Here is a 72089-nt window from a genome sequence, read left to right on the forward strand (position 1 = left end):
ATCCCTCTAAGGAAAAAAAATAATCAGCATGAACATTGACCCTGACGTCTGTCAGCCAGACAGTAATGATAAAGTCTAGGTGATTCATTAATAGCAACTCCCAAGTCACAAAATACATTTTACTGGAGAAAACAGATCTACATCAATGTAGTTTCAGTAAAACCATACTGCATTTAGCTGGAATTCCCCAACAAAGGCCCCCTCCAGACACACAGGCTTGCTTCCAGAATCCGTCAACCCATCTAGTGATCAGTGAGATTTCTTAAGAGTTGAAATCTGTACATCCGGAAGACAAGAACATGGGGGAAGTCTGCTCATGTTTAGGAAGGTTACACTGCTAGTGGTGATACGAAAAAGGTGTAAGGTCCCCTGTGCAAGCACTGAGTTATGTCTGACCCTTTGCGGGGGACGCTTTCATGACGTTTTCTTGGCAGACTCTAGCGGGGTGGTTTGCCATTGCCTTCCCCAGTTGTCACCTTCCCCAGCAAGCTGGGTACTCATTTTACTGACCTTGGAAGGATGGAAGGCTGAGTCGACATGAGCCGGCTACCCGAGAATCCAGCTTCTGCTGGGATTGAACTTGGGTCTTGGGAGAGTTTTGGTTGCAATGCTGCCACCTACCACCCTGCGCCACACGAGGCGGTCCGTATATCACAAGTGGTGATATACACGCATTCAAAATACAGTTGCCTGTAAGTGTAGGCAGTTCTTATCAAACTGTTTCAGTGAATGTGAAATGAACTTCTACATAATGCAAACTTCATTGCATACTTATGATATGCAGTTGTTTATAGGTTCAAAATAGAGCAGTGAATACAGCAGGTTCATACATTTGGACATCCTTCTATTCAGTGCTTTGTAATACCCACTTTGGCTAAATTGTTTTCAGATGTTACCTGTAGTCGTGTAGGAATCTTACTATTCTTGCTTTTGGAATTTTTCCTCACTCTATCTTACCAAATTCTTCTAGCTCAGAAATATTCTTTCCACAGATTTTCAGTATTGTTTGGGAACTGTGAAGGCCATTCAAAAAACCTAATGTTTCTTTCCTGTACATGCTTATGGGTAGATTTGGAGGCATATTTTGGAGCATCGTCTTGCTGAAATATTCAGCCTCTTTTCAGTTTCATTTGTCCACATTAGCTTCTGGGATGTGTTGCTATTCAGCTGAACTCGTTCTTAATTCATCCTGCACAGTACTTCCTATGTCAGTGGCTGCCATGGTCCCAAAGCTTAATAAAGCAACTCTTGTATACAACAGTTGGAAGTGTTTTCTTCAAATACTTCACCCTTATTTCACCAAATGTATGATGTCATTGTGGCAAAACAGTAAAAACAAAAATGCTTCATTGGTCCAAAGCACTTTGCTCTAAAATGTTTCAGGCTCCTCCAGAGGTGTTATGGAAAGGGTGAAGGGATAGCACACTTCAAGCAATAATTTTTGTGATTAGGTTAGGTAAGTGGTTGGCTTCTGATAATACTCCCATGTGGATCATTGTTGTATAAGTAACGGTGTACAGTGGACGACGACTACAACATCACCTGAACTCTTCAGCAGGTTGTTTGCAGTGATCTTTGAATACCGTTCTGTAGATCTGACTGGTTTTCTTGATCTTGCCTGACATCAACAATTCCATATAGCTAATTTTGTCAGATTAAATTGCTAGCTGGAAGGATTTAAATAATTTTTAAAAGCTTTTTCATGCTTTGTAATAGCAAGTTACCTTCATTTCAAATGGTTAGAGGAGCCCAAACTTACTGAAAGTGGAACAGTCAGAGTTTGGAGATTCAGGCTATGTGTTTACCAGTTGAATTGTCTTCCTTAGCTAATTAGAATCATTGAGTTGGTAGTGTTCAAGGTCTTCTAGTCCACCCACCCTGCCCAGAGCAGGCATTGTCAAACCATCTCAGATGAATGGCTGCCTAACTTTTGCTTAAAAATGTCCAGTAATGGAAGTACCCACAGCTCAGGGAGGCAGACTGTTCCACTGCTTAAAAGCTCTTAGGAAATAATACCTTATTTTAAGCTTGGAACCCTCTGTAAAGATTCTACCCATTAGTTCTTGTCCTACCCTTGGGCACTACGGCAAATCCACACTCCCCTTCCCTGTGACAGCCTTTCAAATATTGGAAGACTGCATTCATGTTTCCCCTTAGCTTTCTCTTCTTTAGGCTAAACATACCCAGTTCCTTTAACAGTTCCTGACAGGATTTAGAGTTAAAGCCCCTCGCCATCTTCATTCCTTTCTAGTTCCTTAGCACCCTTCTTGTATCGTAGCAACCAAAACTGGACATACTACTACAGGTGTGGTCTAACCAGTGCAGCATAAAGTGGAATTACCATTTCCTGTGATCTTGACATTTTACCTCTGTTGATGCAGCCCAAGATTGCATTGGCTTTTCTGGCAGGTGTAGCACACTCTTTGCTCATGTTCAATCCATGCTTTATCAGAATACCCAGATCCTACTATACTGCTATCAAGCCAGGTGCCACCTATCTTGTACCTGTGCATCTATTTTTTCCTACCTAAGTGCAGGACTTTGACATTTCTCACCACTGTATAGCATATAGTATGGCCCAGTGTTCAAGTCTATCAAGATCCTCCTGAATTTAGAGCCTGCCATCTGAGTTGTCAGCAACCCCCACCCCATGTCATCAGCAAATTTGATAAGCGGCCCTTTTATTCCCCCTATTAAGTCATTTATAAAAATCTTGAAGAGCACTGGGCCCAGGAGAGATCCCAATGCATATCATCTTCCATGTGGACGTAGATATGTTAAGGACCATGTACTTATTTAACTCTGTACCAAGCAGAGATACTGTCAGTTTCTGTTTGTTTAGGCAATGCTGTCAAATTATATATTTCAATGAATTCCTAAGTTTTGGCATGCAGTGGTAGCTGTTCAAAAAGAACCTTTTGAGGACACCAATATTATTTCTGATAACTCTGCATGGTAAGGTAGCCAATGTTTTTGAAGATGAATTATGCAGAAGTTAATACTCCAAAGTTATTAACTATTCCAAAAGTACAAAAATGTAGCTATACAAGGCAGATTTGTAAATAAGTGAAAATACAAGGCAGCTCTAGATTGCAGCAGATTATGAAACTGATTTTTTTTTTTTTGTAAGAAACAATATATTTTATTTTTCTGACACCACAGCCCTGGCAAGTGGTTTTGTACCAAATTTAATGGAGGTTACACAGAACGTTTTACGCTGGGAACAAAAAAAAAAAGCCACAAAAAGTCAGGATAACTTTTAGTGTCTGTTCCACTCCCACGCTAATAATGTCACCGGGGGGGGGGGGGGGCTAAGAAAATAAGAAACAGTAAGACTACTTTCAAGTGTAACAGTGTCCAAGTCCAGCCTCTTTCTGAAAGTGGCAACACTCTCAGCACAAGAAGGGGCTCTCCTAGATATACTCCCCAAAATAATACAATGTATTGCAGCTGCCAGAGAAGGAGACAGTAAAGGGGTGGGAGGGAGAGACAAAGTGCTGGACAGCACTCATAATTTGAAAAATATGTCCTTAACTTATTTTTTTAAAGATTACCCCCCTCACTGAACTTCAGTTCCTTTTGTGCTTTTCATTAATACTCTGCTCTGAGGTTGTAGTTTGGTTTCTCTATAGATTGGAGTTGAAGGAAAATAGTCCAAAGTTCTGAAGATGGATTTTCCACCTAAAAGTAAACAGCATTTCACCCCAAAGACTAAAGTCTCTGCTAAAATCCCTTTTACAATATAGTACAGTACACAAAAATAACCCCCAAAGATAAGTGAGTCCTGGGAGAAGCCAGTCCGAAGGACGTAAACATACAGAGAATGGTGCAACTTGTGACAAATGGCAATTCTCAAAATACAGCTACAGATTTTCAAAGCAGGTGCCATCACAGGATACCCAAGTACACAAAAATAATTTTTAAAAAATAAATTTTAAAAAAACAACCTGTTAAAATGAATTCATTTGTTTTCAGGAAATTCCATACATTCGAGATTTTCCAAAGCATCCTCTGGTCTGTTTTCACCTATTGCATGATCAAACTGTGCTCCTGGAATCTCATCTCAACAAGGATTGGAACCATCCAGTCTTTATGTAGCAGCTTAAAACATCATATTCCCTGGGTTTCCAGGGCCTTGGCTAAATCCTCCCATTCCTACATCAGCAGCCATGCCCCGTGGCCTCATCTGTGGAGGAATCATGATGTTCTGTTGAGGCCCTATCATGCCCTGCATTGACATCATCATACCAGGTGAACCTACAGGTCCTGGATGGCTGTATAGCCCAGCAGGAGCTCGGTCCTTGCCTGGAATCATGCCCACTGGGTTGCTCATTAGAGTGGGTTGGCCAGGCATTGCTGTTTGTGCTGGTGACATCATCCGGTGGTGAGGTCCCATCATTCCTTGTTGCAGAAAGGCAGGTGGTCTCATAGGGTTATGGCCTGGCATAGAGGATGCTGTGCCAAGAGGAATATCAGGTGTGCCACCAGGGCCTCCCATACCAGGTAATGCCAGCCCCATTCTTGGATTCTGTTCTCCAATCATTCCCTGCATATGAGAATAGCCAGGCCCAACGCTCTGTGGCTGTTTGCGGCCTGGTACTTCTCCACGAGGGAAATACTGTAATGTCTGGCTTGGCTTCTCAGATGGAATAATCCTGGAGAGGTCAAATTCTGGTATTCCAGTGGCTCCAGGGCGAATCACTTCTTGTAGCTCTGGATCAGAAAAAACTGAAGGCATATTGTTTCCTAGAACAGTGAAAGAGTCTGGTCCCCCTGGACCTCCAGACTTGCAAAGTGCTGGATCAGTTGAACTTTGGGGCATGCTGGTGGGTCGCCCAAGAGGTCCTTCCCCATGGAAGCTCATTCCAGCTGGGAAGTTGCCTTGTCCTCCACTAGGACCATTATGAGGAAACGGCACCTGCTGGGGAGGAGATTGTACTGGAGGAAATCCCTGTGGGAAGCCCAGGCGTCCTTGAGGTACCATTGGTGGGTCTTGGGAACTGTGGCCCATCATTGGATTGTGTGACATCAAACCAGGTCCTACAGGAACCCCATGAGGAGGTATACTGGCTCCCATAGCATTTGGAGAGGGCAACTGATTACTATGAGTTAGTGGCTGTGTCATTCCCATTGGGCTAAGAGTTGCCATCGAGCTTGCTTGGTTGGGACCAGAAACACGAGGATTCTGAGGATTAATGCCCATTCCTAGAGAGAACAGAAAAAAAGCCATTTAGAGCAAAAGTAAGTAAAAACATAAAACCATTTAATAGATATGAAACCACTTTTCTTCATTACTACACTGGAGTGTCTCATGCAGGGTATTCCTATAAACCCAGTTGTTCACATACTGGTTTTTTCCAGACTATCTGTTATTAGAGAATCATTTCCCTCCTAAGGCAAACACAGATCTAGAAGTTCCATGCTAATGATACTTGTCTAACAACTGCCAAAATGATGTAACTTTTTCAATTTTAGTTTCTCTGCACTGTAAGGAATTCTGAGGCATAATCTCGGCCATATATCACAGTGAAAAGCCCAAGTCCTTTAGCCCAATTATGGTTTGCTATATGTAACAGGAGAAGCACCAGGAGAGGTAAGATTCTCCTTATCAGTACTTTCACAGGAGAAGCCCAAACTCAACACATTTTGGAAAATATCAATACAACAATTAAACCATGATGCAGAAAGAAATACGGTAATCCTGTTTCAAGCAGCTATAAAAAAAGTTCTAAGCAAAATCTCCTAAGGTAACATGAATAAGAAATCCAGACAGGTAAAGCTACTTACTGTTGTACTGCCTCTTTTTAAAGCATTAATAAGGGGGTTTGTGCATCAACCAAAATCTGAACAAAATTTAATGATTATATGTTTTGAGCTGAACCTGTTACTCAAGATTTGAACCAATTCACAATTTGATTTGAATTAACAATTCAACCATAGGCTATAATGGGGAAGTACAGAAACACCTGCTTTTGGGGGGCAAAACAGGATGAAAACAGATATAGACACTCCAGAGCAGTGTTTCTTAAAATATCTATCCATCCATCCATCTAGTCCCTGCCCATCTCCTCCCATCGGGGGACTCTTACAATATGTTCCACAGAATGCCACTCTTCTGCAAACAGCTTTTACATGCTTGCTTATACAGTTGTTTCTGCAAACAACTGTATAAGCATGCTTGATTCTAAGCATACAGCCTGAAGCAGCATCCAGTTTCCTGAGCCACACAAGGAATGTTACAAGGAATATTCCTACTCAGGAATATTCTCATTCCTGAGATTTGTCCTTATTTGTTTTACACTTAATTGCCTATCTCCATTACACATCTCAGCAACTTGCTCAGTGCTTCTGCAGTGACAAGTGCTGCCCTTCAGAGCTCAGATTTGAGCTATATGCCTCCCTTGCTGTGGATGGTTTGGCTGTTGGGCCATGAGTTTCAATAAAAAAATATCCAATGTGCATAAAGTAAAGATGGAGCTGCTAGCAATGCTTTAAACATTGTGGCTTGGCTCAACTGCCAGATAAAGCTCCCCAGTACCCTATATATTTATTTGATTTAGGCACTGCCTGGCTTCAGACGACTCTGGGCAGCTCACAATATAACAGAAGATGATAAAATACTATACAATGAATAAGATGGGGAATCCAGCAACACAACACAGAAAAACAAACAAAACACATCCAACAGATACATCAATCTACCCCAGCCCCACAGAAGACATAGATAACACCTCATATGCTGCTGGTAAAGTGGCTGGAAAGACTTCAAAAAGCCATGCTCTCTCTGTTTTTCTAATTTGCTCTTTCCAGCCCCATAGAATGTTGGAAAGAGATTATGTAAAGGAGCTTGGGACTTTGTTCATCAGCAGGTTAATTTTCTGAAAACCGAACAGAATTGGACCAAATTGTTTTTTGGGAGAAGCCAACAACAACAAATCCAGTTCAAAAATGGGCCAGATCCAGCTAGGAATTGTAGAGAAAAAAAAATCCAGAAATAAGAAATGCATCTCTGTGGAAGAGAAAGTTGAGCAGCAGCTCAAAATGCTGCCAACTGCTTCATTTTTAAGCTCTCTTATGACCCAGCATGAGCTGGAAAGAATTCTGGAAACCATGCTCATATTCTTTCGCTACCATGCCTAGCTTTTCCAATCCAATAGGATGTGGCAAACAAATTATATAGGTAGTCATTGGTTAACGACTGCCTTGTTCAGTGACTGTCCAAACTTACAATGGCACTGAAAAAATAGATTTACAACCAGTCCTCAAACTTAAGGCCATTGCAGTGACCCCACAGTCACATGATTGTGATTCGGGTGCTTGGCAATCGCTGTGCATTTACAACAATTGCAGTGTCCCACGATAGCCATTTGTGACCTTCATAGCTGGCTTCTGACAAGCAAAGTCAATGGACAGGCTGGTAGTAAGTCACCAAGTAGCGGTCACATGACATTGTGCTTAATGACCACAGGCAATTCACTTAACGAACGCAGAAGTGATGTCATTCGTTGGGCGCAGTCACATGATGTTTCACTTAACTGTGTTGCTTAGCGGCAGAACTGCTGCTCTCAATTGTGGTTGTTAAGTGAGGACTACCTGTAAAAGAGTTTGAGACTCTACCAGTAGAGTAACTCTGAAAACTGTATGGAATGGGACCCAATTTGGTGTGCCAGGCAGAGCCAGCAAAAGATATTGAATTTAAAAAATAGATCACATCTGTCTGGGGGCGGTGGAGAAAAACATCCACCCCACCAAAAAAAACCCATGACTATGGGAGAGGTAGCACCTGGGAATGTTATTGACTCTTCCATTCTAAGCTTTACTCACTCCTTTCATGTCAAGATAGTGCAGTGTATGCAACTTGCCCTGTGCTTTCCAGCATGCATGTATTCATATACAGGCAACAGGAAAGAAGAGAAGAAATATATACACAGATACATGTTACTTTATTACCAGGAGAAAATACAGATACCTCCTACAGCCACTGCCAATAAAGGGATGGGAAGAATTCCAAATGCCATGCTCTGCAGACTTTCCCTGCCTTGTCTTTAAAAGAAAAGAGCATAGGATAACATCAACCCTGCAAAGTTTGACTGGACAAGTTTGTAATATGTTTGTAGCATGATTTTCAATAGTCAACTGCACCAGATTCCAAACTGCTCCAGAGAGCCTATAAAAACTGCTGAAACAATGCAGGAAATATCTAAACTTATAAATAAAAACCTATACTGTTTTAAAGAATAAAATGTTACAACAGATTAAAGAAACCACTCTCAAGAACCACTTGTTTTTCTGGATGCATAACCATAGCTCATTGGCAAAGCAGACTCTTCTAAGAATATATTTGTATGCTGCAACTTAAAAAAAAGTCTGAAAAATATCATTAGAAATTATCTGAATTGTATACATAATAGTTGAACAGCAAGGACACTGTTTCAAACTCACTCAGGCAATGAAGACAACTCAGAACCAGACAAGATATAATTTATGAACAGAAAAAAAGAAAACATTGTTTTTTTTAAAAAAATGCATGGAGAGGCATGGGTAGAATGAAGGATACTCAAAGTGTCAATAAATGCCAGACAGTCAGGACACAGGGACCAACAGGCACTATACTACAGACTAGGCAAATAGAGAAGCAAAGAGTAAGGATAAAAGGGTATGAAAGATAGAAGCTTATACATGAAATTCAAATAGATAAAGAAGAGTAATGGAATAAATCTGAATTCTTCTTTTTCTCCTTCCAAGCAAACCTGCCTACACAAATTCTAGCTAAAGAGTGACACACACAAAGCAGGATGCACTTCACGTATTCCTACTTGCAGATACAATAAAACCTTTCCCAGGTATTAAATAACCTTGATACACTCCCACCCGGCCTCCTCACCTCAGCTGTGAGGAGATGTGCAACAATGGTTGAGAATCTGCAACGTCAGAAAGCCCATCAGATTTTCAAAATCTCTCCAAAGTATTCTGAAAACCATTTACTTTCATTTGATATTTTTAAGTAATTTGAAGACTTGATTCAATGATTTAATTCAAATAATTCTCATCTCCAATCAAATTACTCATTTGAAACTTCACACAGCCTTATTAGCCACAACAGTCTCTCTTATTGCTATAGGACTACATTCACTTAAATAAATATTTATAATTTTTATCCCGTTGAAAATATAAGAGGTGCTTTAGTATGAATACATTCAACCCAAGCCCCAGAACTTTATCACTATAGGAAAAAAGTCTAATCACATCAGATAAACATTTCAAATCACACTCAATCTGACAAGGAAAAGCCAAAGTAATTACCAAGAATCCTTTTGTAGAATCTATTTCTGATTTTTAAGAAAATATCAATCAGCATTACTACTTCATGTTTTCTAACATATAGTTAATTATGGAAACACAGCATCCACATGAATATTATTCTTCGACTGGGAACTTACAGATATGTAAGATAAGCATACTTATTTCAAACAGAAAAGGGAGCAAAATCTTTTCTTTTCCCCTAATCTTTATACTGGGAATTACAGTGGTGCTTAAAAGTTTGTGAACCCTTTTGAATTGATCGATTAAATTTATTTAAATAAGTTCTGGGTATTCATTATCTAAGTCTGATCTTCACAACGTAGGCATGGGGAAGTATATCATGCCTCAAACAAGGTATTTCTGAGAATCTATGAAAAACAGTTGTTTATGCTCACCACGTTGGAAAAGGTTACAAACATTTTTCCAAAGAGTTTGGACTCCACCAGTCCACTGCAGGCAGCTCGTGTACAAATGGAAGCAATTCAACACCACGGTTACCCTCAAATATAAGTTTTTGTCTTGAATGAAAAGCATTATGTTTGATGAAAGGAAAACGCTGCATTCCAGCAGAACCTTATCCCATCTGTGAAACGTGGTGGCGATATCATAATTTGGACCTGTTTTGCTGCCTCTTGACCAGAACAGCTTGCCATCACTGATGGAACTATGAATTTGGAATTGTACCCTCAAATTCTACAGGAGAATGTCAGAGTATCTGTCAGTGAACTGAAGCTCAAGAGAAACCTCAAGACAACAAGCCAAAACACACAAGTTGTCCAACCAAACAATTGTTAAAGCAGAAGAAAGTTAATTTGGGAATGCCAAATCAAAGTCCTGACTTTCATCCTATAGAAATGTGGAAGGACCTGAAGCAGGCACTTTATGCAAGGGAGCCCATCAATATCCCTGAGTTGAAGCTGTTCTGTAAGGAGGAATGGGCTAAAATTCCTCCAAGTTGATGTGCAGGACTGATCAACCGTTATCATAAACATTGCTGCCCAAGGGAGGCACACCAATTATTGAAAGCAAAGGTTCACATACTTTTGCCACACACAAATATGTAGCTTTGGATCATTTTCCTCAACAAATAAATGAACAAGTATAATGTTTTTGACTCATTTGTTAAACTGGGTTTACTTTATCTAGTTTTAGGACTTGTGTGGAAAACAGATCACATTTTAGGCCATTATGTGTGCATTGTGTGTGCAGAAATAGTGAATATTCAAAAGATTCACAAACTTTAAGCACCACTGTATAATTTAAAGAAACTTGGCAGTCAAAGCGCTTCATTCTAAATATTAAAAAAAAAAAAATAGAGAAGTATTGATGGTAGAAATGTAATACAGAAAAAGGAAGGAGTGGCAAGGAGTAAGCCCTGCAGCCATTAGCCATTTATGCTTATAAGAATAGTCTTCCACTAAACACATTATTAAATTACCACCAGCATATGCTTTTTGCTATGCCCACTTAGCCCACTGTGAACTCAAGTCTGGCCAATCTAGTCAATTGTTTGCTGTCAAACAATTCCATTTGTTGGAACAACTTCAGTGAACAAAATCCACATATTCACAAATCTGTTTTGCCAGATAATAGATGTATTTTTATTTGCATCTCCCCAGATAGGTGGTAGAACTGTATGTTACTGGTTAACAGCATTTGCAGGATTCTTGCTATTTACCTGAAAGATTATTAATTGATGGTAAGTTTGGGGAACGTGCTGGAGGAGAGTCATCATCTGATGAGGCTACAGTCTTGATAGCATCATGGTAGAGCGGTGTTGAACTGGGCATAGCAAACTTGGACATCCGGGACATCATAATAGAAAGAGGATTCTGAGACAAGGTAGGTTCTGGGGGCATTGTATAAGGACTGCTGGAAGGATGGTTTCCAGAAAGAGTCACAGGAGCATTCTGACTAACTGTTGAAGGGGGTGCACCACCTGGAAACAAATACATGCAAGTTAATAAAGATTTTTTTTTAATGTACAATGCTCAATGAGCTTCATTAGAAAGAGATGCACCATCAAGAGCTCCTGGATTCTAAGTTAGAAGCTCCTGCAGCCATTTGAAATTACTTTATAACATGTCATACTTTTGTTTGTTCTAGTCCTGCCCTATCAGGTACTCATAGCATTTCCCCTCCACAGGAAAAGCATTCCTCATCTTTTCTGTTGCTACATCTTTTAAATTGGACATGCCAGGGGTGAACTTAGAATCTTCGGTATGCAAAACATATGATCTCCCACTGCGCTATGATGCTCCTAAAACTCCTGTTATCAGAAAACTGTTCTACCAAAAACAATTTAACACAATAGTCATTCTCCTCTCCAAAGACCATCCTTTGGCCATACAGTGTTCCAGAAATAAATGCTTACAGGAGACCACAAGATCTAGCTATCCAGGGCTAACCAAGCTTCAAAGTATTCTAGAATTCTTACGCTGGGGTAGGCAAAGGTATTGTAATTTAATTGGCTTTCAGTTGATTTGTAAAGATAGTATCTTCACGCTATTCGATGCACTATCAATACATAAACGTTCAGGACCTAACTCTGAAGAGACAAATTCTGTGCTTGTCTTGTATTCTGCCTTCCACGACAGCTAGCTCTGTCTTCTACACAGCCATACTGAATGTTAGTGGCCCAGAGTCACATCAGCTGCTGAATGAAAGACGGGAAGATGGGGTACAGCTCAAGTGAGATAACTGCAGCGAGACCTTGTGGATGACTTTTTGCTACCGGAAATGTACCACTGGTTTCAAGAGGAATTACATAGGATGCACTGAAGGCAAGCACAAAGCTCCAGAACTCTATTACACTTCACCGAGATATGGTAGCAGTAGTCACCATATCTATTTTGTACCAGTCGGAATTACCTACAGGTTTAGTACTTGCAGGTGGGTTGGGAAGAGAACGAATGCTTACAAAAAGCCACTTTCACAAACTTTCCTACTCTAATTAAACATTTATTCTAAATATTACCTACCTTAACTAGTGGGAATCCCAATGTAAGCATTATAGCTCCTTTTCAGAGGGCATATGAAGTAAGGCTGAACAAGCAGGAAGAGCTTAGAAGTTCGCACTCTATTATGGACTGTATAATACAAAAAACTAACTAGCTTGTAATTTCTTCTCTAATATTCAACAATGCATAATTAGTGACCACAACAGAATTCTAAACAAAAATTGTTCAGAATTTAAGCCATGTCCTGCATATAGTATAGGGTTTTATTTTAATAATCCTGGAATTAAATTTGGCTAGCGTTCAGACAGGACAAATAAAAGGACGCAGAGTATATGTTGGTTGTAAATATTACTGCCATGAGATGAATAATTAAAAAGTGAGGAAGGGAATCTTATTTCAGTGTCATTTTTGAATTTCCAAAAACATTTCTAATTCACTTCCAAATAAAATTTGAATATTTTTCTTCACCAAGCAGGTGTACCAGCAAGTAGTTATTATTTGCAGAAAGTTAGAAAAGCTTAAGCATAAAAGGAAAATAGCTTTGCAAGGCAAGCTAAAGGCATTAAAATGGCTTTTTGGCCATGTCAGTAGTAAAATAAAGAAAAGATAAACTGCTTGGGTAAGATAGGATAGTAACAGGTAATAGGAAGAAGGCATGACTCCCTATTTCCTTCTTTGAGTCTTCTTCCCAAAGGGAATTGTGCTTTTCTGGAACTAAGCAGAAAAGAAAATGTGGCACTCAAGACACATGGGTAGAGGGCACCTGGTAACTATCAATGAGTTAAGTCTGCATGACCAGGCCAATCACATCTGGGAGTCTTGAAGGACCTTGCTGATGTCATCCCAGAGCCCCTTTGGGTGATCTCTGAGGAATCATATAGTGCCAAATGACTGGAAAAGGGCAAATCTTCAAAAGGGAAAAAGAGAGCCCCCTCCTAGTAACCACAGATGAGCCAGCTTAATACTGGTATTAGGCAGAACTCTGGAACAGCTTCTTAAATTGTCACTCTGGGAACATTTGGAATAGAATGGCTGCTTGGCAGAAGCCAACATGTGTTTATCAAGAACAAATTGTGCCAAATCAACTTGATCTCCTTTTTTTGATAGGATGGCCAGTTTAAGTGATTCTGGGAATGCAGCGGACATAGCACCTTGACTTAAACATTTGACATGGTCTCCTAGGAGATTCTAGCAGAGAAGGTGCAAAAATGAAGGCTATGCCATAATATCATTAGATGAATACACATCTAAATGAACAAACTTTCCCAGTGAGTGTACATCAGTGGTACAATTATTTGGATGAGGTGGAAGGTGACCAAAATTTCAGTTTACACAAATATAAGGGAGATTGCACACTACTTAAAGAATGTCTGAATTCAGAAAGATCTGGACAAGTTAAAAAAATGGGCAGAAAACAAGAAGACAGCAACATCAACTTCAAAAGGGACAAATGCTAAGTCCTATATTTGGGTATGAAAGAAACAAAAGCATGAGTATAGGACGCAGGGACCACACTGGGCTGCAATACATATGAAAATGATCCAGGTGTTTTAAAGGATCTCAGACTGGACAAGAGCCAAGTGTGTTGCTGCTGTGAATAGTACAATACAATACAATACAATACTACAATAGTTATTGACTACAGTAACAAAAATGTAATGTCAGAATCAAGAAATCATTCCTCTCTTTTCTGTCCTGGTCATACTACACCTAGAATACAGCATCCAATTCTGGGCTCTGCACTTTAGAAGAACATTGATAAAATGAAGGATGTTAAGCAGAGACCAATCAAGATTAGACGAATCCTAGAAGGAAAAACTTATGAGGAATTGTTGGAAAAATATACTAACATTTACAGCTGTTTATTAGTGGAACAGTGTGAGTCAGTTTGGTGTAGTGGTTAGGGCATCAGGCTAGAAACCTGGAGACCATGAGTTCTAGTCCCACCATAGGCATGAAGCCAGCTGGGTGACCTTGGAAAGTGGGCCAGTCACTTTCTCTCAGCCCTAGGAAGGAGGCAATGGCAAACCACTTCTGAAAAACCTTGCCAAACAAACTACAGGGACTTGTCCAGGCAGTCTCCAAGAATCAGGCATGATGGAACAGGGGGAAAAAAAATAATGGAACAGACTGCCTTGGGAAATGGTGGCTTCTCCTTCACTGGCAGTTTCTGAACAGAGTCCTAGTGCATTCCTCGACTGGGTAGGGGATTGGACTAGATGGTCTTCAAGATCAATTCCTGCCCTTACATTCTATGATTATAGAAAACTTGACGACCTTGCTTGGGTTTCTTAACTAAAGAGCAAAGCATATAGGAGCTGGAGGGAGCTATGTAGAAATGTGGTTTCAGCTTTTTCATGTTGAAGAGTGATAGGAAACTAGGTAACGCTTTCATAAACTTTCAAAAGTTTGACCATAGTTAAGGTTAAAAGTCACTGGATAGTTTGCCTCAGAAGTACAAGGGACACCTACTATTAACAAAAGCAATTGCTGCTCCATTGCAATGATCTCTCTGAAACGCTAGAGGACAGTGTACCCAAATAGTTCACTTGGTCACCTTCCTAATTCCTGGAATAATGTGATTTCATAGACTGAATTGCTCCCAAGGCTGGATCCATCAAACAACTGCATGCAAACATTGCACATTGGAGACTTGCTTTATTACAATCTTACAGGGTGAGAACAGCCAGTTGTCTTTAAACTATTAATCTGGAAGATTAAATGGCACTTGCAATTCTGCAGGGAAAACAAGGCCATGTGAATCAAGACTAAGGAATTCCATTTTGTGGAATGGTAAAATCCATGAAAATTTCAACTGGCATCTCCCTAACAATTCACAACAGAGCCAAATCAAATCCTAAACTAACTTCCATGGGAGTGTGTGTATGTGCACATTTGTGTGAAATCTCTAAAATCAGCTAAAATACGGAAAAGTTACCAAATGCAGGCTACTATCCAACCTTCTGGGTCTTCAAAAATTTCTTTAAGTGACAATTTTATGCCACACTCAGGTAGGCGGCAGAACTTAGCCAACCCTGACTGATATCAAAAGCTAAGCAGGGCTAGACTCAGGTAATATTTGGATGGAAGACAACCAGGAAACACCAGGGTATAGACTTGATTAAGAAGTCAAAGTTCCCAGAAGGCAGCAATAACAAACTGCTTCAGTATTATTACAGTATGGATATGAAAGAAAGTCTGCTTTTAAAATGTTCCTCTAACTAATGGCCATGCTGTCAATATTTCTGCTTAATAATTTAACCAATCAAACTAGGTGGAAAAGTTAGACTGCTAAACAAGAAAGATATTTAAACAGCTTGTTCAATTATCAATTCAGTTTCCACCAGTTCTGTTACTAGATTATTGACCCTAGCCCTTTGCTTCAGTTTGAACTCTGAACACTAGGAATGAAAGATTTGCTCACAACTTAATTCTCAACAGAAACAAACTGAGCTGTTCAACAGCAGAGCAACTGTTAACAGCACCACAACAAAACCAGCTTAGAAACAAGCAAGGAACCCTACAGACCAAAAAGACATTAAAAAAGAATAAGCCTGACCTGGTTCAACATTTCCCATCATGGCTGGTGAAGACATGGCAAGAGATGCTTTGTGGTTTGGGGGGATTCCAGGGCTCTGTAATGGGGGCTTTGGAGATGAAGTCCATCCAGGAGAAGGTGCAGGGAGGGATGGAGACTTGAGATGGACAGGTGAAGCAGCAGCAGAACCCATAACGGGGGGAGATTTGATTGAAGCAGCTGCAGCTGCAGTAGTTGGACCTGTCAGAATCCCTGCCAGTTGTGATGGAGTCTGGGGAGACTTGAGGTTTCCAGAAGGAGAACCCAACATGGGAGACTGAACCTGACGCATTGTGGGGGACTTAAGTGGATTTATGCCAGGAGAATGAACTTGGCTGGCACCAACAGAGACATCCAGGGGCTTGCGTCCAAGGTTGCGTTGAACTGGAGGAGTTGTGTTGAGGCTGTTTGGGTTACTGGAGGGGTTCAGAGGTAGAGGTGGCATGTGGCTAAGACGATTGTTAGTCCTTTGGTCAGGCCCTATTTGTTCTCTGTGATTCCGGAGACCAACACCTGGGCCCTGAGACATAGGATGAAAAGGTCTTGGGCCAATTCCATAGTCCTGCTGAGGATGCTCACCAAACGGCAAGGGAACCATTTTTTGCTGAGATGGGAGCATTTCTGAGACACCTGGGCGCATTTTCATAATTTCTTCTGGACCCACTCCAGCTTCCCTCATTTTCTGAGGTAACATTGGTGGATTGGAAGTCATGTTAACATTCAGATTCACATCCCCCTTCATACTACTGGGGCCTATCCCAAATTCCAACTCTCTATTAGCTGCCATCTGAGGTGGTATTCCTTTTGGAAATTCCCCCCGAGAAGGGCTCATGGGTCCCTCAACTGGCATACGTGGAAAGATGGGGTTATTGCCAGGCTCCATGTGTCTTTGAGGTGGAATCATCCGGTTCATCTCCATGCCAGGCCTAATTCCTTCTACGCTCATGCCAGAAGGAAGTCCTAGTTGTTTTTCCGCTAACTGCTGCTGGAACATATCTTCAGGCAAGCCCTGAGGATTTGGAAACCTCTCCCCTCGTCCAGGACCACTGAACACACCCGGCCCAGGAGGAAAATTGCGGCCATCTGAAATTTTTGGCACATCATCTGGCCAAGGAATACCTGAAAGCCCAGGTCTAGTTGTGGTGTTTGGGACACTGGGACCTTCTATGTCAGGGTTTATCATTCCAGAAAATCCAGGCAGTCGCATCTGACTGCTAGGTACATTGGGATGGGGGGCCATGCCTCTTGGGGGTAGTGAGTGAGGCATTGCTATGTTTTCAGGAAAGGGTTCTGGGCCTCCAGGACCCCAGCCATCACCTGGGGTCATCTGATATGGAGGTGGAGGGCCTCTAACTAATCCTCGTGGCCCATGCTGGTGAACTATCATGTCCTGTAAGGAACACTGCTGTACAACTTGCTCTTGCTTTCTCCTTTTCTCTTCATAGAACTCCTGCTGCAATTTCAGCCAGGCCACTTGTTCAGGGGTCATGTGATCCAGATGGTCTGGTCCAATAGGACCAGACTGAGAATTAATAGATGGCGGTCCAACTTCATCTGGTGAAAATGGCATGTCTCTGTGCCCTTGGGAACCAAATGAAGGCCCTCCTTCTGTCCGGGGTCCTGGCCCTTTACCTAAACTTTGAGATTGGGCCATCATTGCCTGTATTGGCCCTTCAGATTTCTTTTGGGCACCATCCAGAACTGCAGAATTAGGCTGGGGGCCCCCAGTTTGGCCTCCAGCAAACTCTTTCTCATCTGGGAAAAGCATTCGCTGAATATCTCGTAAAGTTTGTAGTGAACGTTCTCTATGTTCCAGTTGTTCCTGGGATAGCCCATCTGGATTTTCACCCATGTTTGGTGGATCTCCTCCAGATACTTGTTGGTTGGGACCTTTAGGATCTGCAGTGGAACTATTACTTCCTTGGGAGACTGGACTAACTGCTCGATTATTGGGGGTTGAAGTTTGCCCAAATCCTTCAGCCTGCAGTGGAGTGGAGTTAGCTGGACTTCCTGCAGGCATCACTTTACTTTCTAAGCCAGGATTGTCCTGGTCAATAGGGCACGAAGAGCTAGTAGACTTGGTTGCTGGTGCTGGAACTGGAATGGGAGGAGTCTGCTGTATTTTTGCATTCTGGGGAGGAGTTTGTTCTTGAGAAGTAGGCAGCTGTGATGGAACTTGGGGCTTTGTATCATTTCGGGGTGGCGGAAGCTGAGTGTTCTGAAGAAAAGAAAACAAAGAATTTCATATGGCTCTTGTTAAGAAGAAACTGATCACAGGTGGCTTTTACAGGCATAAGTTTCTTATCATTTAACCTTGTTCAACTTCCGAAGCTGAAGCATTTATTTTGGGCTACAATATTCTTATGTTAGCCATAACAGCCTCCTGCCTGACAGAGTGAACCCACTTCAGTCTAATTCTTAACAATTTTCTGCCCATCTTTTTATCCTCCATTCTCTTCTCCATTTACCAAGTTACTTACCAAGGGTACACTGTTGCGTTCTGCTTTGTTAGAGATGTTCTGAATATGAAAAGAGACAATGGTTTCTACTTGTCCCTTCAATACAGCTTCTGCAGCCCTGAGGAAAACAAAGCAGATGCATCTGAGACATCATTTAGCATGCTCTTCTCTGCCACAAAAATTCTAGTTCCCTTCTGTAACTGAGTTCTTATAGCCCAAAAGGGCAGGTGATAAATATATTTTAAAATATATTTTATTTTATTTTATTTACTGTAACTTCTATGCTGCTTCAATTGAATAGATTCTAAGCAGCTAACAAGTCAGACAAAGCAATATAATATAGAGTGATAATCAAATCATTCTACAAATCCAGCGCCATTTCTTATATGTTTTTCCTCATACAGACCCTGACAGCTTCCCAGCATCAGGTCAAGACTTCTATCACATCTCTTATTTGGGCAATTCAGAAGGATACCATGGTCAGTGGTATTGAAGGATGCTGAAAGAAGCATTAGGACAATTGTCATGCTCCCTGCGTCCAGGTCCTGCCATAAAGAGCAGCCAATATGACTTTTGTACTATAGCTAGAACTAAAAAGGGGCTAGATAATCTGCTTCCTCCAGAATCCTTTGTCTACAAACTTCTCTAAAAAGGAAAGGTTGATGACTAGGCAATAATCATTTAACATGGGTGGATCCAGAGAAGTTCTCTTAAGCAGGAGTCATACTAGCACCTCTTTCAAGGCTTTTGGCCTTTCTTCCTCCCTGAACAAGGCATTTACTTCCACCCAGCCCTTCATACTAGCTGCATAGGCTTAGATGGGATCAAGTTCACAAGCAGCAGAAGTGGCCTTGCTAAGGATTCTACCCAATACACACCAGGACATCACCCCAGTCAACTCCTCAGATTAGCTTCCAACTCTGTGCAAGCAGCACAATAATTGTATCCACAAATGCCTTCACAGCAGCTCACTGCTAGTTCTTCTGACCCATCCTTCCTCAACAGGATTCAGGTCACCATAAAAGTGCTGCTGGATGGCAATCCGCAGAAGCAATAATGGTAGAGAAATAACAACACTTAATCTCCCTTATTGCTGTGATGTTGGCTGAAAGCTAAACTTCTATCAATAATCAGTTATATTCACTTTTTCACCCTACACTGTCATTCTTGGTATCTTTTCTGTCATTTCATCTCTGGGAACACCTTAAAGTACAAAGGAATCCCCTAGGATCAGCAAAACAGAAGGAGCCACTCAGGAGCAATCCTATCAAGCATTTTCATTGCTTCTGTATTCCAGAGCTTGAACAGATGCCCAACAGAGCTTCCCATTTGATCATTCAGAAATTCCCCAAGTGCCCTTTGTAAGCCTGTCGGATACATTAGGAACTTTGAGAAATCATCTTAATTGGTCCATTCCCCCTGCAGAGAATGGTGGACCTGGTTAACTCAATACTTACTGGAATAATCTGTCTGTGACAAACTGCTAAAGGAAATGCTTCCCACCAACACATGTCATCTGTTCTGAGTTAGAGACCAAATCTAATGCATCCCTTCCTATGTTGATCTATGGCTGTCATGATGGCCATGAATTTCAAAGGTCCAGCTCCAATGACAGTAGAATGAAGTCAATCAGAATTAAAAGAATAAGGGAATCAACAACCAACCTAGTGATAAGCGCTAGCAGCTTGAATTGGAATGTACATATATGACAACAGTACAAAAGTAGCGTTTCTAGCTTTTCTCAAGCCTAACCACAGAAACAGTGCCTTACCTCCAGTCATATACAAAACAGTGTTTCTCACAATTCTCAGGGTCTCACAGAAAATGACTGCCCCTCCTCCTCCCTTGCCTATGGGTGAAGGCTAATGTAGCACCAGAAATCCAAATGGAAACATCTCAGATAAGGAACACCCTCATTTTTGCCAACCAGGATTCAGTAATACATTCCAGGTATGCCCTCTTGTTCAATTAGATCATGGATGATGATAGATTTATTGCAAGTGGACCTGGCATTTGGCAGCATCTGCTTGAGTCCCAAGTTCCAACAATCTTGAGTTGAGATTTGGGGAAGGGAGCAGAGAAGTACAGATTGGCCATAATTTTCCAATCCCTTGTAAGGCTTATTTCCCCCATATCCTGCCAAACTTTCCTTTTCCCATCACAACCATAATCCTCTCCTCCTTCCCAAGTCCTCTACTGACTTCTGCAAACCCCTCCCCTCCCAAGCTTTCCCAGGAGTTACATGCTACTGCAAAAACCTCTTCTCCAGAGAACCTCCAATCACAACTTATACCCTTACCCTCTTGGCAATTCACCTAACTTAGCACCCCCACCCCCAAATGAGGAAGAGAACAGGTGGAGGCTGGAGGCACAAATGGAAAAGGGAAGACCACCTAAGGAATGGAGATCATTTAAATTTGACTTACTAATACAGAATGGAGCAAAATATTTTAACATTCAACATATTGAAGGATATTTTTGAACAATGGACCCAGAAGTTAATTTTAAGAGCATCTGCCTCTATAAATAGACTGTGTTTAAAAGATGTTATGGAAGAGGAACAAGTTTTACTAGACAAGACTGAGACTGATCTGAAAGTGGGTTTAAAAATGACAGGCTACGAGAATGATATGGAAAAAGATGCTACACTGGAATACAAAAGAAACCAGCTGATGTCTTAATAATTAAGAGAGAGATACAAATAACAACCCAAGAGAATGACCTGGATATTATCCTATATTGGATTTACAAAAGAAGCTTGCTAAAGCTTTGAAGAATTTTGTGCGAAGGGACAAAGAGAAAATGAAAAGAAATCAAGTTCTAGGACATTATATGAGGGGACTAAAGATCAAGATTGTTAAAAGTAAAAGAAAGGAATATAAAGTTGGTTTATTTGATCAAGGTTAAAATAGGTATGTTCTTATCTCTGGTAACCCTTAATGGACTTTTGCTAATCAGGCCTGAATGACAAGGTTTTAAGGATTTGGCTATAGATAAGATATCAGATATGGGAAGAAGAAATTATTTGTTATTTTCCAAGAGAAGGTGATAAGCTACTAAAATTGTTATACTTGTTCTGATGAAAGAGGAATTCATTTCTTTATATATATTTTTTCTTTACAATATTTTTTTCTTTTTCTATTTTTCTCTTTTCTGCACTTTCTCTTTTTTCTTTTTATTCTTTTGTTTTATTAGTTTTTCTTTTTTTCTTTTTAATAGTAATGTTTAATAAAATTACTATTAAAAAAACTGGGAGACTCTGAGTTCTACTCCCATCTTAGTTACACAGCCAATTGGGTGACCTTAGGCCAGTCACTTTCTCTCAGCCCTAGGAAGGAGGCAATGGCATACCACTTCTTAAATCTTGCCAAGAAAACTGCAGGGACTTGTCCAGGCAATTACCAGGAGTCAAAACTGAACTCAAAGGCAAAAAAAAGAAAAAAGAAAAAGGATAGAATAGCCAAAAAAATCATACAAAAAAGGATTTAATTTTTTGTGTGTGTTTTTATCACATGCTCACTTTTCTCCATTATGTTCTTGCCATTTGGCTTATATGAGGACTGATTAAAAAAAACTCTGACCCGCCTTGCATTTCCAGATCTATAGCTTTATAACTAATTTACCCTCTAGGGTGGTATGACTGTCCAATGGGACATGTCAACGTTACTCTTCCTTTTTGTAAACAGTGTTTTTTTCTTTCTCTATTTTCTTTTTCTTTCCTGCACCTTTTATTTTTTCTTTTTATTCTTTTTTTAGTTGGTATTAGTTTTTTATTGTTGTAATTATAATTTTTAATAAAATTATTTTTTTTTAAAAAGGATCCACTTACTTGTTAGCCATGTCTGTTGAAAAAACATAGACCACTTTGGATGGAGTCTTCTGCATGCTACCTGGTTCTGACGTTGTAGTCTGACCATGGGATGGTGTGGAAGACTGTGGAACTGAAGTATTTGAAGGAACCATGGAGTGTGTTGTATGCGGGGCATCTTGTGATTTTGTATGTTCAGCAGAACCAAGATCTAGAAAGAAACAAGTGAATAGATTTCTATTTTGAGGAAGAGTAGAATGTACATTTTAATTTCTTCAACAGCTCTCTCTCAAGCCCACTTTTAATTTAATTGAAGTGAAGCTACAACAGAATGATTTTTGGGGGGCTGTTTTCCTTCTACAAAATAATTTCTTGCTGTTATTAAGTTGAAGCCCTGAAGCAGACTGAAGGATAATAACCCAAAATAGTAAATAACAACTAACGTATCAGGATGGGCATTCATAAGATATTGTATTTTTTTAATGCATGGAATTTGTTAAAGTTCACTTTTTTTTCTACAAGAAATATTCTGTGTTGAGTAGCTCCCACATTAGATTATAATTTTAAATACTTGGCCCCAGCTCACTTGCTTTAACTAAATTGCAATACAGGTGTGTGTGTGTGTGTATTTAAAATTTCCATAACAAACTACTCATATCAACAGTGACAATAGCAAAGAGATGTATGCTAGTTCAAAGACTGACTAAGAATCAGACAGTTTCTGAAGTCTTCAGAGAAAGAACGGAACATCCCAAGCAATATGGCATCTATCTAAGCTTTTGGAAAAAAGAACTTTTTCACAAAACCTAACACAAAAAACTAGTTTTCTGATTCAGCAAAGATAACAGCTGCAACTACTTTTTATAGTCTACACACAAATAATGTATATAATAAATACCACACAATATAATCAACAGATTTTTTTAAAAAAAATCTAAATACAAGAGGGATTCCTGGCTCACTGAAAAAACTGAATACAGATACTGTGTTAGGAATCACAAGGGTCCCAATATTCAACTATGAAACCATAATTATTAAAGCAGGAGGGAAAATTATCAAATACTGCAAAAAAAATTAAGTATACAACATAGTTCTTGCCTCAGGCTTATAATGAGTCACGAAGAAGGCAAATAAAGCAAAAAGGTCAATTGGGAAAATACAGGCTCAAAATATAAAATTTTGCCTTCCTTCTCCTAAAACAGGATTAATTTAAAATGAAATACCAGTGTTCCAAGAACAACTTACAAATTTATCACAGTGTTCATAAAAATAATTCAACCTTGTGCACCTGGTTCTGTACGTAGTTATATACATCTTGTCTTGGAGATTCACTGTATAATCTGGCCAGTACTTTGCCTCAAACGGGCAAAGAGGTTCAAAGCAATGCAATCTGGAGGCATCACAGTGAAAATATTTATTCAATTTGTATGGCCGCCCTACTAAGCAAGTGACTCTGGGCAGCAAACAACTTAAAATAAATTTAAAACAGATTCTCATTAAAGATACAAAAATTAAAATACACAGTACCCAAGGAAAATATCACTATGGTTGTTACATTATCAGTTATCCCAAACTAATCCAATTATCCTAACTTATTCCAGTAGAAGGAAAAACTGGAAAAGAAAATGGATATATTGGCTCCTAACAGGAAACAGGATTTAAATCTAAGAAGCATATATATCTGATATTGGCAGAGAAACACCCTCTCTCTCTCTCTCACACACACACACAAAATGTTGGATCACTGGCCAAGGCTATTTGGTTACTTCAACAAAGATTTATTCAATAGAAGAGAATATATGTAGCTCAGGGTTGAATTGTGGAGTCCATGGTACTCACTGAGCTTGGTTGTTGCTTGCTGATGTTTCATTACCCGAGTTGGTAACATCATCAGTGCTAGTGAGTGCGGGGTTTGCTCCTTATTTATACACCATACCTTGCCTTGCCAGTGTTGGTGGGGGTGTGGTTTTCTCCTTAGTAGTTCATTGGGGTATTGTTTTCTGCTTGATGGTTTGTCTCCTTGGTAGTTTCTTGATTAGAGGTTTTTTTCTGCTTGAAGCAGACAAACAATCAAGCAGAAAACAATACCCTGATCGAGGAAGTACCAAGGAGAAAACTACACCTCCACCAACACTGGCAAGGGAAGCTACTGTATATAAACTGGGAGCAAACCCCACACTCACTAGCACTGATATTACCTAGTCAGGTAATGAAATATCTGCAAGCAAACAACCAAGCTCAGAGGGCACCAAGGACTCCAAATACTTATATAGCCATTGCAGAAATGTCCATTGCACAGCTCACACAGTTCTACAGGGTTGAGCATGGAGAGGTGGAGGCCACTGAATAGTAATGAAAGAGCCAGCGGAACAAGAACGCCCAGCACCACAGCTAATTGTTAATGGGCAGCACATAGTCCCATGTTCCAAATTTGTACTGTTCAGCTACTAGGCATGTCTATCCCAAGCACACAGCTCGAAGTGGAATCTCAAGCCATGTAACATAGCCTGTGCAGTGAATATTTTCCTAAAAAGCAAACCTTCATTAAAAACCCTGCCAGTTAAGCCTTATGAAGCTGGGAATTCTGAGAATACGATTTATCCTATCATAACCAAACATGTGGAAAGAAGACCTCTCCATTAGACCTTAAGGAGAGAGCAGCTTAGAATGAGAGGGGGCAGGCCTTAAAGTATTCTGGCCCTAAGCCCTTTAGGGCGTTAAAGATCAGCATCAACACTCCTAATTATGCTAACTGTGTGAATCCAGACTGTATTTGTAGGGAAACTAGCAAACAAGTTATACTGAGTTAAAAATAGTTCCACAGAAAAAGCCACGGGATTCACACAAACCGAACTACTATAAATTCAGCAGCAGCATTCATGAGATAAATATCAACAATCCCTATAAACTGAATTTCTTACACTTGTAAAAAATACTGGTTCTGAGTTCAGTAACTGCTTCTTAATAAATGTTTTGTAAACATTTTGAGAGTTTGATCCTGTTGGACCCGAGGAAGTGGACAGGATCCTCAGGACAGTAAATGCCACCACTTGTCATCTAAACCTGTGTCCCTCCTGGATGGTGAAGGCAGCTCAGGAGGTGACATGTGGTTGGGTCCAGGCGATGGTCAATACACCTTTGAGGGAGGGGGTGTTCCCAACTGCCTTTAAGGAGGCGCTGGTACATCTCCTCCTCAAGAAACCATCGCTGGAACCTACTGTACCTGATAATTTTTGTCCAGTCTCCCACCTCCCCTTTTTGGGGAAGGTGGTTGAGAAAGTGGTGGCATTACAGCTCCAGAGGGTTCTGGAGGAAACGGATTATCTAGACCCCTTTCAGTCAGGTTTCAGGCTTGGATATGGGATGGAAACAGTATTGTTCGCACTTATGGATGATCTTTGGAGGTAGCGGGATGGGGGTAGTGCATCCATCCTCGCTCTTCTTGACCTCTCAGCAGCTTTCAATACCATCAACCATAGTATCCTTTTGGGTCAGCTCAGGGAGTTGGGGGTGGGCGGCGTGCTGCACTGGTTCACCTCCTTCCTCCAGGGCCGGTCCCAATCGGTGGTGATAGGGAGTGAGAGATCTGACCCCAACCCCTCCTTTTTGGGGTGCCGCAGGGTTCGGTTCTCTCTCTTATTTAACATCTACATGAAACTGCTGGGTGAAATCATCTGTCACCGCGGGATGAGGTATCATCAATATGCTGATGATACTCAACTGTTTATCTCCATCCCGGGTGAAGTAAGTGATGCTGTGGCCACCTTCTCTGAGTGTCTGGGGGCTGTGGGGGTCTGGATGGGGAACAACAGGCTTCAGCTGAACCCTGGTAAGATGGAATGGCTGTGGGTTAAGGGCTCTGCCGTATCCGGGATATTGTCATCTTTGGTTCTGGATGAGGTTGCACTGGCCCAGACAGACCTGGTGCGTAACTTGGGGGTCCTCGTGGACTCATGGCTCCTGCTCAAAGAGCAGGTGGCAGCCGTGGCTGGAAGGGCCTTTGCGCAGCTTCATGTTGTGCACCAGTTACGCCCTTTCCTGGATCGGGAGGCCCTTCGGACAGTCACTCATGCCCTTGTTATCTCCCATTTAGACTATTGCAATGCGCTCTACAAGGGGTTACCCTTGAAGAGTATCTGGAAGCTTTGGCTGGTCCAGAATGCGGCCGCGTGGGCTATTTCTGGTGCCCCTAGAAAGGTGCATATAACACCTTTGCTTCGCGAGCTGCATTGGATACCAGTTTGCTTCCGGGTCCAATTCAAGGTGTCGGTTATCACCTTTAAAGCCCTACATGGCATGGGACCGGGTTACCTGAGGGACCGCCTCTTCCCCACTTCATCAACCCGCCCCACCCGGTCATGCAGAGAGAGCATGCTGTGGACCCCAGCTGTAAGAGAATTCCATCTGGCAGGGTCCAGGAGGTGAGCCTTCTCTGCAATGTCACCCGCCCTTTGGAACATCTTGCCCCCGGAGGTGAGATTAGCCCCATCGCTCCTAGCCTTCCGAAGTGAATTGAAGATCTGGCTCTGCCATCGGGCTTGGGGCAGGGAGGAAAATAATCATACTTGGGTTGGCTAGTGCCTTGAAGTGCCCCTCCTATGCAAGGATTGAATGAGACCATAGCCATCGGGATTTTATTATACTTGGTAGTTTTTAATATTGGAATTTTATTGTATAGTTATTGTTTTATGCTGTAAACCGTCTAGAGTCCCTCCATTCGGGGGAGATGGTCGGTGACAAATTTGATAAATAAATAAATAAACTGCCAGATACAGGGTTTTGGGGTTTTGTTTTGTTTTTTGGTATAAATGAAGATCACATCAATTACTCAAGAGTGTTTAGATGTTTCTAGTGAGGGTTTTCTCTTTAAGCCTATGGAAAAAACTTTCTTCCCCCACATACGCCGAAACCTAATCCTTTTTTTTTTTCTGAGAAAAAGAACCCTCTGCTAGGAAGCCACTGAGACTCTCCATACCATGTTACTGACCAAGGAAATCTGCCCTCCAGTTAAGGATATCTAAAATGAAAAAGACTGTTAGGAGACTTAAGCGTTTGTCTTGTCAAAAGTGTGTGAGTGTATACACACACACACACACAAACACGCTTTTAGGATCCTATGTATATAACAATCCTCCTTCAAACTAATACATACTCCTATTTATTTTCTCTACATTTAGAGCTCAAGGCTAGTACATTGTTACAGCAAAGGAGAATGATCAATTACAGAAGCTTTCAATCAAGATCAAAAGTCATCCATTTTTCTGCAGTTTTGCATATTAACATACCTTTGATTTCTGATTCATCACTGGGAGTTCCAGCATCTCTCTGTTCAAACGAGTCAGCTGAAATGCTCCTCTCTCTCTTTCCTTTCCCTTTTGACACATTGCCAGCCCCATTCTTCAACCCCATGCTTCCTCCTTGTCCTTGGAGAACTTTTGGTGTATGGGCCCCACTCTTGGGGTCGCATGGAGAAGGCTGGGATTGGCCTGTTGAACCCCCCTGTTTACCCTGATTGGAGAATTTAGAGTCCAGTTGCGGGTTGCCAGATGGGGACATCACTGTAGGGGGACGGACCATCACCTCCTGCTTTGATTTAGGACTACTGGCAAGGAAAGTTGAGGAAGAGAACATTAATATAATATAATAAATATAATAAATATAATATAATATAATATAATATAATATAATATAATATAATATAATATAATATAATATAATATAATATAATATAATATAATAAATATACACACCACCAATTTACTCAGCAGTTGTTTCTAATTCAGCCTCTTTACATAGTGTGGAAATCCCAAGAGATCAATTCATTATATGCTTATCGTTCAGCTCCTATTATTTTAAAAAGTACCTTGAAAGAGTCACTAAGCTCTTTGAGGTATTATTACTTTAGTGAAGAAAGCAAGATAGCAACCACCCAGATCCTAGGAACCAGTCAGTCACATGAGGATGTACCTCTTTGACTTCTGTCAATAAAGACAATGGTTTCTATGTACAAAGACGTGCCTCACATTAAGATCAGCACAAAGTAAATAAGTAGAACACCATAAAGTTCACAAAGCCACCCATCTGGATTCAAACAGCTCAGCCATCAGAAAACAGCTAGCTCAGAAATGATTGTTCTACTTAGAAAATTACATTAACTGTAAATTTTTGTCTTAAATTACTTTTTAACTGATAAATGTAAAGGTCATATCACTCTGTAATACTTAAAACATTGGATCCAAATTTCTTACTTTGTATACTCTGCATGGAGAGAATGTATGAAGTGTGTGTATGTGATGTGATGTGAAAGGAGAAAGGTCCCCTGTGCAAGCAATGAGTCATGTCTGACCCTTTGAGGGGACACTGCTTTCACAACGTTTTCTTGGCAGACTATAGTGGGGTGGTTTGCCATTGCCTTCCCCAGTCGTCACCTTCCCCAGCAAGCTGGGTACTCATTTTACCAACCTCGGAAAGATGGAAGGCTGAGTCGACCTGAGCCAGCTACCCAAGAATCCAGCTTCCGCTGGGATCGAACTCGGGTCATGGGGAGAGTTTCAGTTGCAGTACTGCCACCTACCACCCTGCACCACTTAAAATCTTAGTCTTCATGTGATACAATACTTTTGGAATATAAAATGCAGTCAGCCACTGAATATAAAGTATCAATTAATCTTCAGACATGATGCAATTAGAACTAGCAATAAGACAGAGAAGACTCCCTGCACTCACATCTAAATGGCTTCACATTAAAAAAACTGGTTACTTCAGCAGAATAGCTATCATCTAATCAAATTACTTGTGGTTTATTATTCTCTTTTTTAAAAAAACTTAAGACTAAAGTTCAGTCTTGGACAGATTGTGCTTCAACAAATATCTGTGAATACAAATATAAATGCTTCCTCAGTATTTATCCCCTCCCCCTCAAAAACGAATAGTTGAATAGTATGATATCCAGCAGAGTGATTAGATCCATCATTTCTCTTAAAATATATCTAGCAAAAATTATGCCAGAGATTCTCAGTGCAGGCAAAAACAGAAATCAAGTGTTATGCCAAATAACTTTCTCCAAATGAATTTTTTTTTTTAAAAAAGGCAGAAAGCCCCTGAGAAGAAACCAGCATAGATCTCACCATCTCTCACAGAGCTTAATAAAATTTAAGCATATTCAGAAAATAAGATATATATGATAATGATTTCCAAATATGAAAATATATAGCACAACTATGTACTATCTAAAGGCCAATGAATATTTCTTACCTCTGGGCATTTCCTGATGGGGAATTTCTCACTTTGGGGTTACTGGAATGCATTGACAGAAATCCTAAGCACACAATTACACACACTGACAGGCTCTTGTCAAGTCCTTCTGTTGCTGCTGGCTGTTGTGAAACACTTTCTGCCACGTGCTTTCCTCAGTGCCACTGGCCTACTTGTCTTTTTCCTCCGTGCTTCTCTTTGCTGCTGCACTGGACCTTTTCCTTTTGCAACTCCAGCATTCTCCAAATGACTGACTCCTGCTTTTGTAAGGAAGTCTCTCATCTCCAGGGCACACTACACAAACCAGCCAAAAACAACAACAGACACGGTAAAAAATAAAGTCTAGAAGTATTTGAGATCAATACATGGTCATTTCTCTATCTTTCAACTGAAAGGGAGAGATGAAAGGTATCAGTCAGATCAAAGATAAACACATATTCCACCATGAAGTAAAATGCTTACTGTATATGTATCTGGTATAGAAAAACCACCACCAGGTGTGCTAGATCTAACAGAGAAGGGAGAGTTTCTCTGCAGTCAAATGCAAGTTCTTGGGAAAAAACCACTATCTATACCTTGTTTTGTATCAACTTGAACCTTCCAAAAATTCTATGCACCCTACAATACTAATATAACTATAGATTTTCAAGAGCCTTCCTGAATCTGGCACTTTCTCAATGTACTGGAACTACAGCTTCCTAAAACCCAAGCCAGCATAGTCAAAGAACTGGCGTTCCAACACATCTGGAAGACTGATTTACTGATCAAAAATTGAAGTATATTACCTCAAAACACATACTCATTACTTTATAAAAACTTACATGGCAGAAGAACAGAAAGGGAGAAGCTATGTAGGGACACTTCCTGCTTGCTTCTTAATAATCAAAATCAGCCTTAACCATAATACTAATTTCTCTAAAGGTTCACGATTTCCATTGAAACTGCCACCTGAGCTTAGAGTTGCAGCACCAAATTTTGTAAGCTAGTACAGAAATTCAGACACACCAAGCATGTAATACTTGGGCAGATTTTGAGACAAAAAATATTGCCACTATTACCGTTATAGTTACTAAGTAAGTAGTGTTTGTCCCTTCAGGCTAAATATATACACATCTACACACACAATGATTATGTGCCATCAAGTCATTTTTGACTTCTAGTGACCACATAGATTTTCTCCATCATGATTATCCCTAACCTGTTCTTTCAGTTCTCCCAATAGTGCAGATTCGTATCCAATGTAACAGTAAATAAATATCTAAACAGTATTAATTCAAATGCCAATTTGGCAGGTTCGTACATGCAATCAAGAATCTTATGTCTTAAAGTAATATTTAGTGAACAAAGATTCATTTTATCACAGTACCAACTTAAAGTATCTCTTACTGTGACAGCATGCAGCAGGTATAAACGTTTTATTTATTTATTTATTTATTTATTATTCACATTTCTATCACCGCCCATCTCCCCCTAAAAGGGGGATTTTTTTTTTGCTTGATGACAGTTATTCATTAATACTGAATTTTGCTATACTTTATGATGCTGCATCAACATATTATTACAAGGCAACACAGAAACATTGTATCATAATGATTGTAGTAGTCTTCAACACGTCATTCTTCCTTCTAATACTTCCAAGTGTCTTTCTTCACAAACCTATCATTTATCCCCCATATTTGACAAAGAATCACCATATGGAACGCAGGTGAAGCAGTAAGATGGAGTTGCTGATCGCAGTGTGAAAAAAAGAAATGTGAGTTAGGGTCATTAGATTTCTATTGTTCAAGGCAGTGCAGGATATGCAAGCTCATTTTGGCATATAGAAATGTTTTAAAATAAATCACATACAGGTAGTCCTCACTTAAGTATGGTAATTGGGACCAACAACTCCATCACTAAGTGACACAGTCTTAAAGCGCAATGTCATGTGACCGCATCAACTTACAGCAGCAGTGTGGCAGTCCCAGTTGCCTTTGTTAGGTGAATCCCATGTGGTCACAATATCCCAGTCATATGATTACCATTTGCAACCTACCAGTTTCCCCACTGACTTTACTTGTCCGAAGTCAGCAGTGAAGGCCGCAAATGGCGATCATGTGACCATGGGGACGCTGCAACAGTTGCAAGAATTAAGGCCCATCATAAGTCCCCCTCATTCACTGCTGTTTTAACTTTAAACAGCTACTGAATGAGTGGTCATTCAACAAGGACTACCTGTACTGAGAATTACTACTTATGGAATTGTTCTATTTGTATCCCCAAGGCCAGTACACCTTCAGGCCTCTTTCACTCAGTAGACTTGGCAGAATATACTAATGTCCACCAATTAGACTAGTAAAAATTATTTAGAACTCATGAGTATCAAGTCAAAGTGGGCATAAGTTTTTTGTACTGGATATGCCCTGCCCACTTCTATAGTATGCTCGGTTGTATTGCCACTGAAATTTGTTATCACTCAAGATGCAAGACAATCAAAGACCAAAGAAGCCTATAAAGATGATACAGACAACTGTGATAATTATTACAAATGCTAACCAAGACATAATATAGGGTACCTCTTCCCAGTTTCCCCAATTATTTAATATACAGCTTCCCTACCTACAAAGTTATGTCCCTCCAATATAGTTGCTGTTGTTTAATTAAATTTATATGCCACCTAACTCCCAGGGACTCTGGGGAGTTATGACAATAAAAGTAAGAATGATATTCTTGATCAATATCCTTATTCTACTTTGACATGAAAGTTAGGAATACCCTTTTTAAAAAATGGCTCTCAAACCTATTATTTAATAGAGCTAGTTGGACTCAGTGTTTCTGCCATTTTTTCACTCACTTCCCATACTTCTAGGAAGCTCACCAAAACTCCAGTGTCACGACATTGTGCTGATCAACCAGGAGAAGGGTTCAGAATCCCTCTGCACACATATAAAGATTATCTGAAATGAGACAAAAAGTAATTAGGGAAAATACACAGGAGAGAGAGAGAGAGAGAGGGAGGGAGGGAGGGAGGAAAACTAGTACAGACTTGGAAATAAACATAACAACAGGATGTATTACTTGACAAATTATCTAACCTGCCATTAAAAAAAGCCAAAAACAAAACTTGTAGGCATATTAAGAAAAACCAAAGGATACAGGTATCTTGTACTCTAAAAACAAAACATCTCACCCATTTTTTTTTAAAGTAAAGAATAAAGGGGAAAAAAACCCAATTAATAATATAATGTATCTTTTTGACACAGATACTGTAATCCAAACTAGATCTTCTATCCCATGCATGAAGGATATTCTTTCTATATCAGTCAGCAGCATAATTAACAGTTTCATCATTTTGAGTGTATGAAAGAGATTAAGCCTGCATCCAAGCCAGGTTCAAAACTCTGAGTTTTGACTAATTTCTGTAGATGTTTGGAAGTTTCTCTGTTAAAATACTGTCCATTTGTGTCATAAATCTAGAGACAGAACTGGGTGACTACTATTTTAAAAGTGCGCAACTAGCACAGCAGATGAAACTGCACGAAGGTCTTCCTGGCCACAGCTGCCACCCGCTCACTGAGCAGGACTTGTGAGTCCAGAAAGATCCCCAGATTGCATACCATCCTTGAATGAGGAAGTACAACCCCATCCAAGGTCAGAGATAATTCTACATGACTGATATTGAATAGCAGAAATAAGACTTCTTGGAACCAGCAAGAGGGGGGGGAAAAAAGCATTTTTCAACTGATGCAAGATTCCCAAACTATTTCAGAAGATACATTTAACTTTGAATTTTATGACAAATAAATCCCCTGGCGCCTGCCTGCCTGCCTTTTAATTCATTCATTCATTACCAACAAACAGAAAAATTAATAAAGCTAAATGAAAACTTAACAAAATTTAATTAAAACTCTAGATATTAAATAGGGATGAAATCCAAACAATGCACATATTTGAAGACAAAAAGGGAAAAAGATAGTTTGAGATAGCCCAAAAGAATTGCAGTGCCTTTTAACACACACAGCCCATTTTTATTTTAGCAACAGTACCTCTACAGAAACATCATCATACAATCAAACAATAAGCGCTAGAGCAATGCCCATTCAAATTCCAAGTAGAAATACAGGATGTAATCAGGACCTTGAGGTTTAGAAAGCAGAAGTTGGAGACAGATAAAAAGTGAAGAGAGAAAGAAAGTGAATGGACAAATTGGCAAGACTACTCTGTCTTTTCCAAAGTACTGGATTGCAGACACCCACTAATTTTATTTTCTAAAAATGCTGCTGGACCTGATGAAGAACCCACAGCCATCACTGTAAATAAAAAGATAATGCTAGAGGTACTTTACAGAATGCCAGCTTCTTGTTCTATTCCTTAAAATTAAAATAATAATAATAATAATAATAATGCCATATGGGACAAGGAACCTAACAGGTACCGTATTTCCTACTTTAGTTAGGAAATCATGTAGCTGGATCACCTAGCTCTGAAGCTCACATGGCTAGCATTAAAGTACAAATGCCTTACTGTGCTGACTGCCAATATCTGGGACTAGGCAAACAGAAAGCCATCATCTAGCTTCTGACACTAAACCCCAAACAGTTTACCCAATTACCTCACCTTCCACACATATCAAATCTTTATTATGGTCATAGACCAGCATAAGGAGAGTAGGGTTCAGTCGTTAAAAGGCATAGTCAAAGTCAAAAAATAAAAAGTCATAAATCAAAGTCAAAAAATAAAAAGTCATAAATCAACGTCAAAAAATAAAGATTATGAAAAGCTAGAAAACAGAAAATATATATAAAAATTTAAAAGGAGAGGTAGGAGCATTAGATAGTTGTAGGGGAGCATAAAGGTTAGTAATGTGGAAGACTATATCTATCAAATTACAAAGCACTCTAGTATGCTGAACTAGATGCTCATTAAGTCTACTTCACGGCACAGGTCATCATCCAACCAATTTTAAGGACTGCTGTGTAGAATCTGGCAATGTTGTATGTTATGGCAGGGTTGGTAACTAAAAGCAGCAGGGAGGTGTAGAATTGTCCTGTGTGTCCTGGGTATTTATTCAGTAATAGTGAGATGAAACTAGTACAAATGTCTCTGTAATACAGGCACTGGAGAAGCATATGCTCTGTTGTTTCTACAGTCAGGACCAGAAATATTGGAACAAGGGTAACTGTTTTGGCATTTGGCCTCTGTACACCACCACATTGAAGTTGAAAGGAAACACATCCAGATGGGAGCGAAGTCAGGACTTTCAGCTGTAATTCAAGGGGTTTGACAAAAGTGGGGCACTAACCATTCAGGAAGTACAGCCAGTGGCATACACACACACCCATCATTGGTGGCTCATAAGTAATGAAACGAATGGCTGACAAGCAGCTGCATGGCCAGGTGTGGCCTGTTTCCTGGGTACCCCATGACCAATTAAGCAGATAAAAGGCCTGGAGGTGGTTCTGAATGTTACATTTGCATTTGGTAGCTGTTCACTGGAACTCTCAACATGAGGTCCAAAGAGGTGTCCGTGTGAGTGAAGGAGGCCATCATTAGGCTGAGAAAACAAAATAAACCCATCAGAGAGATAGCAAAAACATTGGGAGTGGCCAATACAACAGTTTGGAACATCCTGAAAAAGAAGGAATTAACTGGCAAGCTCAGCAACAGCAAAAGGCCTGGAAGACCACGGAAGACAACTAAAGTGGATGACAGTGGAATTCTGCTCAGGGTGAAGAGGAACCCTTTCACAACATCTAGCCAGGTCAAGAACGTTCTTGAGGAGGTAGGCATGTCATTGTCAACATCTACAGTCAAGAGACGGCTTTATGAATGTAAATACAGAGACTTCACAAGCTGCAAACCACTGGTAACGCTCAAGAACAGAAAGGCCAGATTAGACTTTGCCAGCAAACACCTTAAAAAGCTTGCCTGGTTCTGGAATATGATTCTTTGGACTGATGACACCAAGATTAACTTGCACCAGAATGATGGGAGGAGAAAAGTATGGAGGAGGAAAGGAACAGCTCATGATCCAAAGCATACCACATCATCTGTCAAACATGGTGGAGGCAGTGTTATGGCATGGGCATGTATGGCTGCCAATGGAACAGGGACACTGGTGTTTATTGATGACCTGACTGCTGATAAAAGCAGCAGGATGAATTCTGAAGTGTATAGGGCTATACTTTCTGCTCACATTCAGCCAGGTGCTGCCAAACTGATAGGACGCCGCTTCATATTGCAGATGGATAATGACCCAAAACATACAGCAAAAGCTACCCAAGAGTTTCTCAAGGCAAAGCAGTGGGATGCTCTTCAATGGCCAAGTCAGTCACCTGATCTCAACCCATTAGAGCATGCTTTTCACTTACCGAAGACAAGTCTGAAGGCAGAAAGACCCACAAACAAGCAGCAGCTGAAGGCAGCTGCAGTAAAGGCCTGGCAAAGCATCTCAAGGGAGGAAACTCAGCATCTGGTCATGTCCGTGGGTTCCAGACTTCAGGCAGTCATTGACTGCAAAGGATTCTCATTCAGGTATTAAAGGCGATCCTTATGTTTGTAATGATGTTGGTTTTTTTCCATTACTTATGAGCCACCAATGATGGGTGTGTGTGTATGCCACTGGCTGTACTTCCTGAATGGTTAGTGCCCCACTTTTGCCAAGCCCCTTGAATTACAGGTGAATGTCCTGACTTCACTTCCATCTGGGTGTTTTTCCTTTCAACTTCAATGTGGTAGGGTACAGAGGACAAATGCCAAAACAGTTATCCTTGTTCCAATAGTTCTGGTCCTGGCTGTATGTGTTCAGAGTCACAGGGGCATTGCCTCTCCAGGTAAGGAATCTTCCTGTATTGGCCTTCAAGAACAGCTGAGGAGAGGGTATGACATCATGCCAGAGTAAAGGCCCTCTGGTGTTTAGGTACTTCGAGTTTAGTTAAGTATGCCATAGGGGAGGCAGAGTACCTGGTCCTGGCTATATCTAATTGGCGCTCTGTGTCTGCTAAATGCTGTTTAATGAGTGCTTTGGCCTGATCATATCATGCTGGGAAGAAGATCTGGAGAGAAGCCCAAGGATGAGATTTTAGTTGCCACTGCCTGTCTCCATGTGCACTGAAAATCATCACTCATAGTTAATGGGGCAAGGCCAAGGGGAAAAAGGATAGTCTGAGCCAGTAGTTAAATATAGTCACCCACACTCTAGCCTCCACTTTCATGAGTCCTGTGTTTAGTCAAAGAGTGGCATTAGAGAGACATTTTGGGACTTGAAGAGCTGATCTCAGAAATTTGGATTGTACAAGTTTTAATGGTGAAAAAATTGGAGAAGGGGCCCAGCCAGGCACAATAAAGAAGTTGTGCTATTGGCTTGGCTTCGAAAAATTTTGAGTGCTGCGGGTATATAGTGGCCACCTCTTGTCTTAAGGAATCTAAGGATGGTGGATGAGCTCCTCTGTGCATTTTCTTTCTTTACGGGAGTATTTGAGTAGAAATTTTGGGTCAGAGCAAATGTCTGAATGTAACCTGTTGGAATTTTAAGGTATCTTCCCAGTATCCTAATTTATAAACTTGTATAGACCAGACAAGAAGAGGATATCTGTATTATGTCTCTCCTTTCATAGGAATCCAAGAATAATCTTCACTGCAGGAGAATTTTTTTCATATAATATTGTTGGTTACAGTTTTCCTATATAAACAGACCTAGTGTGCAATCGAGGGTCCTCTTAGATTTGTGACTCCTGCTCGAAGAACAGGTGGCAGTGGTGGTTAGGAGGGCCTTTACACAGCTTCGTGTTGTGTGCCAGTTGTACCCATTCCTGGATTGGGAAGTTTTGCTTAGTGTCACTCATACCCTGGTCATTTCCCGGGTGGACTACCGTAATGCACTACATGGGGCTGCCCTTGAAGAGTATCTGGAAGCTTCAGCTGGTGCAAAATGCAGTGGTGTGGGCAGTTGTGTGCCCCCAGAACAGCACACATTATATCTCTGCTCCATAAGCTGCAATGGTTGCCAGTTTGTTTCTGGGTCCAATTCAAGTCCTGTTTTTCACCTTTAAAGCCCTTTGTGGCATGGGGCTGGGTTATTTGAAGGACCACCTCTTCCCAATTACATCTGCCCATCCCATCAGGTCCAGCAGAAGAGATGTTGCAGGTGCCGTCTGTTAAGGAGTTACATCTGGTGGGACCCAGGAGACAGGCTTTTTCTGCTGTGGCACCTGCCCTGTGGAACATCATCGCTCCCCATGGTGAGTCTGGTTCTATCCCTGATACCCTTCCGGAAGTCCTTCAAAATGTGGTTATGTCAACAGACTTGGGGATCTCAAGAAAATGGTAAATGGAGATGCTACATTGCCTGTAACATAAAATATGCTCTCTCCTAGTCTTTTAATAATATTGATTTTTTTTTCTTGTGGAATGTTTTTAATGTTTATTTTATGGCTTATTTTTTTATTATATGCCACCCAGAGTCATGTTTTGTGAGATGGGCAGCTACATAAACATGATGAACGAATAAATAAATAAATAATAACTAAGGAGGCACAAGGCTAGATAGCACATGAAAAAGAAAGAAGTATACTACATTCTTTAAGAAATCTGAAATTCTTCAATCTCTTTTCTATCTATTGAGTTAGGATTGAGTACTTCTCACTGTAACTGGCAAGGAATGACCAAATGTTCAACTCTCTGAAATAAACTACTGGAATCACTGGATGAGCAGGTATCCACAAAAAGATTCTCAGCAAGAACTGTACTCTTATTTGCTTTCTCCATTTGTTATTTTTATCACATAACCTCCATCCCTCAATACTGTAGCAATATCTGAGATCCTTTCCATGTAAAGATCTGAAAAGAGTTCTATAAGAGCATTCATCTAAATGCATTTACTGAGTTTGTACGATCACACATTTTTATAAGGTGGAATTTCCAACTGTGGTTGTGTTAGAACTCTGTAAGATGAACATGCTTAAAGAATCCTTTTCAATTTTTACACTAAATGTAAAAGTTGGCCACACGAAGAGGGACACTGGGAAAACCAGGGCTTACAGTCTCACCAATATAGCCCAAAATACTTTGCTATATTTGCAGCCACATGAATGCTTACATTCAAAGTATCATGTCTTATCCATAGAAATCCCAGAGGATCATCAATTGCTGGACTTAAGCTGTTTACATAATAGGCAATGAGGTTTATAAGATACTGTTATGGTGGCTTCTCACAATCACAAACTACAGACTGGATCTGTCCATGAGAGCCGTTTCATTACTGAAGCATATTAACATTGCTGGCAAGAAGAGAGGATGTCAAAATAACTACATTCTTGTTTAAAGCATAGTTATGTTCTACTCAGCTTTGGTATGAGAAACACAAAAAAGCAAGCTAAGTTGCACTGATATTTTAGCTGGTTATCAGTGCAAACTACAACTCCAAAAATTTAAAAGAACTAAGTATGAATAGTAAATAAGTATGAATAATAAATTGCTTGCAGCCTTGTACTTCAGATTCAGAAGTTATTTATTTTAAAAGAATGTTTTAAAAGATACAATCCTACATGACAGTTCAGGTAGTCCCAGAGATACAATGGCTCTGGAACTGGGACCAGAATTTCCATCGCTAAGCTATGCAATTGTAAAGCTCAATGTTATGTGACTGCATTGCTTAGTGATGGCAATCCTGGCACTCCCGATTGCCACTGTTAACCGAATTCTACCGGTCATTAGCCAAGGACCCACTCCAATCCAAACCATTCCTTGCTTGGTCCCTCCCAGCCCTGAGCCTCATTTCTTCCAAAATAAGGGACTGCTTCTCCTTCAACTCCCCCAAATGCCTATTCCCCCACACCCATCTCTCCCCTTTTAGCTGTTCTGCACCCTGCCTTGTGGAGCGGCAAGCAGCCCCAGAACTGCACGTCTCTGGGGCTGCTTGCCACGCTCTGGCTCAGGGGTTTCTTTGCAGGCTGTGGCTCTGGGGCTGCAAGAAACTCGAGGCACGTGCAGTGGCATGGTGCAAAGCTGCAGCCACCCTGGGAAGCTGGAGCCGCCCCAGCCTGCCCCAGAAGTGCAGCGAGAAGCCGCAGCCGCCTCAGGAAGCCCCAGCTGGCCCAGCTGCACTCACCTCTCTGCACTCCAAGGCCCCTGCCACCCTAACCCTCCACACTCTTCTTGCTCCCACTGCTGATGAGGCATGCTGAGCCTGGCCCATCGCAAGGCAGCTGCTGGCCACATGAGGCCTTCTTTCCTGGGTCTTGCAAGGAAACCACCATGTATGACCTCAGGAAGAAAGCCTTGTGTGGCCAGCAGCTACTTCACAAAGGGCCAAGCCAGGTATGCTTGGTCAGCAGAAGGAGCAAGAAGACAGCAAAGGTAAGCTGTGGCAGTGGAGCACACAGCAGCAGAGGCTGCAGACTGCCAGGGGCCAAAAGGGCACAGATGGGGGGTAGATAGGCGGGTGAAGGGAGAAGAAGTCAGACCCGCAACTAGGGTCTGTGTCACCCGGGGCAAACATGAATTCTGCGCCCATTTTAGCGCCCCCCAGCGCAGTGCCCGGGGCACATGCCCCGCTTGCACCCCCCACCTGCGGCCCTGGTTAACGTGCCCCTGCGGTCGTTTAAGTGCAGGTGAGCTGCCAAATGCCCAAATGACCATGTGACTGCATAACTGCAATGGCTATAACTCTGGGGACCAGGCGTAAGTACCATTCATTCAGAACCATTGTAACTTTGAATGGTCGCTGCACGAATGGTCATAACTTGAGGACTACCTATAACTGTATCAACAAGAAACACTAAGCCACAATGGTTTTACCTTTTTGTACTGTGAAGCCAAGCAGTGTGATTTATAAACCTGAGTTTATTGCTTAGTAACTATGTCTTATTAAAAACATATTAATTAAAATATTTATTTATTTATTATTTTATTTATTAAATTTGTCCCCACCCATCTCCCATCAGAGGAACTCTGGGCAGTTTACAATAATTTAATTACAATATTAATGTGAGAACCCACTCAAACTATTTCAAAGTGAGAGATTCTGCATGACAGAAAAGTGCCATATTGAAATTGCAGGTCTTCCAAAGAGCTATGAAATAGAGGTAACTGGAGATTTTAATTATCTAGACACTTTTGGGAAATTATCTCTACCAAGCATGAGTCTTCCCAAAAGTGAAACTGTCAGGAACTTTGTAAAAAGTGACCTTATAATGCTGGAATTTTTGATTTTAATGAAGTAAAGTATAGGCAGAGAGAAAAGAAAATGATATTAAAGATTCAGGAAGGTGAGACTGTACCAATGGACAATGAGAGAATTCAGAAGCCATTTCATGATTGTTTTTCTAATCTGTATAAAAAACAGGAACTCTCCTTGGAAAAGATGGATGAATATTTGGAAAAACAAAAATTACCAAAACTTTCACAGTCACAGAAATTATTAATGAACAATCCTATAACTATTTTTGAAATAGTGGAAGCTATAAAAAAGACTAAACTGGGGAAAGCACCAGGTCCAGATGGTTTGCCAAGTTTATACTATAGATGTTTTGAGACCAACTTCTCCAACCTTTTCAAAGACTGATGAATTCCATTTTGCAAGGCTCTGCAATGCCGGATTCTTGGAAAGAGGCCAATATTGCACTTTTACCAAAGGAGGGATAAGATTCTACTTTAACTAAGAATTATAGACCAATTTTACTGTTGAATAACAATTATAAAATATTTGCTTCAATATTGGCTGACAGATTGAAGATTTTACAGGAATTTATACATGATGTTCAATGTGGGCTTCTACCCAAAAGACAATTAAAAGACAAAGTGAGAATAGTACTGGATATTATAGAACAGGGTTTCTCAACCAGGGTTCTGTGGAATCCTAGGGTTCCGCGAGAGGTCACTAGAGGTTCATGATTTATGAGATCATGGGAGATCATAATTCATTTAAATAATTATTTCAAATTTGGGCAACTTCACATCAAAGAGGTAAGTTTCATTCTTTTTTAGTTTAAGAACACTGTTAATACATATATACAGGTCTACACATAAAGCGAATATAATAGTTTTGTAACTTCTGGCCTATATTTGAGCCTCAATGTGCAGGGGTTCCCTGAGGCCTGAAAAATACTTCAAGGGTTCCTCCAGGGTCAAAAAGTTGAGAAAGGCTGCTATATGCTATAGAATATCTACAACGTCATAATGAGAAGCAAGTGGCTGTCATTTTTTTAGATGCAGAAAAAGCCTTTATTAATTTGAACTGGTCTTTTATGTTTAAAGTTTTCGAAGATATGGACTTTGGAGAAAACTTCATTCAACGAATCAAGTCAATTTATGCACCTCAAAAGGCTTTACTGTTAATGGTGACTTAAGTAAACCATGTGAAACACAGAAAGGAACAAGACAGGGATGTCCCCCATCTCCTTTGCTTTTTATTTTAGTATTGGAAGTGTTAAACAGAGATAAAGTTTTTAAACTGAGGGCCTTTGCCGATGACTTAGTTTTGATTTTACAAGACCCTCTGAATGACCTTGAATATTTGATGAAGAAATTGAAAGACTTTTGGTCATTAGCTGGTTTTAAAATAAACAAACAAAGAATAAAGATGCTGGTTGAAACTATGACTATGCAAAACCAGGATCTGTTGATGAGTAAGACTGGTTTTAAAATTGAAAAAAAGGTTAGGTATCTGGGAGTTATGTTATCAAATATAAATTGTATGTTGTTTCAGAATAACTATGTTATAGTCTGGAATGATGTAAAAACAATTTATTAAGGTGGGATAAATTACCACTATTGGGTCGGATTTCTGTGATTAATATTTTACCTAGGATGTTGTTTATAATTTTGTTAATGAAAAAACTCAATTTGAAATGGATTTATGCACTAACGTTGAACACGTTATCACTAAGCTGTATAAAATATTATTGTAGATGAATTCGGAAGATGAATAAGTTAAAGACTGTATGATTAAATGGGCAAAATAAATTTGATGTAATATTATGCTTGACCAATGGGAGAACATGTGGAACAAAGGTTTGAACTTCACACTGAACTATAATTTGAAAGAGAATTTTTACAAAATGATGTATCGTTGGTATTTAACACCTGAAAAGTTGTCAAAAATGTATAAAGGGGTATCAAATGTGCGTTGGAAATGCTCCCAATGTGAAGGAACTTTTTATCAATTTTGGTGGACTTGTGGGAAGGCCAAGACATATTGGGAGTGAATATGTATCATAATTCAAAAGGTCTTCAGTGGAATATACAACTGAAACCAGAACTTTTTCTTCTGGGCTTGATGGACCAACAACTTCAAAGAAATTTTGGGACTTTGTTCCTGTATATGGCAACAGCAGCAAGACTTTTGTATGCGCAAAGATGGAAAGACACACAAATTCCCACAATGGAAGAATGGATGGTGAAATGATTGGAGTTGGTGCAGATGGCAAAATTGACAGCACTGATAAGAGACTGGATTTGTTTCTAGGTGGAAACGGCTTCTGGACTATTTGCTTGTAACTGAAAAAAACAAAGTTTTGACTTTGGGTTTTAATGATTAAGTGGTTATTTTTTATAGAAATAACGTTTGTTAAGGTTTAGTTAAGAGATTAAGGAATCATAATATGCATTTATATCTGTGTTGAAGAAGGTTGGAAGTCACTTTCCTTGTATCTTTTCTTAGCTGTTCTTGCATTTCTTAGTTTCTTTTTCTTTTAGTTCTTTCCTCAAGCTTTTCTATACTTCGTATTTTAACTGCATTTCGAAAATTTAATAAAGCTTTTATAAAAAGAAAAGAAAGTACAGTCAAATGTGTATCTTGGACTTCAATAATGCAAACTTTAATAGAGTTGTGGTAAATAAGATTTCATGATGGAGAAGATAATTTAACACCTGTGTGTCCTTACCATAACCTGGGACAGATGTGTGCCTTTCTTTTTTTGTATCGCAGAACATATAGTTAGGACATATCCAGAATATTTTTTCAAAATCAGCACAATTTTTGAGGTGCTATAAACTGTATCATGTCTTGTGTCTTAGCTCCAGTTGATAATAGCTTGATTCTTACTATAACTGATAATTTTGACTTCAACGTAATTCTATTTCCCAGAAATATAACTGTCAGGTAACTGATTATTACCCCAATAAACTATTATGAACAATCACTAATATACTATCTATTTTTTATACTTGGAGAAAGATAGTAACTTAGAAATGCAATTTGAAAATATCTTGTGTTCTTTCAGTTACGGTTAAAATAAATTCTGATTTAAGTTTTAATCGAGTCACACTGTGGAAAACTTGAAGACCTACTCTGAAGAATATTTCATACAGCTGTTGTATTAGCTTTTCGAAGATATCCCTAGTACCTTTTTTCCACTGTGAAACATCAGGTTTGATGTAAGACTTTGTGATGACAGGGACATGCTTAAGCAACAAAATCAAGACCAACCTGTGTTGCTGTGGCTGAAGTGTGATCCAGTGTCTGAGGGAAGAGAAGACCAGATGGGCAATTTGAAGACATACTGTTTACAGTCGGAATTTTAAAAAGGGGAGATCAAAGAAAATGATGAAAATAGTATGTTGATTACAATAACTGAAGTAGTTTTGTATACTTTGAAAATAAGAAAACAAAACAAAACAAGTTTATTTTACTTTAATCACTCTAAGAAGCTTCAGTAGTATAACAAGTTTTAAAAAACTAATTTACTGTACACAGTCTATCATAAAAGCAAACTTTCTAGTTCTGATTGATGGAGCGTAATTTCACATTAAGTTACTACAAGTTTCATTGTAATGAGTTGTTTATTTTATAGAAACACAGAAGCTTTAAATTAAAGCACTATATAGCCTGCCAGAAAGTTCCCTCTCCTAAATATTTAATATAAAATCAAGCTAATTGGTTTTACCTAGCACAAGAAAAACTGAAGATATAAAGAACAATGATTATAGATACTTCATCCATTTTAGCTATGATTAAATAAGTCACCTTCAGAAAAAAAAACGTGAGATTCATTTATTTTACTTGAACACTAGTAAAACCAATAGTATAAAAAGCTAAATAAACTGAATGTGTTAAAAAATAAGATATTGCAGCAAACACTGAATATACAATAAAAATAATACAAAGTCAGAAATAAATAAATCCAATCAATCATAGTAAAGATGAACTGCTGAACATTCAACATCTCTTTGAAAATAAAAATTCAACAATTAAGATATGAAAAGATACAAATGTTGGATAACAAATCAACTCTAATTCCAAGCATTGACTTATTCCAAAGTTTACAAACTATGCATGAAGAGTTTTCTATTGTAATTTTAGTTGTTCCCACTGATGGAATATCCAGTCACCTGTCTCACAACATGAAAATGCTGGAGATGAATTCAACAGCTTCCCATACTATAGCTAAATTAGTACTAAAAATAAACAAGGAGCTCACACTAGGAAGCTGGTTTATGCAACAATTATGTGGGAAGCTATAGTTGAAACTCTACCAATATTACCAATTCCCAGCTTCCATTTGAACTCACTAGCATATTTTTTGTTGTTATTTGTGGGAGTTGGATGCACTGAACCAGCATGGCTGGCAACAAAATCTAAGGCAAAACAAAATCTCAAACTGGCAGAGACAGAAGGATGTGTTGGTGCAACATTATATATCTGTTTTATTTTTTTATGTCAACTACAGTATACAATTTATAGCAACTGGAAAAGGAAAATGGAAGACACTGCAAGATCCACCCAAGCTATCTTTGAACAAGTGTTATTTGACAATCAGAATTCCTATCTATTTCTATATTTAGATGGATGTTCAATATTCAGACTTATTTTTTAATCTAATTTTCCTTGGGGTACTTTAGGTTATATGTTTTTCAGCAAGATCACTTCTAGGGTAAAGGGTTGGAGGGCCAAATTTTGAATTGATCTGGTGATTAATAATAATTAATATATCAATTCCAAAGATGAAATCAATACCAAAGATGAAGTCACATAGAAACTAACCTCATGGGAGATGTTAACAAGCGTATCTGTTATAGAAAATTCTTTGACTACTTCTGAAATTTTTAGTAAAATCTTGAAATTCAGTTATGAAGCCTTGTCAAACCTTTAAGAGGTTTAATAGATATCTTTAGTGAAAAAAAAATGGAACGTTACTAGTCAAGCGGTACTTTTGCAACCAAAGATTCAGCCATGTGTACTTTTAACATTAACTTCTGCTACTGCCATATAATCCTCAAATCCATTTGCAGATACCTCTGGGTAAGACTCTGTTTGAAGATATGCATTTTCAGTTTATAAGCCCATCCTATTTAGAAACAGATAATAAGTTTGAGATGGGGCAAAAAATGACAATTTCAAGACCCTTATAATAAATTTATTGCAGGGGGGAGCAGTCTTTCAAGTCTACAAACATGGTATTTTTCTATCCCAGTTATCTGACCTGAATTTAGGAGTGTTCTGGCCCTTCTTCAATAATTATCAAATTAAAATATTTTGTGATTTTTTATTATGCAGTATGGCCTTATCCTAAATGTTCTCCAAAGTCTGTACAATACAGAAAAGATCCTGTGATGTGGATGGTGTTGCCAGGAATATGTAAATGACATGAAATTTTATATACTTTTTAAATCAAGAATCCAGATGCACACTGGGAAGCTTAATCCAGTGTGTGGGAAGTTTTTTGAGGACTGGTGCAATGATTTCTAGTAATGCTTATTACATAATGCATGAATAGCAGCTGCCACCAACATCACTTACTTCTAAGTTAAATGTTGCAATATGCTTTACGTGCAAATCAGAAAATCTGATCTGGCACCAATAGATTTCTTAGTCTCTGAACTAATCCTAACTCAATGATGGCGAACCTTTTAGGCTTGGCAGTCAAAAATTCAGAAAATGCCTAACTTGACTCTGCAGGCGTGTCCCCCACTCCCCCGAACAAAAGAGAAACAATTCTTTACATATGCATTTTTTAAAAAAAGAATACAATCTAATCATGTGTGGTGCGGTTTGAGTTACCAAAGACACTGAATGAACAAAAGACACTGCAACCCCACCCACCCATCTCCACCAACATCTCTTCCCTTTTGGCCAGCCTGCCTTGCAAGGCGGTAAGCAGCCCCAGAACCGTGCAGCTTTGGGGCTGCTTGCCAAGGCCCGGGAAGCTGCAGCTGCCCCAGCCCAGACTCAGCCGCCCTTGCCACCTCCGTGACCCCTTCTGCCCTGCCCTTCACCACCCAAGCTCACCTTGCTGTCTTCTTACTCCCTCTTGTGCAAAGCTGGTTCCTGCAGAAGCTACTTGCAATTTGTGCAAAAGGGAGTGAAGGGCCGTGCCTTGGTGCGAAGTAGCGCCTTTGAGTGAAGGGGCGTGCTTTTGCCCCTTGTTGTCGGGTGTTGGTGAACGCTGGCATATCATCCAAATAGTCATGGTGTGTCACCTTTGATTAACGTGTCATAGGTTCGCCATCACTGTCCTAACTTGATCTGAAGCCACTTTAGTCTTGTTATTTGAAGAGTGCCTTAATACATTATTCTGCCAGTATACTAAACTTTACTTCAAAAGTTCTTCTTAAATGTTCACCATTAGAAATGGTTAAATTGACATAGATAATACTTACAGTGGGTTATTAAAAGGTGTAACAGTATTTTGAGTTGGTGGAGCATAAAACATTTTGAATTTGAAACATTTGTATTCAATTACCTATCTTCTATGTTTGAAATGCTCCATTCTGATTGTATCTGAAATGTTCTGTGCTGCTCCAACCATTTCAGAAGTGTCCTGAGCTAAAAACAATTCTCTTTCAAACTCCAAACATGTTTCAAATTCAAAACAGTGTCACAACACTTCCAACAAAATTAGAATAACCTGCTTGAAACCAGAAACATTTTAAATTTGAAATATTTGATACTCTTCTAAGTTTGTGTATTCCTATATACAAATGACATAGCTTTAATGTGGTATTAAAATAAAAAATACTGGAAGTACTGTTGTGTGTGAAAGGTCCCCTGTGCAAGCACCGAGTCATGCCTGACTCTGTGGAGGGACGCCACTTTCGCAACTTGACTGTTGTGTACTTATATCTAAATCACAATTTAAAAAGCAAACAGAAAAATGTCCCCAAATCCAAGACTGTAACTTGAAGAAAATTTAGCATGCTTTTTTACACACACACACACACACACACAGATTATGCTTACTATAGCAGAAATAACTTCCTATGTTGATACAGTGTTATGATTCTTTCATACTCTTAGAATACCTTTTTCAACCCGGAAGGCTTAAAATGTGTGAGGTCTATAATTCTCATAATTCTCAGTCAGTCTTGAATTTCCAAGAGTTATAACCCCAAAGCATCTTGTGGGTACCAAATTAGAAAAAGCAGCCTTAGAATTTAAGACAATAAGGAAAAGCAATTGCATGATACCATTTTCAACCAACTGTCACACCAAATTATAACACTGATAGTACTGGACTATCAAACCAATTACCACTAAGAAAGGTTTTCCAATCCTTCAGAGAACAGAACTTTTGCACGCTTTTCTTTTTTACAGCATTAGAGTATTCCTGATACCTCTTATATGCAAAGCATGCCCTCCATCACTGAACTTAATATAATTCTGCTAACAAAAAGACAAACAAAATGCTTATCTCAACTTTCTTGATACTAGGGATTTGCAAGGAATAGTGGTATAAGGTATTGGACTGGGGAATAAGGAGCCCCAGTTAGAAATCACTGAATGACTTTGAGCCACTTACTTTCTGTCAGCTCAAGCTACCTCACAGGGTTGTTGCTGTGTGGGAAAACAGGATGAGGGAATGCTATAAATGCCAGCTTGAGCAACTGAATGAAAGATGAGCTATAGATCTAATAAATAATATTAGACTACACCAATTTCACTAATGTTGTACCACATTATAACCTGAAGACTCATTACAGTCCGTAGGAGCAGTTTTCAACAGCTAATAGTTTGAGATACTACTCATAACATTAACATGCCAATGAACAGTATATTGAAAAACAAAAAATGTGCTCTTACCATCATCAGAGTATTAGACAAGTTACAGCATCAGTTCTGGGTTTCTTTAGACAGTTCATCTGACAAACTCCAGAATTCAGTAGTCTGAAGGAAAAAAGATGGAGGTAGGGGTTTTTTTGTTTGGTTTATTAAGCCTACAAGTATAGGAACAATGGATACAAAGTTTCTCCTGAAGTAGAATACTTTGCTTGCTGTTTTCTGTTTAGAAAACCCGAAAGGTTATTGAGATTAATTTGAAAAGATTAAACAAAGTAATTGGGTTAGTTTTTCACATTTATGAAAAGAAATGGATTTTTCCTCCCATAACAAATTTGAAAACAGCAAGCATTTTTAATTTCTTGGCAGCAACATGTATCTCAGCTGCCTTGTAAAAAAAATATATGTATTTTTCCAGGTCTAAACTTAACAGAAATTACTTTGAAGCTAATAAATACTGAACAACTAGAGATCAGAACTGAACTGGTGCTGGCTTCAGAGAGACACAGAATATTCTAAGAATTTAACACATTTTGTGGAATAACAATGTTCCTTTCTGAAAGACAATGATAGATTGGTTAGTGTGATAGTAAACTGGGCAGATGGAGGTTCAATTCCTCACTCAGCCCTGAAGTTCACTGGATGATGTTTCCCAGGCTAATCTTCCTAACACAAGGACAAAAGGCAGTGAGAAGATATTCAGATATTCCTCCTTGAACTCTTTGTAGGAAAGTAGCATATGAACAGCTTAACATAAATTAGCTAAGGCTGCTAATACTTTTTTTCTAATCATGAATATTATCCATATTGCCCTTCATACACAGTACACCAGAGCTTTCAAGGTATCTTCTCTGATCCCAGGAATGAAGATATACCATACTTCTATGCCCCCCTTCTTAAACATAAATAACTTCAGTAATACACACACACACACACACACACACACACACATATATTAAAGTACAGCTCTTATTGTCTGAGTGACTTTATAAGAACTGTCATTCATACACACAAACACACACACACACACACACACAAAAGTGAAATGTTTCACAAGAAAAGTGAACAACCAAAGCAACTGACACTGGAGCTATTGCAAGGAAAGCCCTGATATTAATCTTTGATCCATCAAGGATTAAGCATGGAATAGGATCTTGCTGACAAGTTTCAAAGTCATACAGGAGAAAAAAGTACCTACTTAGGCTTTAAATGCTTACTAACTGTGTAAATATTAACATGTTTAAATCATATTAAAATTGATGAAGCATTTGTAGTAAATTTTATGGCATAAAGCCAAGCTATTTGAGGGACCAACTATCTCCTGTGGCCTTCGCCCGTCTCGTAAAATCACGGACAGTCGGTGCATTTCAGGTCCCCTTGATCAAACAATGCCATCTATCAGACCAGAAGGTGTACTTTTGCTGTCCGTGGCAACTCTCCCCTGGAGTGATATTCCCCAGAGATACATTTAGCTCTTATCTTAATGATGTTCTGCAAGTCTTTGAAAATCTGACAGGCCTTGGGATAGGGTTTTGTAGAGCCTGGGTGGTTGGTTGTTCTGTAGTTTGTCCATCCCTTAGGTTCTGTTTTCTTATTTTAAGTGTAAGCCGCCGAGAGTCATTCTGGTGTCAGGCAGCTTCTAAATCTACTAAATAAATAAATAAACTTTCATCGGTAATTGGACAAGCATTCTATTAATTTAATCAGGAAATGCCTATGCATGGGTAACAGTAACTAAAATAACTACAAAAGTACTGAGGCTTATGAAAGTTATTATAGGCTACAACTCCGTCCTGAAAACCCACAAGCCATCTTTAGTAATGTGTAATATTCGGGTTAAAACAAAAGAGCAAGGGTGCTTGGGATCTAGTATGGATACCCTTCACTCTGTCAACTATTCCTTCAACAAGCAGTGATCCCCCCCACCCCAGTAGGCTCAGAAAATTAAGTGCTTGAGTTAAGGAGATGGCAACAGGGTGGCAGACACGTAATTGCACCCTGTTGCCACCTACTTCACTGAACGAGGTTCTTCAGCCCATTTGGTTATCATGTGAATCCAGGAAAAAAACATAGCCAACACAAAGAGAAAGGGTGCCCACACTGGATCCAAAGCCCCCTTCCCCCACTTTGGATCTAACTCCAGAGTCTATTGGAGTTGGGAAGCTAATAAATGCAAATAAATAAATAAATACTGCACACAACTTATCCTGAGTGACAGTTACCATCAAATAATCTAATTTTTTCAATGTCTCAGATTTAGATCTCTCTAAATACCTTATCAGCACTTTCAGGAAAGATCAAGAAAGGTTCACCAACAAAGTCCTAATTCAGAGAGACCAAGGAAATATCCAGGACAGTTCCTGCAAACATGGTACCAAGTGTCCTAACAACCAGAAAACACACTGAGACAAGGAACTGGTCTCTAATATTTATTGCTAGTACTTAACAGGAATCCTAACAAACTGAAGAAGCGTGGGGAAAACCCAGACATATAACCCCCAAGGGTTAAGGCGGTCCCGATCTGTCTCTTTTTGAATGGCTGAACAATTCATCAGTGCTACGCATGCGCTTGACAGTCTGGATGGGAGCCCCCTGCTCGCCATCCTTACTCATGACATCAAGGTTCGCCATGACCCAAATGATTATGTGCAAAGTGTGAGTTGTAGGATTCAGAGAGATTTCACTTGCTGTACAAATGCAGTTTTAGTGGAGAATTAAGATTTTCAGTGCTATTGCCACTACCACTATTCATTTATAAACCATATTTGATCGGAAGACTTTCTACTTAGCTTCAAACCTCTATATGAAATCAAATAGGTGGTGACCAGTTGTTGAAGGGGGAGACTCAGATTCATTCTTGATTTTTTCCCATCAGGTTTTAAACTGTCTGATTTATTTCAGCTCTCCAAAAGATCAGAGTTGCTTCTTATCTAGTGAGCAAGAATATCCAACAAAAACCATGTGACATATTCTGCTTATTTTTCTACGAACTGACCAAAGCATCAACATAAGGTGTCTATAAGAATCCTAAAACTAAGGTGAAAGCACATAGTACTTAACAGCTTCTGTTTCCACTATAACTGAAACTACAAAACAGAAAGATTGAAATCTTGACGAAAATAATTTTTGAAGACTCTTCTCATTCAGTGAAATATACCAAATAAAGAATAGGACCTCTTCCTCAGAAAATTGATCTGAAAGCCCAGAAAGCCACCAACTTACAGATGCTAAGCAGATTCTATGTCTGGTCAGTTCATCACAAAGGAAAGATGGAGTAATTTATTATTGTTCCAGGTTTTCCTTTTGAGTAACAAACATGTACAAGACCTCCACTGGTCTTTCTTGCAGGAAAAACAACAGCATGCTTGCTGGGGCGGGGGGAAGGTTGGCAACATTAATTCTTGAAGCCTAGCCCACCATCAGAATATTAAAAACATGTATTGGATTAAGAGTTTCAGGAAGGATACTCCATTAATCGGAACCTGCAAAGTCTCTCCTTCAACAACTAGTCACTACCTATTTGATTTCAAATATGGTGGCTGAAGCTCTATAGAAGGTCTTCTGATGAAAAGGTATACAAGATTATGACAGGTCTGAATGATAGGACAAGATATTTAAAATACAATACACTGGGATTTTAATAGTAATGTAAAACCATGTATTCAGGCCTACAATGATGTTGGACATGGAATCTTTTGTATATTTACAGTCAGGACCAGAAATGTTGGAACAAGGATAACTGTTTTGGCATTCTGTGGTCACCCACTTTAGTTGTCTTCCGTGGTCTTCCAGGCCTTTTGCTGTTGCTGAGCTTGCCAGTTAATTCCTTCTTTTTCAGGATGTTCCAAACTGTTGTATTGGCCACTCCCAATGTTTTTGCTATCTCTCTGATGGGTTTGTTTTGTTTTCTCAGCCTAATGATGGCCTCCTTCACTCGCACGGACACCTCTTTGGACCTCATGTTGAGAGTTCCAGTGAACAGCTACCAAATGCAAATGTAACATTCAGAACCACCTCCAGGCCTTTTATCTGCTTAATTGGTCATGGGGTACCCAGGAAACAGGCCACACCTGGCCATGCAGCTGCTTGTCAGCCATTCGTTTCATTACTTATGAGCCACCAATGATGGGTGTGTGTGTATGCCACTGGCTGTACTTCCTGAATGGTTAGTGCCCCACTTTTGTCAAACCCCTTGAATTACAGCTGAAAGTCCTGACTTCACTCCCATCTGGGTGTGTTTTCTTTCAACTTCAATGTGGTGGTGTACAGAGGCCAAATGCCAAAACAGTTACCCTATATTTCTGGTCCTGATTGTAGATGAGCAATCTATAAGACAGCCATGAGGTAGTTTATTAATAGATTCCCTAATCCAGCAATAGGCAAATGAGATCTAAATGTTTTCTCCTATAATACCAACAATTTTTTGTCACTGGCCATGCTGGCTGGGGCTGATAGAGTTAAAACCAGCACATCAGGAAGTTAGCTTTAATCTGTCCTTGGAAGAAAATTTTAGTTATGCAAGCTGTAATCACATGATATGCAAAGTTGTGGTTAGCTAAAAAAAACATATTTGCCTGCCTTCACTAAATTGTAAGCTATTGTTTATGGCTAGGTCCGCACAATAAGTCACAAACAAGAAACTCACATTTTCTCAGGGTGCTGTGTGAATCCAGCCAAAGTCACTGGATTTAAAAAATGTGGTAAAAGGAATTCTGCCTCCTCATGAACTTTACCCTCTCCCAGTGAAAAGTACTCAGTAATAGGAACACTTCACAACCTGTTGCTTCATTGAGTCATATTGCTGATATAAGCCACATGGACTATTTCATCCAATTCCTGGATTACAGACATTTTATTGGAACTATCCTATCATTAGTTAGATACAACTATAGAACAGGAAACTAGTTCTTGAACTGGGGGAGGGGGAGTTGAGGCGAGGGGAGGAGAGACTGCCTGGTCCTCCTTCCTTCCTATGCAGTCTATCCATCTCCTCCCCCTCAACAAAGGCAATTGTGACTCACAAATCAATTTGCTCTTCTACAAAACCAAAATAAATCAACTTTATTTTTCTCACCCAAATTATCCAACATTCTCCCACATCCTCTTCCTTTGAAGAGAAGGGGAGAAAGACCCATACAGCCAATATTCATATTGTCTCCCAAACATCCTGCAAATGAATGAATAAAACCTTCTCTTACTGGTCAGACCCTTAACACAAATATTGTCAATATTCCATGTGGCTATGATGCTTGAACAATTGGTCTGCTGACTTTAGAATAAAATTCTTGCAAATGATTGAGGTTCAGCAGTTGCTATTAGTTGGATTTACTTCTACTTTTTAGGATAAAAGATAAGGATAACAGTTCAGTGATTCACAAATTTAAGAAACTCAAGTACTTTTTAGAAAGTATACATCTTTACATTTTTAAAAATAATACTGCATCAGACCATGTTTTGAGATTCCATTCATTATGGTCAAACCCACTCCCCCTTTTGAGATAAGTAGGGTAAATGCTATATTCTTCTAGCCTGAAGAGCTGAAAAAGGACCAAGAGATCATCCCTACTGTTTTCTATATTTCCAATATGCTTCATAAGCTGCTTTGACCACAATCACATTTCACTTACTCACTTAGGTTGTACTTTGTTATGATCCTAAATTTTCAGAAACTAGCCTTGCAAATAGTGGAAGTCATTACATCAACTCAAATCCATTTAACCTAACACACTAGTTGCTTCTTGTTTCTAGGCATAAAGTGCTATAATTACCTATAAATACCTCAATGGTTCTTCATAAATGTGTCTACAAACTATCTTCCTTTAATCAGTTTGCCTAAGTTTTTCAATTTTAGTTTTTTAGTTTTGCACTTTTTAGTTGTAATTTTAAGATTTCAGAATAGTAGTCCTTAAGACCTCAGCTGACTCTGTCACTTAATTTCAAGTGAATCATCACAATAGCCTTATAACATCTGTCAGTTTCCACCATCTCTTAAATTGTATACACAGCAGTTAGAAATGGTTTGTTGTTGCTGGGTTTTTTTTAAATAACTGCCCTTTTTATATTGTGATATTATTGCATAAATTTGCAATCTACCTCATAAGCCAAACAGCAAGCTCCTTCAGCTGAAAAGTGAGATATGAATTTTCTAAACAAATAAATGTTGCAGACACAAGGCTAGTCCCTCCCTCAAGAGGAAGAACTAAAGAGGGGACAAAGAAATGTTCCAGCAGTTGTAGAGATTCTACGAATGCTTCCTTTCTCAGATCCAAGGGGAACAGGGGATTTTAACCTTGCACTCAGTTTGAAGCATCACATTAGATGTCAAGATCCACACTTGGCTTTTACCTGGTATGTTGGGAACTGTATTCCAAAATGTCAACAATTGCAATAGATGGAAAACTAAATATGAAATTGAACTGAAAGTATATTAATAAATACATTTATGTGAAATCTCTCCACACATTAAATAATTTTCTGGTTTCAATGTGTAGAACTATTGGAGAGGTTCCACTGATACAAGTTGTGTATTCCCACACTATAATTTGTCACAGACTTCATTAGAGAAAGTAGGATTCCTTGAAGTGACCAACATATGAACAGGGACCATCCTAATGCCTAATCCATAAATCAACAGACTACAGAAAGGCAAACACTTTGTTTGTAAAATCTCCACTCACAGTTTTTGCTTCCCCATAAACCACCACAGCCAGGAAAAAGGGACTTGAGCAACTGTCAGGTCTACTTCAATGTTTATCAGGGCTCTTTAGTCAAATGAGCAGGTTTCTTAGGCAGAGTATCTCTACAGTGACTTCAGTTTTCATAAGCATTAGAGGAAATAAATCATTGTATAAAAATTGTGTACTTATCAGACTGCATCATGGGGTATTGTGGGAAATGAAGTCCAAGATAACTAGAGAGATTCAGGCTGATCATACTGGCCTATATGCTTAATCATCATAATTACCATTCTCTACATTTTAATAGAGATGTGCTGGTCTTCAGCTAAGAAAACAGGAGGATCAGTATCTGCCTGTCTTTTCCCCCTTATCAGTATCTATTGTTCTCAGGTAATATAAGCTCATCCAAATATGTTCCCTTGTTATTTCTTTCCAGATCTTGGCCACAAAAATGTTACTGGCTTCATTAAGGTGTCATAGTGTTTTAACATGCCTAATCTGTGGTCTTATTCTGTACATATTGGTGCAGAATAAATGTAACATAGCTGACTTTGACTTTGCACCTAAGTTATATGACAAATTACATTGATTACAGTTAACTAACATACAGAAGTTAAATGCTAAATTTAGCTTATATTCCAAATCTATTAAATTCATCTGATAGCTATGAGCAAAATTCATTTATTCATCACATTATCTTAATTAAATGGAAGAGTCACATTAATTATAACATACTGACTTTTAATACACAAACTTGCCTTGTATTAAGACATTAAGCATAGGCAACAATAAATATTCAGAATGATCGATATATACATTCTTAGCATCAGCTGATTACACACCCTGAAGTTCTCTCAAATTGAAGACACTTAAAATTGCAGTAAAAATTATGAACAGTGCATACCTAAAGGATTATATGCATTAAAGCTGAAGTCAAATGGAACAATATGTGTACTCCCAGCCATCCTTCAATTCACTTTCCTAAACAACTTTTACATACATGTTTTCTATTTTGTAACTAAATTACCATCTTAATTCAAAATGCCAACATACTTCATCTTTTAATCCAATTATTTGTCAATGAAACTCAACTGCAAAGGGCCTGCCAATCTGAAGTTAAAGTTCAGTTTAACATGAAGTATCTAGCACTTCAAGAAAATAAAAACTGCATTATATATTATTCCTTCCATCTTTTACCATCCATGCACAGTATTGAGAAAAGCAAAGTAAAAAAACCTACACTATTACATATGTGACCTCTTCTACATAATTAAGCTCTAATTAAAACTTGTTAACTCTATAAAGCAGTGATTGCTTACAGGACAAAACTTTGGCGCAATCTTATTTTCTGTCTTTCACAAAACTTGTTAATACAAGAATGAGCCCATTACCTTAAAAGCAATGTTTGTGTAGTCTTAGAACATTATTAATTACAAAATTAAACGTTATGTTCAAATCTACACATCCAAAGATTTATGAAATCTTTGTATCATTTATGAAAAATATTAACAACAAACAAGCACTAAGTAAAGAATGCAAGATGCCAATCTTCTAGGGGAGACCCGGGTTCTAGTCTACTTTCAGCCAAAGTCTAACTGGATGACTTTTGATGGATCACTCTCTCTTAGCCCAACCTACCTCACATGGCTATTGTGGGGAAAACAGGAGGAAAGAGTACTCTGTATGCCACCTTGAACGGAATGACAGATATAAACTTAGTAAATAAACATGTTAAAACGTATTACTCGCTTTAACACTATGCTGGGTATTCATCACATCTATGCCTCCTCTTACACCAATACTCTGACCTGTATGGAAGAGCAAACATCAATTAATCCAACATTTTCATCCCCCAGCCATAAGACTAAAACATATTCATACACTATTATATTTCTATACTTCCAACTGGTTTTCTTGACTGTAGATTAAAACAGACATTTCTCTCTACCAAAGAATTATGGAACTCCTCACCTCCAAAACCATATATCAGAAGATCTTCATTCCCTTTCTGAAGCTATTCCATAACCACAAATCACCCAGTCCAGTAATGGTTATGAAGGTAAGAGAAAACAGGAATGCAGAAGGGATCCTCATCTCCAGTTCCCAGGCCCACTTCAGGTATGCTTAGTTTCTTCCACTTTTCCCTCAATAATAGCGTCCTCCCTTTTGTATTTCCATGGCCAATATTTGCCATCTTTTAACTACCCAGACTCCCCTCCCCAATCTCCTAAACATACACAAACTCAAATCATAGACAGCACCCCCCCTTTCCCAGGATTAACGTCTCCCCCCCCCCGCCCGTTTATTCTTCCTTCACATCCAGCGGTCACGCCTTCTCCCTTCGGCCTCCTCCAAAGCCTGTTTTCCTTCCTTCCTCTCCTCCCCGCCCCCCCCCGCTCTGGGAGACTAATCGGAATTACCCCCACCCAGCCTCGCTTTACCTAACACCGACCCCTCCCGCCTTATGGAGTCTTCTTTCTTCCATCCCCCACGCGCTTTCCGCGCTAGCTCGCTCGCCCGCCCGCCCCAGGTTTTTGACCAGCCCCCGAACTCTGAAACTTTCCCCCGAACAGGCCCGCAGTTAATCAGTCTTCCCCCCACCTTTACCACCGCGTTGCCCCCTCCCTTCTCACCTCCCATGGCCCGCAGTTTCCAGGGGAGCTGGCACCATGCAGAGCCTCCTCTCTTTCTCTTTCTCACACTCACTGCTCTTCTGAACAAGGGCGGAGGTGGCCTGGCCTGGCCCGGCCAGGGGCACCCCTCACCCCCGGGCAGGAGGGGGCGGCGCTGTGACTCTCCCCGGCGAGGGTGAATTCGCTCCCTTCCCACAAACACACACAGGCTCCATTGTCCGCCAGTCAGTCTACCTCCTCTCCCACATGGTACCGCCCATCTCCCCTCTACCTCTCCCCCCATCGAATGAAACCGCCTATCGTCACTCCCCCGCCGTACCCAATCAATGGAACGTCCCCTTCCTACTCACTCACTTTCACTCCTCAACCTATAGAACCTCTTCTCCCAGCAGTGGAAATGGTATTGTCTCAATGGAGAACAGGGGAAAAGATCTGCTCCCCTTTTTTTCTTCTAATGGTACCAACTGGTTCTTTAAAGAGACAGACCAGAATACACGGACTCTTCCTCCGCTGTAAGCTGTACCGCCCTTACCTCCCTCCATTCATCCTGGCACCGCCTCTTCAATTAGCATAGACCAACCCCATACTTCAAGGTAGTTTTCTTTCCACCGCCTCTTCCTTTTAAAGATGCAATCACCCAATCGCATTCCTTAAAGCGACACACAGCCTTTTCTATTCCCCTCGCCCGCCGCCAATCTCCTCCTGAACTCCTCAAAATCACTCTAATCGCAGCACGATCGTTGTAACCGATTGAGAGACATAAAAGTCTCTTGTGAGATCCATAGCAGATTTTTCTGTAAGAGTTGCCCGTTCTCTCCGTAAAAGGACCGGAGGCAGGCTGAGGAACACCTCCCAAGCCTAAAGCTCCTTCAAGAGGACAGGCATCCGAGGCTGGGGAGCGCCTCCCCAGCCTAAACCACACCCAGCCCGGGCACACAGCATGCCCAGTTCCCACACCTCGAGGCCTCCCAACTCACAGGTATGACAACCCCATCGCCAGTTGCTACAGCAAAAAGAGAGGCTTCCTAGAATTAGAGAAAGACGAGCGAGGTAACAGAAAACAGCAGTGCAGCACAATGCGAGCACACGTTCTCTTCCTGAGGTTCTCCGCCTCAATAAAGCAGAACCTGAATGAGAAACAGGGTGCACATCACTTATCTCAACTGCAGACAGACTGGAATTACAGAATTTAAAAAGCGATGGCCTTCTAACGGGAAAACGAAGGAGTCCTCTCTTCATTTCGGACTTGCTTCCCATCTATTCGATCCTTCCCCGCCCAATACTCCATTTCGAATGTTTCCCTTCTGTTGCACCTCACCCGCTGGTACCCTCACCAACCTCCTGTGCCCTATTGCATAATCCTGCAACATATAAATCTTTAAAAACACCAAAAAAATTCGTTTCAAGAGCTTAGTTCTGTTAAAATTATGGGAATGGTGACATTCATTCTGGCAGACGTGTGGACTACACCCATTGTTACTATGAGCGAAACCAGTACAGAAAAACTAAGGGGGAAAATATCCCTGTCCACATTGATTTAATATGTCTGCTCCTGGCCTGTTAATTAAATATAGCTACAGTGATCCATAAAGTACAATGGTTATAATGAATTTTCAAGAGCTACCTTTCATCCTTTATATTTTTTATGCATATGCATTGTGGAGTCCTTGGTGCTCTCTGAGCCTGGTTGTTTTCTTGCAGATGTGTCATTGCCCGACTAGACAACATCTTCAGTGCGAGAAGGGAGTGGGCCTTGCTCTCTCTATATATACCGTGGCTTGCCCTGCTTCTGTTGGTAGGGGTTTTGTTCTCGCCTTGGTAGTTCCTTGATTGGGCTGTTGTTTGCTGCTTGGTTGATTGACTGAATTAATAGTTCCTTGATTAGGGTATTGTGTACTGCTTGATTGTTTGGCTGGTGTTAATCCTGGAAAGGATGGGAGATTCTACAAAATAAGATTCTGAAGGCACAATTGCAAATAATCCCCACAAGATGGAAGAATGGGAAGCATCTAAAGAGGCCAGCATGAATACATGAAGAGCTCTCTAAACTTTGAAGAGAAAAAGGAACACAGCTAAGAAATAAAGGAAGGGGAATATAACTAAAGAATGATATTCTGTAGGATCTGTGACAGAAAAGCTAAAGCACAGAATAAGTTGAGGCTTGCAAGAGATACCAAAAATAAAAATAACAACAGGAGTTCTTAGGTTATGTCAGAAATAAAAGAAAAACCAAAGGAAGCAAAGATCTATTGCTTGGAAAATGTGATGAAGCAGAAAAAGTGCGAAGGCAAAATTTCTATTTTGAGTCTGTTGCTTCTCAGAAGGAAGAACAACATGGTTATGCCACTAGGGGAAAGGAGGAACTACAGTTTAGCATGGACAAGGAGAGGGTAAGAGAGAATTTAGCTGATTTTAATGAATTCAGGTTTCCGGGACCAGATGGATTACATCTCAGGGAACCAAAAGAACTAACAGAGGTAACTGCAGAGATACTCTCATAATCTTTGAGAACTCCTGGAGGTTATAGAAGACTGGAGAACAGAAAATTTCACCTATATCAATCTTTCTTAAACTTTTTTCTCTCAGGACCCCTTCCCACTTTTAAAAATTACGGAGAATCCCCAAACAGCTTTTGTTTGTATCAGTTATATTTATCAATATTACCATATTAAAAATTAAAATTGATGCATTCACTGTCACCACAGCATCTCATGATTCTTTGATGGGATTTTAATATTATACTATTTTTCAAGATAGGCTGGCAAACAATTTTGATTTTGTGGACCCCTGAGATGGTCTTGGGGGACCTCCAGGGGTCCTCAGACTACACTTTGAGAAACACTGACCTATATCCTCAAAAAGGGGAGGAAAGAAGACTTGGGAAATTACAGACCTGTCAGTTGAAGATCTATACTAGGCAAGGCCCTTGGACAGATTATCAAACAGCATGTGTACTGTATGAGCACTTGGATAAGTGAGACCTTTTAAAAGAAAAATGCAAGATGGCGACCGGGAGCAGATGCTGATTGTGGCTCCTGGGTGGGGGGAGGATTCGGGTCGCTGAGAGCCCCGTGGTCCTTGTTCCCAGCCCCTTCCTTCATGGGGGGCTTGGGGGGACAGACAGTCTCCGTTGAAATTTCAGGTTCTCTGACCTCTGATGCCTACAGCTGGCATTGGAGGCGGCGGGAGCACCACCCTGGGTGGAGCAGCAGAGTGCGGCGGAGCGGAGCGAAGGAACGCGGCAGAACTTTGGGGCGGCTGCAGACTCTGTGGAGCCTCCGTGGATGAGGGAGCTTCCCGTGGATTCGGAGAAACCTCTGCGGACCTGGGTGGACCCTGGATGCCTGGTTGGTCTCGGAGGCCCTGGCAGATGCCTGATAGCATGCGGTGGTGTGTGCAAAATTCTGGAGAGATCGCGGCAGGCCCTGGGGCGGATTCCCTTCGTGGGAAGCGGCAGACGCGGCTGCCTTGGGACAGCGGTGGACCCCGGTAGACCGCAGGAGATCTTCGGTGGTCCTGGGCAGACCCTGCCAGACTGGGCAGACCCTGGCAGATCTGGACGGCCTCCACAAGGTGGCAGAAGACTGGAGGCCTTGGGGGTGTAGTCCCATGGTGTGGACCAGAAGACCACGGGCCCCTTGGTGGACCTTGTGAACTCTGGCAGGACTCTGGTGGAACCCTCATAGACATCGGTGGACTGGGGATTGTTGGGGTTCTCGGGCTCTGGGTCCGGGGGTCCGGGGAAGTGAAGGCCTGGTGACTTCTTGGGGGTTTTGTATAGCACAGGGGACCCAGGTGTTGTGGATGGAGCAGGCCCTAGCGGTAGGGGAAGGGAGTATGCCAATTTGTTAGAGGCGGCAGAGTGGTTTTGTGGGCCCCTCAGAGTGAGGGTGGGCTTACCTCTCGGGGTGAGAGACACGGAGGGACCCAAGATTGGATGGGGTGTGTAAGAGTACCCACCCCTGAGTGAGAGACAGGAGGTGGGTAGGAATGGGTGGGGTGCCCCCCCTGTGACCAGTGAGAGTGGTGGCGGGGTAGACACAGCGAGTGAGTGGATGGGGAGGTAGGCTCCAACAGCGTCAAGAGCAGGAGCTGGTGTGCTGGAGGGCCTGCCTCCACCTGAGGTTGATTGAGGGTGGGAGGATGTGTGCATGGGGGAGGGGACCCTTGTGTTATCCCAGGGTGGCTGGTGGTTTGGGAGTGGAGGCAACTGGGCCTGGCAACTCTGGGAGTTATAGGGTGGGTTTCACTATCAAGGTGGTGATGGGCCGGGGATGTTATGACGGGAACTGGAGGGCAAGCCATCTCCGGGGAAGACGCTCCCGGTGTCTGTTACCGGTAGTGTGTTCTGGCCCTCCAGTCTCATACCGAGGTCCTGGTCAGCAGATCCCTGAGGGCCCTGATCTCTGGCTGCTGCTTTTGAATGCCAGGTCAGTCAACAACAAAGCCCCCCTTATAAGTGACTTGACCGCAGAGGAGGGGGCAGACCTGGCGTGTATCACCGAGACCTGGCTGGGTCAGGAAGGGGAAGTAGCCCGTTCAGAAATGTGCCCGGCCGGGTTTCAGGTGTGGCACCAGCCGCGACACTGGGGCAGGGGAGGTGGGGTGGCAGTTGTCATCCGAGACTCTCTAGTAGCCTTCGGGGCGCTGCTCCACACGTGGCCGGTTGTGAGACCCTGTTGGGCGCCCGAGAACAGTTGGGAGTGTTGCTGCTGTACCAGCCTTCCTGCTGCATGGCAACCTCCCTGCCTGAGCTGCTTGAGGCCGTCTCAGGGCTGGCGGTGGAGTTCCCCAGGCTTATGGTCTTGGGGGACTTCAACCTACCTTCCCTGGGACGTGCCTCGGATGTGGCTCAGGAGTTCATGGCTCCCATGGCAGCCATGGGCCTGTCTCAGATCATTCGGGACCCAACTCGAGACAGTGGCCTCACTCCAGACTTGGTTTTCTTGTTGGAGCAGTGGCAACATGATCTGAGGGGAGAGGTAGATCTGTCCCCATTGTCATGGTCAGACCACGCCCTGGTGGCCCTGAGATTCTCTTGTGCTGCCCCCCTCTGCAGGGAGGCAGGACCCATTCAATTGGTCCACCCCTGGCGACTGATGAACCCAGTGAGGTTTCAGAAGGAGCTGGGGGTTATACACGGGGATCTGCTGCATGGTCCAATGGAGCTCCTGGCTGCAACCTGGAACAGAGAAGTGGCCGTGGCCTTGGACAGGATTGCGCCTGTGCAGCCTCTCTTGCCCACTCAAACCCGACACTCCCCATGGTTTACAGAGGAACTGCGGGTTTTGAAGAGGGTGAAGAGACACCTAGAGCGCCGCTGGAGGAAGACAAAGACTGAATCTGACCGAACACAAGCTAGAGCCGCTATTAAGGCCTTCCTTGTGGCGGTAAGAGCGGCGAAATGTCAATATTTCTCCGCTCTTATTGCATCCGCAGAATGCTGCCCAATGGCCCTGTTTAAAATTACACAATCATTATTAGGTAGTGGGGGCTCTGTCTCCCACCTACAGGGCCCTGCGGAGGAATTTGCTGAGCACCTGCAGGGTAAAATCGCTCAGATTCAGTCCAAGTTGGACTCTAAGTGTGGGGCAGAGTCTGGGGAGATGCTGAGGGAACGTACTTACCCAGTTATCTGGGAACAGTTTGATCCTGTTGGGCCTGAGGAATTGGACAGGATCCTCCGGATTGTAAACGCCACCACGTGTCATCTAGACCCATGCCCTTCCTGGCTTGTGAAAGCAGCCCGGAAGGTGACACAGGGTTGGGTCCAGGCAATGGTTAATGCATCTTTGAGGGAGGGAGTGGTTCCGGTTGCCTTTAAAGAGGCACTGGTACACCCCCTCCTCAAAAAGCCATTGCTGGACCCTACTGTCCTGGACAACTTTCATCCAGTCTCCCACCTCCCCTTTTTGGGGAAGGTGGTTGAGAAAGTGGTGGCGTTACAACTTCAGAGGATTCTGGATGAAACGGATAATCTAGACCCCTTTCAATCAGATTTCAGGCCAGGATATGGGACAGAGACTGCACTGGTCACACTTATGGATGATCTCTGGCGGGAGCAGGATGGAGACAGTGCATCCATCCTTGCTCTCCTTGATCTCTCAGTGGTTTTCGATACCATCAACCATGGTATCCTTCTGGGATGGCTCAGGGAGTTGGGGGTGGGAGGCGTGGTGCTGCGCTGGTTCACCTTCTTCCTCCAGGGCCGGTCCCAGTCGGTGGTGATAGGAGATGAGAGATCCGACCCTCGACCTCTCCTTTGTGGGGTGCCTCAGAGTTCGGTCCTCTCTCCTCTCCTATTTAACATCTACATGAAACTGCTGGGTGAGATCATCTGTCACCACGGGATGAGGTACCATCAGTATGCTGATGATACTCAGATATACATCTCCATCCCGGGTGAAGTAAGTGACGCGGTCAGTGCCCTCTCTCTGTGCCTGGGGGCTGTGGGGGCCTGGATGGGGAACAACAGACTTCAGCTGAACCTGGTAAGATGGAGTGGCTGTGGATTGATGGCTCCTCGGTATCCGGGAAGTTGTCATCTTTAGTTCTGGATGGGGTTGCACTACCCCATTCAGAACCCGTGCGTAACTTGGGGGTCCTCTGGGACTCGGGACTCCTGCTCGAAGAGCAGGTGGCAGTCGTGGCTAGGAGGGCCTTTGCACAACTTCAGGTTGTGCGCCAGTTATGCCCTTTCCTGGATCGAGATGCCCTTCGGACAGTCATTCATGCCCTGGTCATCTCCCATAGAGACTACTGCAATGCACTCTACGTGGGGCTACCCTTGAAGAGTATCCGGAAGCTTCAGTTGGTCCAAAATGCGGCTGCGTGAACAGTGATGAGTGCTCCAAGATCAGCACACGTAGCACCTTTACTGCATGAGCTGCATTGGGTTCCAGTTTGCTTCCAGGTCCAATTCAAGGTGTTGGTTATCACCTTTAAAGCCCTACATGACATGGGGCCAGGCTACCTGAGGGACCATCTCATCCCTATAACATCGACCTGCCCCATCCGGTCATGCAGAGAGGGCATGTTGCGGACCCCATCTGTAAGACAATTTCATCTGGCGGGGTCCAGGGGGCGGGCCTTCTCTGCAGTGGTGCCCACCCTGTGGAACATTCTACCGCCCAAGGTGAGCCAGGCCCCTTCACTCCCGACCTTCCGAAAGGGCTTGAAGACCTGGTTCTGCCGCCTTGCCTGGGATGGGAAGGGCAATAGCTCTTCCTGGAGGTGGCTGGTGATGTAGAGTTCTCCCTACGGAATGGAAATCTCCCACTTGGATTCTATATTTATATTTTTTATTATTTTAGTATTGTAGCTGTTGACTTGGTGATTTTATGATGTTGAGGTTTTAAGGTGAATTTTATTGTAAACCGCCCAGAGTCCCCCTTTTAGGGGGAGATGGGCGGTGATAGAAATGTGAAAAATAAATAAATAAATAAATAAATAAGCATGCTCCAATTAATAGGAGCCAGCATTGGTTTGTGACAAATTGTACCAGACTAAACTTAACTTTTTCTTTGACAGACTAACTGGTTTAGTAGATCAGGAGACTACTGGAGATAAAATCTACCTGGACCTCAGCCAGCCTCTGAGAGAAAACCATAATATCCTACTTAATAAAATGATAAAATAGAATTTGGACTAGATGACGTCTGTGGTCCCTGCCAACTCTATGATCCTCCTCATGATTTCAAGCTGAAATGCATTTTACTGTATATCATTTAGTTATTTATTTTACAACATTTCTATACCATCACTATCCATAGTCTCTATATGACATTTTTCAAACACTTGGTTCAAAGTCAGGGCCTATCAAAGGAAAGTTAGCCTTTGCATTTACTATATACAAAAATTAGCCACAGAGCATAAACCAAATCTAGATGGAAAGAGTATATATTTAGCTATTAGATGTTAAGATTTGTTAATATGCAGTCATGTTACAAGATGATACAGAGAAGAGGAATTTTTCATCATACAGTGTAAGGCAAGGTGTGGTTCTAGGAAAGCAAACTGATATCTAGAAGACTTAAGTATAACAGAGCAATTAAAAAGCATAGAATTCAAGCTAACCTTGGTAGAAACACCTGTAAATGTATTGCCTCTAAAGCAGAGGTACTAAACCAAGAGCAAGAACTATGACACAAGAAATAAAAATTAAGATATTACCTGTCTATAAAATGAAGTAAACGAAGATGGCTTCATTAAAAAATGGCTACAGATTAGAAGGAGTCTTTGATTCCAGGCTCTGGGATATGAAGGGCTGTCTCTGAAAACTTCCATGTTATAGGTTTGGAAGAGCCCAAAATAAGAACTAAGAGAACGGGGGGGGTGGGAACTGGAGAAGAGGTGAAGACAGCAAAGTCACATTACACTGGAACTGAGGCAGAGCAGAACAACAAGGAGAAATCTTGACATAGTTTTTAAGAATGAGAAGACAGGGGTTGTTTGTTTTTAATTATGAATCAAAGAAATCTAACATATGTGTTTCATATCATCAGTAGTGGGTACAAAATTGAAATGACAATGTAAGGTCATCAGTTCTCCTACAGTAGGGTCTTTGTGCAAAACTGGACTGGAAATCTATCGTTGATGAACTAACTCTTTCTTCTGGGTACACCCAATGTTTCACTCATTGTATGAACGTGCCATACCTTTGCTCGTGCTGATAATTATTGACTGACTTATTAATGGAACAATGTTTGTTGGAATGTGACTTTCCCCTCTCCAGGAGCTTTGTGCAAGAAGAAGCTGGGATATTAAATTTAACACACACAACCACACACACATCCATCCATCCATCCATCAGAAAAATATGTCTTTTTTTGTCTATCATATGTATATTCCCTTTTAGCATACTGTTTCCAAATATATCCATAATGCAAAATCTAATGTATAGGAATGTATTTAAAACTGAGCAGCAAGACTGAGCTCCTAAGTAATACATCAACTTTAAGCCCATTCTGATATTTCTATATGTACTGTATGCCATGATTTCTATATGTATGCCACAAATGATCAGATCAGCTATTTGGAATTAAGTGAAGAAGGTTGATTATAGAAACAAGTTACTAACCCTCAGGTTAAAAAAACAAACTTCCAAAAGTATATGAGATCCTGCTCAGATCTGACACCACAGAAGGTGCTGAAAGTTTCCAGTGATCTGTTTCCTCCTCGTTCCAATAGAAATTAAACTATGCTGACAGAGATAACTGCATTGCTCTCTTTTTAAAAGACCTACGAATGTGGATGTAAGGATAAGTACGTATTTGTCTGTCTTAAAATACAACAATTTTTCTGTTCTCATTGTGAACACTCTTCATCTGATACCCATGAAAGCCACAACAAACAAACAGATCTGTTATACCAGTCACATTGCAGCCAGTCCACAATAGAATTTTAAGCACTCTGAATACATTTGACATTGGTTTGCTCAGAAATCAAGATGTGACACAAAAATAGTATGAATATTGATAGTTGTATAGTACCTCTTCCGTTCCTCTGAAAAGCCTAATCTATAAAAAGTTTTATTTCACAAAATTTCTTTAGATATTAAAACATATTACATATCAACAAGAAGGAGCAGGAGCTATTAACCTCCACTGAAGAATCTAAGCTATTTGAGAGTGATGTAATCTAATCAAAAGGCTAAGCAAATTTATCCTATCATAAATGGATTAGGAGTACAGAGTGCTGAGCATCAGGACTGAATACAAACGGCCACAAAAACTAACGCCTATCTTTACAGCAACACTGATGTTTAAGATACACTCCTTTTAAACATAAATAAGAGGTTTGTTGATGTGTTCAATGAACAAGCCTCAGTGTAAACATTTTACTTTTGAGTAAGTATTTTAAGATTGTGCTGTTAGGATGTTAGGATTGAAAATGCCTGGCTATTATAACAAATGGGAGATTTGGTTTTTTTTAGAAAGTGAAATATTCCTGTATTACTGCAGTATTTAACCCTGGAAAGTTATTAATATTAGCTTTTACATAAGGAGATTGAGCAACCAATGCTAAGACAATGATCTAGTACACACATTATTCTAAGCCATAATGTGATTTACTTGGTTTTACTTTATTGTGTTATATGAATCTAGTAGTTATGATTGCCACTATGGTTTATGGCTTAATGCATTCTGTAAATACAATTTATTAACCAACTATGGTTAAAACAAGCTAAAACTTAGTGCAATATGTGAATCAATTCACTGATTTACCTTTGGTTGCTAAGTTTTCTGCTAAAGCAAGATTTAAATATAGACTTCCTTCCTACATAGTTCACAATCTTAGCCACAATGTATTATCAACTTTTCAATAATTTAAAGGACACTGTGGAGGAGAAGGCAGAGATGGGCAACTAAAATGATGAAGGACTTGAGAAATCATTATTTTGACTTTGGTATTGTCAAGGAAATAAAGGGAATAAAGGTAAGGTGGATCATTACAGATGTTTATAAACAATGAACGTTGTAAAGAAAAATATGAAATAGGGTTCTTTTCATAACTTTCCTAAAACTAGTATTTAGGTAAAGGTAAAGGTTCCCCTTGACATTAAGTCCAGTCATGTCCGACTCTAGGGGGTGGTGCTCATCTCCGTTTCAAAGCCGAAGAGCCGGCGTTTGTCCGTAGACACTTCCGTGGTCATGTGTCTGGCATGACTAAACGGAACGCCATTACCTGCCCGCCCAAGCGGTACCTATTAATCTACTCACATTGGCATGTTTTCAAACTGCTAGGTTGGCAGGAGCTGGGACTAGCAACGGGAGCTCACCCCGTCACGCGGATTCAAACCGCCAACCTTCCGATCGGCAAGCTCAGTGGTTTAACCCGCAGCGCTACAGCGTCTAGTTCTTGATAAATCCCATGAATTGATTTGAAATAAATCCAAAACAAATACATGTTCACTCCATGCATAATTAAATTTATGGAATTAAATTTGTATCATGAGAGCTCAAAATAATTTATAATGGTATTACACAGTAGATATATTCTTTTAGGACAGGAGTATGAACAGGGTTAATCAAGGGAGGTAAATTGAATTTCAGGTTTACAAATGGCATTCCTTTGAATGTTAGTTGTTGGGGATGGGCAAATAAGAGATGATACCTTCATTTCTTAATATGGAAGCACTATTGGAAACAGAATGCTAAACTACATGAAGAAGACCAACTTGGTGTAGTGGCTAAGGTGCTGGGCTAGAAACCAGGAGATTGAGAGTTCTAATCTTCCCTTAGACATCAAAGTTGGCTGGGTGACTTTGGGCCAGTCACTCTCTCTCAGCCCAATCCATTTCACAGGGTGGTTATTGTGGGGAAAATATGAGATGGGAGCATTAGGCATGTATACTGCCTTGAGCTGACAAAAAAAAAAAGGCAGGACAAATCAAATAAACAAATGAACCTGTCAAGAACACTGGAAGCTGCCTTACAATGTTCATATTCACAGACAACACCAAAATAGAAGTTCCCTTTTTTCATATGTGAATGGAGCCAATTATAATTTATTCAGCAAACTAGTGTTAACAAATAATGGCTTATCCATGATGTGTGAATCCAGCTACAGACTGTCTGTAGCAACTACAGTATCAGGCAGGACAATAACAGAAGATCCCAGAGACTGAACCTGCAACCTTCTTAATTGCAAAGTGTTTCTCTACTGTTAAGCCTATGCCTCCGCTATTTAAGTTTGAAAACCAGCATAACTAATTAAATAATATTGTTTTCTATTTACTGGCAGTTTTTAATATGTGAATATGTATTTGAAATTTCATTTTCTATCTGAAGTGTAAAGTGGCAGAATTCATCCCATCACTTGGTTTTGCTGAATGTATAGGTCAGTTATAATGGTGGCATTCTACCTCTTGATTGCTCATCAGGCAGGTTTATCAGGAATAGACCATGTTATAAGTGAAGACCTTTTTACTTGCATTGTTTTTAGATGCTTTTAGGTATTATTCTAACTAACAGTTCTAAATCCCCTTTGACTCTTGTTAATTTTGGCTCATAATTATTTAGCAAATTTATGATTTGCTATTGCTGTGGTATCTGATCTATGAGCTGCTCTGAGGATGTTAATGCTGAAAAGCATTACTAGTATGTACTAAACAAACATGTAGAGCAAACTTAAATAGGGGCACATGAATTGGCCAATGTTACATGTCATACTAAGCCATAAATGATTAAATAACAACAATAGCTAGATACCAAGTAAGCAAAAATTTATGGCTTAAGCATGATATTAATTTGTTTTTTTATTGTCAGAATTGATACCCCCATGCTCCTGGCAAGATAGCCTTCAAAAGTTTATAATACAACAAAAAATAACATTAAGCAACAAGAAGTTATATTAATAAAACATAGATATTTCTGACCAGCTATCAGACAAAGTCATAAAAATGCAAAATTGGGAAAGGAATGCTGGCTTAGACAAGTAGATCATTAGATTTCTCTTTAAAATTGCCAGTAAGGGCAATGTCCATACTACTGATGGAGAACTGGAGGGAAGAAATCCATTGAGTTGGTGCAATCACTGAGAAGGCTTTGGCCCTATTTGCTTCTAGCCAGGCCTCATTTCTAGGCACCAGTTGTAATATACCCACAGAGGATGAATGGGTATATTCAACTTATGACATAATAGAAAAGTCTCTTCTTTAGGTGGGCAGGACTCAAGTCATAAAGGGATTGATGTTTTAAAATAAGCACTTTGAATATGACACAGAAGGCCACTGGAAGCCAGGACAACTGAGCCAGGACAAGTGTGCATGCTCCCAATGGCAGCCTAGCCACTGTGTCTAGATTTCCTTCAAATATATCCCCCACATAAAACACATTACAATGATGTATTTATGAGGTAATCACCATACAGATCAGGGAAACCAGGTCAGCTTTATTTAGGAAAAGGTAAAGTTAGTAAATCATTCTTCACTGAGAATTCAGAGGCAGTGTAGACTCAAGAAGCACTCTCAAACTGTGAACTTGCTCTTTCAGGGGGAGCACGTCCCCCTCCAGGACAAGCAAACAGCCTTTTTATTGGATAGAGTTATCATCAATAATAAACACTCTGACTTGTCTGGATTCAGTTTTACTCTGCTATTCAGCCTACAATCCAGTTTAAGCAGTAGCTGACCAGAGGCCAATACACCTGATGAAGATGGAAAAGTAGATCTGGATGTCATTCATATTATAACACTCTGCTCCACAATCCCTGACAATCACATTTAGAAGTTTCATACTGTACAAATATTGAAGAACAGGAGGATGAAATAGAACCCTGTGGCACCCAGCAATCCAATTTTTTATCTGAGAAAAAATTTGTAAAGCCATCAGTGTTTGCTACTGAGGGCACAAGGCCTTTCAATATCCCAGCAGACTGCATCAGCCCCTGCATCATGCAGAACAATTTACTTGGCTTGTTCTTTTTTTTACAGACACAATAATAAAGGGGGGGAGGGGAGTTTCTTTGTCCTTAAAGCTATACTATAGGGATTTCAGTATACAAGATGAGTTCAATCATATTTGTTTTGACATATCTACCACCTGTACTTCATTGCTTCAGGTCCATGGTAAACCATGGAGAGCTACAAGCTTGGTAGAGGCTGCTTAGGAGCCAAATAGTCTATGGCCTGAGATACGTGATATAGCTGATAATCTTCTACCCTGGTCTCAACCAAAAGGTTAGGTGTCATAGTAAACTGAGCCACAAGCACATTCTGGAATTCTGTCAGATCCATAAGCTGCTGTACCCTGAAAGAGAGGAACGAGACTAATTATCCTAACCATGTAGTGATCTATCCATGTAGAGGATTCTGACTCACTCATGAACCACCCAAATATAGGATATGCTTGTTGAATGGGGGAAGACTTTCAATTACAAGAGTCCCACAGAAGTCATGGAGGCTATAAAAATTGGGCTCAGCATGGATATTGAACTCCCTAAGTACCAGCAAGCTAGAGACTCAAACACTAGATACCTGACTAGCTCTGTTTGCTCAAGCAGGAAGATGGGTAGAAAAGCAATATACCAATTGGTACCAATATACCAACAAAATTCCTAACCTGTTTCACTTATATAACTTCAGACACACATATTCATATGTCTTGGTCTCTTACACTGAGGGCCTGGCAAGAAGAATGGAACTCTTCCTGGTGATGGCAACACCTTCATACCTCCATATGTTATGAAAAGATAGCCAAAGAAAAATATATGATTCCTATCTTTTTTATTTTCTTTGCTACTTCACTTCAAGCTACAACCTTGTTTATATTTAGAAGTAAATATAATGGAATCTTTAATCTTTTTTCATCCACAGGCAGATGAATCCAGGCCCTTGCACCATTCAGAGAGGTGAAGCCACCCCAGGTCTGCATGCAGGATGAGACCCTAGCTCAGAAGATTTGGACATGCTACTTGATCAAAATCTAGAACCTGGACCAAAAC

General features: G+C 40.6%; 1 protein-coding gene and 1 long non-coding RNA gene across 2 annotated transcripts; both read right to left on the reverse strand.

The window, feature by feature from the left end:
* Positions 1–3473: 3473 nt before the first annotated feature.
* BCL9 (BCL9 transcription coactivator) lies at positions 3474–29542 on the reverse strand. Its single transcript, XM_063305508.1, has 7 exons — positions 29362–29542; positions 27393–27709; positions 22129–22318; positions 18321–18417; positions 15823–18058; positions 10982–11242; positions 3474–5205 (listed from the first exon to the last, which is right to left on the reverse strand). The coding sequence occupies exons 1-7, from the start codon at positions 29412–29414 to the stop codon at positions 4103–4105; spliced, it is 4257 nt and encodes a 1418-aa protein (XP_063161578.1). The 5' UTR covers positions 29415–29542; the 3' UTR covers positions 3474–4102.
* Positions 29543–29636: 94 nt separating this feature from the next.
* LOC134499026 (uncharacterized) lies at positions 29637–57935 on the reverse strand. Its single transcript, XR_010068090.1, has 4 exons — positions 57645–57935; positions 48359–48442; positions 32219–32297; positions 29637–29655 (listed from the first exon to the last, which is right to left on the reverse strand). It is a non-coding gene; the product is annotated as an uncharacterized LOC134499026 (long non-coding RNA).
* Positions 57936–72089: the final 14154 nt, after the last annotated feature.

This window comes from Candoia aspera, chromosome 5 (assembly GCF_035149785.1).
Source record: "Candoia aspera isolate rCanAsp1 chromosome 5, rCanAsp1.hap2, whole genome shotgun sequence".
NCBI lineage: Eukaryota > Metazoa > Chordata > Lepidosauria > Squamata > Boidae > Candoia > Candoia aspera.

What these genes read in the sequence shown, in the direction of transcription:
- BCL9 (XM_063305508.1), bottom strand. Translation starts at nt 29,414, where the DNA reads ATGCATTCCAGTAACCCCAAAGTGAGAAATTCCCCATCAGGAAATGCC. An exon ending in CCATCAGGAAATGCCCAGAG is followed by an intron (nt 27,710 to 29,361) that starts GTAAGAAATATT and finishes TTTCCTTGCCAG; the next exon opens with TAGTCCTAAATCAAAGCAGG. An exon ending in TGATGAATCAGAAATCAAAG is followed by an intron (nt 22,319 to 27,392) that starts GTATGTTAATAT and finishes GTTTCTTTCTAG; the next exon opens with ATCTTGGTTCTGCTGAACAT.